The 71652-nt window shown below is 44.8% G+C and overlaps 4 protein-coding genes across 17 annotated transcripts in view; 1 reads left to right on the forward strand and 3 right to left on the reverse strand.

The window, feature by feature from the left end:
• Positions 1–20481: 20481 nt before the first annotated feature.
• Positions 20482–23696, forward strand: LOC101752691 (protein DETOXIFICATION 16). The gene is made up of 8 exons (XM_004983211.2): positions 20482–21011; positions 21119–21663; positions 21752–21838; positions 21962–22018; positions 22126–22364; positions 22468–22586; positions 22674–22760; positions 23236–23696. Exons 1-8 carry the CDS (start codon positions 20775–20777, stop codon positions 23284–23286), a joined length of 1422 nt encoding a protein of 473 aa, XP_004983268.1. The 5' UTR covers positions 20482–20774; the 3' UTR covers positions 23287–23696.
• Positions 23697–46030: 22334 nt separating this feature from the next.
• LOC101753102 lies at positions 46031–57779 on the reverse strand. Of its 14 annotated transcripts, none has more exons than XM_012842767.2 (14): positions 57107–57779; positions 54703–54750; positions 54556–54599; positions 52940–53040; positions 52416–52490; positions 52239–52343; positions 51923–52155; positions 51759–51851; positions 50921–51520; positions 50756–50818; positions 50556–50684; positions 50400–50468; positions 49351–50319; positions 46034–49252 (listed from the first exon to the last, which is right to left on the reverse strand). In XM_012842767.2, exons 9-13 carry the CDS (start codon positions 51255–51257, stop codon positions 49397–49399), a joined length of 1521 nt encoding a protein of 506 aa, XP_012698221.1. In that variant the 5' UTR covers positions 51258–51520; positions 51759–51851; positions 51923–52155; positions 52239–52343; positions 52416–52490; positions 52940–53040; positions 54556–54599; positions 54703–54750; positions 57107–57779; the 3' UTR covers positions 46034–49252; positions 49351–49396. The 14 variants fall into 14 exon arrangements, with proteins under 14 accessions (XP_022678779.1, XP_012698221.1, XP_022678769.1 ...); XM_022823034.1 differs by having other exon boundaries at positions 54686–54750; XM_022823032.1 differs by lacking the exon at positions 54703–54750.
• LOC101761494 (ATP-dependent DNA helicase PIF2) lies at positions 46652–47554 on the reverse strand. Its single transcript, XM_012849022.1, has one exon. It carries the CDS (start codon positions 47552–47554, stop codon positions 46652–46654), a length of 903 nt encoding a protein of 300 aa, XP_012704476.1.
• Positions 57780–70948: 13169 nt separating the features above from the next.
• The window catches only part of LOC101753500 (protein DETOXIFICATION 16), a 3607-nt gene continuing 2903 nt past the window's right edge, over positions 70949–71652 (reverse strand). Inside the window, exons 6-8 of the mRNA XM_004983213.3 lie at positions 71535–71652; positions 71329–71415; positions 70949–71235 (exon numbers count right to left, since the gene is read on the reverse strand). The exon at positions 71535–71652 is cut by the window's right edge and continues 1 nt beyond it. Coding sequence (XP_004983270.2) covers positions 71185–71235; positions 71329–71415; positions 71535–71652 — 256 coding nt within the window. The 3' untranslated portion in view covers positions 70949–71184. The remainder of the gene's footprint in view (positions 71236–71328; positions 71416–71534) is intronic.

Raw genomic sequence — 71652 nt, forward strand, 5'->3', positions numbered from 1 at the left:
GATATTTGTATCACATTTAGTCTCTACTTATGTGGGGATGCTTCAGGAATTCACTAACTTTTTGGTGTTAGTAGATATACATGACAGATTGGCTTACATTAATTATTGATTTTGGTAGAGGTAAAAGATAAAATTAGCAATGAATGAATAATTCAATTATATTTTGCGAGTTTATGAAGTGAAAGCAAAGTTGAAAAAGTAGTAGGGTTACCACATGTGAACTTAGTATATAAAGTTTAGTTATTTTTGATATATAGGAAATAATTAAATATATGTATACTTTCCATACAATATAACTGCAAATAATGGAAAAAATCACCATTGATAATTTTTTTTGAAAGATCATGGGACCCACTCAATAGAACTGTGGGTCCCACAAAACAATATGTGTGGGTCCCACCTGAATCGTACGTGGGTCCTATCTGAATGCGTGGGTCCCACCCGAATAGTGTGTGGATCCCACATGGATCTCACCTAAATAATACGTGGGCCCCACAAGGGTCCAACCTGAACAACACCTAGGTCCCGCATGGGGCTACGATTGGCCCTTTAGTATAGAATCGTGGGTCCCACCATTCAATATGTGCGGATCCCACCTGGATCTTGTGTGGGTCCCACGTGGGTTCCACCTAAATAGTGTGTGGATCCCGCTTAGGTCCCACATGAACCGTACGTGGATCCCACGTGGGGTCATGATTCACGAGGAGGCTCGGAAACTAGGCCCTCTAGTATATGTAAATAGATAAGGGCACATAGCTAACAATAGAAAATGTTACCTTGAGCGCTCTCTCTCTCATTCTTTAAATATTCTAACACAATACTTATATAGATATATACTTATTATCTTCATTCAATTATGATAGACTTTATTAAGTAATTACTCTGTAATATTATCCACATTTATAATTACTTTGCATCTCAGATATGAGCTTGAATTTATTTAATGGACCCTAAGTCTGAGCTATATTTGTCACATGAAAATCTATATTCTCATCACATCCTCTACATATTTATCAATGGTGACACACATCATGCATATATACCTTAATTATTATTTTCTATGCCAATAGTGTATAAACATAGAAAATTTAGAATCATATATTGGTGTATATTGAGGTATATTTTTAATAGAGGTGATTTGGATTCAAATTTAGTGTTACCTCATGTTATTTTTAACAATGGCATATGTGGGTAATACAAATGTAAATTTAAGGGGTTACTTTACGTTATTTTTTAAGTATTAGTGATGGGCAATCTAGTTACAAATTTAGAGGGCTATTTTGAAATTACTTTAATAATGGCATAAGTGGGTAATTTAGATAAAGATTAAGGTGTTACTTTAGTTTATTTTACATAGTGAAGATGCGGGTAATTTAGATAAAGATTTAGGGGGTTATTTTAGACTATTTTCATAATGGCATAGGTGGGTAATTTTTTTAAAAAAATAATAGATCTAATGGCTATGAAGATTTGAGTCTACTGAGTGATGGTCAGATGTTGCTTTTTTTGTGAGAATTTTAGTATTCCTCTCTTTTTCTAGAGTGTACACCTAGTATCCTAGGTGGCTTCACCTGGAGGCTTCAAAAGGAGCCTCGAATTAGTAACGGTAAGATTGGTTTTCTCGTGATCTTGCCCCTACTTTGAAGTGCAATTGTGATTTTGCTCTTGGTTTTTTAACTTTATGATTTTGCCCTTCATTATTCACAAATCAACACGATTTTGACATTGGTTTTTGCGTATTTGCACCTGTTTTAACCATTCACTCGTGAATAGTAAAGAGTAAATCACAAAACACTTCAAAGTAGGGGAAATAACACAAATGTCCCATAAATTTGATCCTCTGTTGTGGTTTTATGAGGTCTTCTCCTACTGATCTAGGGACCACTGTGATGAGGACATCAACACCAACGATACATCCACGCCGAGATGAGTACCAGTTTCTACGCCGACACAAGTACCGGTTTCTGGTCCTATTACGCGCGTCCATGCTCGTCAACTTAATCATCAAGTAAGTTCACTCTTGAGTTCTTGTCCATCATATTTAGACCATGGAGACGTGTGCACTCTTGTTTTGGTTAGGAACCAGGGAGAAGACCGAAAGGGAAAAGGACTCGCGCAGGCTGGATTCAGACTCCAGGATAACACCAACTCCAGGATATTTAGACCATGGAGATGTGTGCACTCTTGTTTTGGTTAGGAACCAGGGAGAAGACCGAAAGGGAAAAGGACTCGCGCAGGCTGGATTCGGACTCCAGGATAACACCAACTTGTGATGGTCACCACGATCGCATACGGACTTGGATTGGGGCGTTCAAGTACTTCATGGATTCGTTACGAAGTCTATATTCATATGGATCCAGAATCAAGTCCATATCTGGTCTGAGGCGGACGCAATGACTGAATTACTACCAAGAGATTTTCTATCCAAAGACGGTGCGTCACTTTAATTTGGCCCAGTGGGCCGTGTATCAAGTCGGGTCCATTAGCGATGCGTCCTAGGGTTGGACTATGACCCCAACACCCTGGTGGTCATCCTCTCACCTTCATATACCCGTTAGCCATCACCAAGAATAGTTGGGTTTTGTTTAGATCAAGTTTAGCTCTCGCTACTTACTTGTAAGCGTGCGTGCTGGATCAGTCGCCCGTCTTCTTGTCTTCGGAACCCCACCTTATTGAGATTGAGATTGAGATTGAGATTGAAACCTTCATCTTCATCTAGTAAATTCAGTACTTGTTATACTTGTTCTTGCTAGTTCTTCGATTGCTTGCAGGACGAGTGCCCTAGTGGCCGGGTGACGCGCTCCACAAGATCGCGACAGCCATTGGAGGTGGTGTATCAGTTGCTAAGGTGCATCTTGGAAGTCTGTACTCGGGCCGTGAACGTTGTCTCCATCGACCAATCAAGTTATCCCATGCCTCTCATCGAAAGATCGGGAATCAACCCTAGCGGGTTCCTATCAGTTGGTAATCAGAGCAAGGTTTATCGGTGAGACTTTCAATACTTCACTGTTTTAATGTTCCTACAGTCCAAAAAAGCCTAAAAAATAGTAAATTAGTTTACCTTCAATCCAATAAACCCTTGTGAGCATTTGCTAGCATTGCTTAGTTAGGGCTTGTTGAGTTTTTGGTTGCATCGGTTGTGTCGAGTTGCTGGTCTTAGTTTTAGTAATTTAGAGTTTCGAGTTCTTGTCATATTCTAGTCGCAACCATGTGCTACCATATTAACCTTCTGGTTGCTAAATCTGAATACATCTTTGTGTTCAAGTCTTAGTAGGAATCTGAGTTTGTTTGAGACCGAATCCCACGTGGTGTTGAAATTCGAGTTGGAATCAGTTTTGAGTCCGAATTAGTTGCTGCGTGGTGTTGCCAAATATTGTTGTTGTTTGCTCTTGTGCTACATATATTGAAGTGTTCTAGAAAGGAAGCAACAGTCCATACCTATACTCGACTCCTCCACATTGTGCATACACATTTTCTTTTTTTTACCGGAATACCCCTATCTTTTTGGAAAAAGTTTGCGTGGTGTGTGACTCTTGTGAAGTCTTTTTGTTTATATAATTAGCTTTGAGGATCCCTGAAAAAAAGAAAAAAATAGAAAAAAATAGAAAAAGAAAAGGAAAGAAAGAAACAAAAAAAAGGAAGAAAAGGGGCTAATCGTTTTACTTCTCCATTGTTTTTGTTGGTATGTTGTGACTTCCTTTGTGTCCAGGCTTGCGCCTCTAGCACGGTCTAGCCTAGGACCAGCACAGTACCACCGTTGAATGATTATTCAGCTTGCTTTTGTAACTAACGTGGTGCTAGTACTTCCTTGCTTCAGCCCACTTATAGCTCCACATATTTCAACTACAGCTTGACAAGTCTTGTTGTTGAGGCACCAATACACTTCATTCCACGGTTGCAGACTTGTTGGTTGTCGTCCCCTCCTGTTGAGCAAGGTAAGAATTGGTAAGAGCTTGTGTAATGAGTTGAGAGTGAGCGCCTTGCAGTAGCTACATCCTAATAGTTGTAGGGTTTTTTATTTCTTCACCTGTTTTCTTGTTGCCTTTGTTTCTCTAACCATGACAGGATCAGAGGATAGTCAGCATATGTTGCGTTCTCCCCGCACCAAGGCATCATACAACATTTTGAAAATCTAATGAAGGGGCACGTGGAAGGGCTTGATAATGATTTGCAGGTGACGAATGAGAAGATTGGGCAGTTGGAGGCCACGCAACTTGCCACCAACACCAAGCTTATAGGGTTGGAGATGTCAGTTACTCGTATTGTTAAAAGCCTTGCTGCTATTTTGAGGCACTTTGATGAGATGCTTGCCAAAACCACAAATGGGTGTGATGGAGAAAATAAGAAGGATGAGCGTGTCGAGGACAATTGGGATGATTATGTTGCTGATACTGAACAAGATGACCAAGATGCTCATGATCGCCGACGGCTACGCACTAATCGTAGAGGTATGGGTGGTTACCGATGACGTGAGCTACATAATAATGATGATGCTTTCAGTAAGATAAAATTTAAGATACCTCCTTTTGATGGAAAATATGATCCTGATGCATACATTACTTGGGAAATTGCTGTTGATCAGAACTTTGCATGTCATGAATTCCTTGAAAATACATGTGTTAGGGCTGCTACTAGTGAGTTTACTGATTTTGCTTCTGTTTGGTGGATAGAACATGGCAAGAAAAATCCTAATAACATGCCACAAACTTGGGATGCTTTGAAACATGTCATGCGAGCTAGATTTGTTCCTTCTTACTATACACATGATCTGTTAAATAGGTTGCAACAATTAAGACAAGGTACTAAAAGTGTAGAAGAATATTATCACGAATTACAATTGGGTATATTGTGATGTAACTTAGAGGAGCATGAGGAACCTGCTATGGCTAGATCTTTGGGTGGTTTAAATTGTGAAATTCAGGACATCCTTGCTTATAAAGATTATACTAACGTAACCCATTTGTTTTATCTTGCTTGTAAACCTGAAAGCGAAGTGTAGAGAAGACGTGCTAGTACCAAGACTAAAATTTCTGTAGGAAAATCTATATCATGGCAGCCGCACACGACTACCTCTTTGATCGGACATGCACCTCCACCCTCTCCTTCCCCGAGTCGGCCGGCACACCCCCTCCCTCCAGCGACAAGCAACATGCAACTCCCACCAATTCAGCAACCAAGATTGCCCAGAAACCAGACACTAGTACCTCTTCGGTTGCATCCATGGGTAGAACAAGAGATGTTCAGTCCCATCTATGCAAAGGCTTTGGACACGTGTAGCGTGACTGTCCTAGCAAGCGTGTTTTGGTGGTCAAAGAAAATGGTAGGTATTCCTCTGCTAGTGATTTTGATGAAGATACACTTTCTTTGCTTGCTGCCGACCATACAGGTAGTGAGGAACAACCAGAAGAGCAGATTGGTGCAAAGGATGTAGATCATTATGAGAGCCTCATTATGCAGCGTGTCCTTAGCGCACAAATGGAGAAGGCGGAGCAAAATCATTGGCATACACTGTTCCAAACAAAGTGTGTCATTAAAGAGCGTTCGTGCCATTTGATAATTGATGGAGGTAGCTGCAACAACTTGGCTAGCAGCGATATGGTGGAAAAGCTTGCACTTACAACCAAACTGCACCCTCATCCATGTCACATTCGATGGCTCAACAATAGTGGTAAGGTTAAGGTAACGAGACTAGTGCAAATTAATTTTGCTATTGGATCATAACATGACATTATTGAATGTCATGTTGTTCCTATGGAAGCTTGTCATATTCTGCTAGGTAGACCATGGCAATTTGATACAGATTGTGTGCATCATGGTAGATCAAATCAGTATTCTCTCATACACCATGATAAGAAAATTGTTTTCCTTCCTATGTCTCCTGAAGCTATTGTGTGTGATGATGTTGCTAAAGCTAAGAAAACTAAAACTGAGAGCGATAAAAATACCAAATCTGTTAGTAGTAAGAAAGATAAGATAAGATTGAAAGGACATTGCTTGCTTGCTATTAAATTTTATATTAATGAATTGGTTGCTTCCACTTCTGTTGACTATACTTTGGTATGCAAGGATGCTTTGATTTCAGTTCACGACATGCAGCATTCTTTGCCACCTGTTGTTGCTAACATTTTGCAGGAGTATTCTGATGTGGATTGAGCACCAAATTGATCTTATCTGGTGTATCTTTGCCAAACCGTGTGCCATAGAGGACAAATCCGGAAGAAACGAAAGAAATTCAATGACAAGTGCAAGAACTACTCGACAAAGGTTATGTGCGTGAGTCTCTTAGTCCTTGTGATGTTCCGGTTATTTTAGTGCCTAAGAAAGTTGTAACATGGCGTATGTGTGTTGATTGTAGAGCTATCAATAATATCACCATTTGATATCGACACCCTATTCCACGTTTGGATGATATGCTTGATGAACTTAGTGGTGCTGTTGTGTTTTCCAAAGTTGATTTGCGTAGTGGGTACCACCAGATTCGTATGAAATTAGGAGATGAATGGAAAATTGCTTTTAAAACTAAATTTGGTTTATATGAGTGGTTAGTCATGCCTTTTAGGTTAACTAATGCACCTAGTACTTTCATGAGATTAATGAACAAGGTTCTGCATGCTTTCATTGGAAAATTTATTGTGGTCTATTTTGATGATATATTGATTTATAGCTAATCTATGGATGAACATCTTGATCACTTACATGCTATTTTTAATGCTTTACGAGATGCACGTTTATTTGGTAATCTTGAGAAGTGCACCTTTTGCACCGATCAAGTATCTTTTCTTGGCTATGTTGTGACTCCACAAGAAATTGAGGTTGATCAAGAGAAGGTAGAAGCTATACAGGGATGGCCTATACCAAAGACTATCACACAAGTGCGGAGTTTCCTAGTACTTGCTGGTTTCTATCGTCGTTTTGTGAAGGACTTCAACACCATTGCTGCACCTTTGAATGAGCTTACGAAGAAGGGCATGCCTTTTAGTTGGGGCAAAGTACAAGAGAACTCCTTCAACATGCTGAAAGATAAGTTGACATATGCACCTCTCCTCCAACTTCCTGATTTTAATAAGACTTTTGAGCTTGAATGTGATGCTAGTGGAATTGGATTGGGTGGTGTTTTGTTACAAGAAGGCAAACCTGTTGCGTATTTTAGTGAAAAATTGAGTGGGCTTGTTTTGAATTATTCTACTCATGATAAGGAATTGTATGCTCTTGTTCGCACATTAGAAACATAGCAGCATTACTTGTGGTCCAAATAGTTTGTTATTCATTCTGATCATGAATCTTTGAAGCATATTCATAGTCAAGGGAAATTGAACCGTAGACATGCTAAGTGGGTTGAATTTATTGAATCTTTTCCTTATGTTATTAAGCATAAGAAAGGGAAAGAGAATATTATTGCTGATGCTTTGTCTAAGAGATACACCTTGCGGAATCAACTTGATTACAAAATATTTTGATTAGAAACAATTAAAGACCAATATGTTAATGATGCTAATTTTAAAGATATGTTGTTGCATTGTAAAGAAGGGAAAGGATGGAACAAATTCATCGTTAGTGATGGGTTTGTATTTAGAGCTAACAAGTTATGCACTCCAGCTAGCTCCGTTCGTTTGTTGTTGCTGCAGGAAGTGCATGGAGCTGGCTTGATAGGGCATTTTGGAGTCAAGAAAACGGAGGACATACTTGCTGGTCATTTCTTTTGGCCAAAGATGAGAAGAGATGTGGAGAGATTTGTTGCTCGTTGCACGATATGTCAAAAGGCTAAGTCACGGTTAAAGCCACACGGTTTGTATTTGTCTCTACTTGTTCCTAGAGCTCCTTGGGAAGATATTTCTATGGATTTTGTGTTGGGTTTGCCAAGGACTACGAAGGGATGTGATATTGTGTTTGTGGTTGTTGATGGATTTTCTAAGATGGCACATTTCATACCCTATCATAAAACTTATGATGTTACTCATATTGCTGATTTGTTCTTTCAAGAAATTGTTTGTTTGCATGGTGTGCCTAACACAATTGTTTCTGATCGTGATGCTAAATTTCTTAGTCATTTTTGGAAGACTTTATGGGGAAAACTGGGAACTAAGCTTTTATCTTCTACTACATGTCATCCCCAAACTAATGGTCAAACTGAAGTTGTCAATAGAACTTTATCTACTATGTTAAGGGCTATAACTTCAATAGAACTTTGTCTACTATGTTAAGGGCTATTTTAAAAATAACATTAAGATGTTGGAAGATTGTTTGCCTCATATTGAATTTTCTTATAATCGTTCGTTGCATTCTACTACAAAGATGTGCCTATTTCATATTGTATATGGTTTCTTGGCTCGTGCTCCTATTGATTTGATGCCTTTGCCATCTTCTGAAAAACTAAATTTTGATGCTATTAAGCATGCTGAATTGATGTTAAAATTGCATGAAACAACTAAAGAAAACATAGAGCGTATAAATGCTAAATATAAGTTTGCTGGTGATAAAGGTAGAAAGGAACTAATATTTGAACCTGGCGATTTAGTTTGGTTGCACTTGAGAATGGATAAGTTTTCTGAATTGAGAAAGTCTAAATTGATGCCTAGGGCTGATGGACCATTTAAAGTGTAAGAGAAAATTAATGATAATGCATATAAGCTCGATCTGCCTGCAGATTTTGGGGTTAGTCCCATATTTAATATTGCAGATTTAAAGCCATATTTGGGGGAAGAAGAGCTTGAGTTGAGGACGACTCAAATGCAACAATGGGAGGATGATGAGGACATCAACACCAACGATACATCCACGCTGAGATGAATACTAGTTTCTACACCGGCACAAGTACCAGTTTCTGGTTCTATTACTCGCGTATGTGTTCGTCAACTTAATCATCAAGTAAGTTCACTCTTGAGTTCCTGTCGATCATATTTAGACCATGGAGACCCATGCACTCTTGTTTTGGTTAGGAACCAGGGAGAAGATTGAAAGAGAAAAGGACTCCCGCAGACTGGATTCGGACTCCAGGACAATACCAACTTGTGATGGTCACCACGATCGCATACGCACTTGGATTGGGGTGTTCAAGTACTTCATGGATTCGTTACGAAGTCTATTTTCATATCGATCTAGAATCAAGTCCATATATGGTCTGAGGCGGACACAATTACTGAATTACTACCAAGAGGTTTTCTATCCAAAGGTGCTGCATCACTTTAATTTGACCCAGTGGGCCGTATATCAAGTCGGGTCTATTAGGGACACATCCTAGGGTTGGAGCACGACCCCAACACCCTGGTGGTCATCCTTCCACTTTCATATACCCCTTAGCCATCACCAAGAATAGTTGGATTTTGTTTAGATCAAGTTTAGCTCTCGCTACTTACTTGTAAGCGCGCGTGCTGGATCAGTCGCCCGTCTTCTTGTCTTCGGAACCCCACCTTTTTGAGATTGAGATTAAAACCTTCATCTTCATCTAGTAAATTCAGTACTTGTTATGCTTGTTCTTGCTAGTTCTTCGATTGCTTGCAGGACGAGTGCCCTAGTGGTCGGGTGACGCGCTCCACAACATCGCGGCAGCCATTGGAGTTGGTCTATCGGTTGCTAAGGCGCAGCTTGGAAGGCTGTAGCCAGACCATGAACGTCGTCTCCATCGACCAATCAAGTTATCCCACGCCTCTCATCAAAAGATTGGGAATCAACCTTAGCGGTTTCCTATCACCCTGCCCTCCTTTATATAATCCGAGGACGAGATTACTAGTCGGTTACAAGGAGGAGGCGTAGTACGATTACAGAGAAATCCTAGTAGGATTCTGTCTTCTTCCTTCCTTGCGGGTACTATGGATCTATCCCAACAATGAATGCAACACATGTAAAACAACCTTAAGTCATATTCATTTAATTTAAAAACATACAATTATTTCTCTATACTAATTTTCCTTGTCAAGTGAATAAAAGTTGAGAAATTTTAGAATTAAGGGAAATCATTGTATTAGTTTCTGCATCCTACTCACATCACAAAATTGAATATTTTAGGGTGTGAAATTTACTTAACAATTCAAATATTGCATCCCTGTTATTCGAGAACCCATAATTTGTTGTTGGCTCGGATAACTAACATTTAATATATGTTATGCCAAAAGGGTTTGTGGGGCTCCTCCCTATCATATTTTACTTTGGACACAAGAATCTCAACATGGAAAACATGAAAACCGAAAGAGAATGTAATGTAATGGGATATATGTAGCTAGGTGCAACCACATTACACTTACATAGCAGCACGTACTACTGACTCGCCTACTACTAATTGGGGTATAAGTATATTACCTGTATAGCTATTAGCTACGCATACGCTAATGGAATCCACTTGGTACGTGTAAGGTGTTGGCATCAGTTTCAGTTTCCTACAATTCATGCATACGAGCAATGCCGGAGGGGGGATGTAGGGGCCAAGCCCCCTCCCCCTTAAGCTATGCAAATTTCTACATACTAAAAGTTCAAAATTTGAAAATGTTAGCACTATTGGTTCTTCTTAACAAGGTAATTTTTGAGTTTGTGTTTCTGCCATTGCATGTGGAGATATAAGCATATCATTCTCTTCATTTCTCCAATCGCCTTGGCAAGTGGGTCTTCATCTAGCTCATACGATCCTGAGGCCTCATTATATCTCCTATTTCCACATCCTTGCTCTCCTTTCATGGTTAACTATACATCTGACCGGCAGGGGTGGATCTAGCGGCGGGGAGGGGGGGGGTCAAAACCCCCCCCCCCCCCCCCCCACACACACACACCTCTCGGACAGTGGAGCCCTCTTTAGCCATTCCATGATTTTTGACAAGGAAGAAGAGAAGGGAAGGAAGAAAGAGCATGAAGAAGGAGCTCGTCCTAGGTTTATTGGCTGCATCCACCACTACTGATCGGGTTTAGTGATTAGTGCAACTCACTGCATGTGCCTAATCAAAGACGTTGCCTCCGCCTGACCTCATATGTTTTCCTCTACCTTAAAGATTTGTCTGTACATATGTCCTCTGCACCTTTCTATCTCCCCTCGTCTGCATGTGTTTGTCAAGCTCACTATTTATAACTTATATATTTGACTTGTTCCTGGATGTGGGCGGACAGCAAGGCATTTTCTTCCTTTCTCTCTTTGTAGCCGCACCCTAAACTGATAACAATCACCCTCTCTTTCACTCAAGTGCATCCATGGCTAAAATTTCAAGGGGAATGCTAGAGGCCTCCATGCTTCTAGCACCGACAGGGCGGCTTGAGCCCTCCCCCTCCCACGCTAGATTCGCACCTGACCTTCAGTAAGTTTGGTTCTTGTAGCGGCAGAGGGTGAATGACAGTCCATGCATGGGGTCCTGAACCTTTTCAGGTTATTTGTTGTCTTCTTCACGCTACCACAACAAACAAGTGAACATTATAAAATCAGCCTATGCAAGGTTACACATTAGAATATCTTGAATTTAAAGCAGTAGTTCATATTGATACGTTCTCAGGGAGCACGAAGTACCTGTGTCTTGTGTTTTTCCCTTGCAAGCAGGACATGAGTATGGTATGCTTCCTGTGGTGGAACTTGAGTTCTCTGATGGTGCCTAGGTCGGTTCAATCCGTCTTCAGAGTCGCATCAGGGATTTACGCACTGAATTACAACCTCAAAAGCAGTTGGTGACACAAATTTATATCAATGTGCAATCTTTATTCACAATTACACTACAAAAAATCTTGTAATTCAAATTTCATCACAAATCACTGAAAAACCATCATAAACAAGTCCACATAGGTTGCAATATAGTATTTGCACAATTTCACTTAAACTAACAATTGCACAATTAACAACAAATCCATCACAATTAGCATACCAATGATTACACATTAGCACCCATATCAGCCATTGCTAGTTTACAAACAACTAAATCTAGCTAAAATACAACATCATCACATCAAACAATACCTAGACATAGACAACCTTGACCACAATCTAGATATACAAACTTGGAGAAGTTGAGGAAGTATACCTTCGATGCGTAGGAGATCCCATGGGAAGGGTCACCACAGGAGGTGTCGGAGTCGCTTCCACTCTGCTGGGCGTTGGAGCTCGACACGCGGTTGGGGAAGGTATGTGATGCTTGCTCATACTTTGTGTCTTGAAGACGGGGCTTGAACCACAGTTCACCAACTGTTGCCGCACTGTAGTCAAACCTGCCTTAGGATGTACATCTCATCAATGGGGAATTCGGGCATCATCCTACGAGAACAACAGAAGCATTATGGTGCGGAGAAGAAGTACCAGATCCAAGAATATAGGGCTTGAATCGGTCATGGATTTGAGTGCATTCTATCATTGCATTGGTAAAAGTCGAATCCACCAAACTGAGGTTGAATGGAATGAATTAGGAGCAGGGTGCGTGGGGTCAAGTAAATTCGGAGAGGTAATTATTTTCCTTAAATCAAGGGTCCCTAATTTAGTAGATTATGTTCATGCTGATGCTGTTGTGTAATCCTTATCACCCGGATTTAGTCAAGTTGCAAACTTGAAGTTGCTTGCTAGAATGAGCTGGTGTGCAAAAGGCCCAAGTGCATCATATCCAGTAACACCAGCAGAATTCATCATTGAGACTTTGAGACAAAGATGACCAATTCAATAATTACTACTCTCTTTGAGAGCCAATTATACATGGTGTGCAAGTTGCAGGATGGAATGCAATTTTTGCATCGATTACCTGCAAATATGACGTCCCTGTATACGTATGCACGATCTATAATGTGAAGCATCCCCACACAAGTAGAGACTAAATGTGATCCAATTATCAGTCCCAGGAGGCTGATAACACATTTATTCAACAGATAGTTCAGAAACTGTACAGCTCCTGAAGGAGCGGGCGGGCAAGCCACACCCAAAGTAAAACTAAAGCGATAACAATACAAATCCAAGTTGCAGTCCAGTCGGACTCCGGGTTGCAATCAGAACTATTCGTCAGCGGAAGCATCCTGCAAAAGGGCCAACACCGCAGGCAGCGTTGGGTGCAGACGCAACCTCCTACTCGAGATCCTCGGCAACGTAGTCCGGATCCTCCTCTGAAGCAACAAAACAGGGGTGAGTACAAAAGTACTCAACAAGTCCAACCCCATCTACAGAGGGGGATATAGCAAGAAAATGCACAGGATATGACAAGGATAAGGTTAAGGTTCATTTGCAATAAAGCTAGATTTTTAACACATGCAAGGGTTCATTTTCAAAAGAGTTTTCGCAAGGTATTTTCTTTAGTAACCGAAACATTAAGTGAGGTTGATCCTACACAAAGGATCCAAGTTTTATCGCTATCGGACTCCCCGTCCGCCGTAGCGCACGGCACAGCTGCCGGACACTTCGAAAATCCAACACACACCATAAAAACCAACCATCTCCAAATGCTAGTTATGTGACCAAGCCGTAACTCGTCCAATGTCATGGACACAGCTACCCGGATTGGTTTTAACTCTGCAGAGGTTGTACACTTTTCCCACAAGTAGGGTACCGCAGCACGATCACCTTAGTGCCAGTGCGGATCCTAACAAAGCCATTACCCACCTCAGCCAAAACTGACTAGTCAACACAGAAGCACCCAAGGGGTTAACGACCCATTCACGAGGCCAGAACCGGGACCTAAGTCACCAAGAGCTTACTCCTTTTCCATGGGCCCCCATTGCTCACCAGCACACCTGAAGCCTAGCAGTTTAGCTAGTGGGGTTCATGCTAAGCTGTTGCCCATACAATGGTCGAGTGGTTGCACGATGGTTGAATTAGGCAAGATGACACATCAACTCGGTCCTTAACCATGACAAGATGGATACTCCCAACCTTGCTCAACCACTAAGGTACGAGCCCACATTCTGGCATTTCACACAAGAAACACCCATCCATCTCATCTATGCATCACCTCTCTTTACACCCGAAAACCCATTTTCTCATTTGAAAACACGCACACATTTATTCTCTAAATAAACCATTGTAATCATGATTGAAGTTGAGTAACGAGTTCCTAAGCATTCTAGCAGTATTTATCATCTGAGCAGAGCAACTCATATTTAGAGATAAATATAGGACAACAAGGAATAATCATAACAATCAAGGGGTGGCTATCCAACCATGTCTTGCAATAAAACAATATGCACTTTATAAAACAGGCCAATAGGTTGTGTTTGGAAAACTAGGTATTAAATATGCATCAAAGGGTGAGATTGGACTTGCCGTTCTCAAAGCCCTCCGGGAGCTTCTACTCGCAGTACTGGTCCTCGGGCTCAGGCTCGTGGTCGAACTCCTCCTCGGGTACTCCGCGATCTACGGCACACACAAACAAGCACACAATAAATAAAAGGAAATAAGATTTTACCTGTTGAGCTCCGAACAGAGAATGTAAACGGAAAATAGGTAGGAGGTGTATTTTCATGAAATTTGGATATGCCTCGGCGGAAATATATGGGAGGAGGCCGTGGTCGAATTTGGGATCAATTGGAGGAAGTTTGGCACATGAAATGACGTGTTAAAGGAGTGTTAGGGGCTTAAACAAGGTTTTAGGACTAAAGCGCGAGAAACTAGGGACTTATTTGTAAATATTTCTAAAAGGTGGAAGGGCTTATTTGTGAATATAGGAAACTAGAGGGTTCGATCGAAAGGGGGGGATTTATCCTTTCTTCTTTCTTTTGGCTCGGTATAGAGGTGGAGGGAGGGTACGGCCGGCGGCAGGCTGGCTGGCTTGGGTTGCCGGCGGCGAGGCTGAGCGGCGGGGGAGGGGGAGGAGAGTGTGGGGGATCCTTTTGAGGGGTCACCTCGGGCAATTGGTGGCTGGAGCTAGGGGGCCGGCGGCGGGCAAGGAGGCGGCGGCGGAGCTTCAGGCAGCGGCGGCGGTTGGCATAGGGAGGTGGGAAGAGGAGGGTTGGGCGAGCTCGGAGGGTGGTGCCGGTGGTGTGGGGAGGCGGTAGGGGCTCGCCCCCCTTTTATAGGCGGCGGGAAGGGCGACGGCGCACGAGGCGGCGGGGCCGGCAACTTGATGGCAGCCGAACTTTTCCGGCCGGTGGCGTGCCAGAGTGGATGTGCGCGTGGATGGCGTGGTGGCTCGGTCATCGAGGGGGCACAGGGGCGGCGACCACGTGGGAAGGCACGCCAGGAGGGGCGGCGTGCGGTGGGTGGCGGGCGGCGCGGCGCACAGGGCTGCGACGGGTCTGGCGGGCTGGCGCGGGACGAGCGGCACGGCGCGGGTGCGAGCGGGGCCGGGTGCGGCGCGGCCAGGCGTGCGGCCCGGCGCGGCACACGGGCCAACGCGCGTGGGCCCGGCGCGCGTGCGCGGCGCCCCGGCAGCAGGCGGCCAGGAGCAGAGGAGGCGCAGGCGGATGGCGCCAGGCAGGTGGTGCCGGGCGCCTGGCGCCAGGAGGAAAAGGAGATGCGGGGGAAAACAAAGGAGAGAGAGGAAGGAGGAAGAAGGAAGGAGGAAGAAAGAGAAGGAAGAAGGAGAAAGGAAAAGAAGAAAAGAAAAAGGGGGAAAAGGAGGGGAAAAAGAAGAAGGGAAAAAGAGAAGGAAGGAAGACGGCGGAAATTACGGGATTTGACCGGCACGCATGATGGATTTGACGGGCACGCGGTGAAAATTACAGGGAGCGGAAAAAGAGGGTTGACGACGCCGGAGGTCGAGACGGCGGGTCCGACGGGAAGGAAAAGATTTCTCGGAAGCTCGACGGTCGGGAAAAAATTTTAAATGAGTTTTTAGCGAGTAATTTGAGTTGATAAATTTTATGGGCGTTACATAATGCCTATATAGTTTCGTCAAAAATCAAATCTCGTTTGCATTTGCGCCATCATCAGAACTCCTGGTCTTGGGGTCCTGCACCAGGACAGTCCGTCGGGTTCACACGTCATGGCCTGTTCGCTTCTGATTTTTGGGCGGCTGCAGCTGTGGCTGTACAGCCCATCCGTTCGGCTGTGGCCCAAACAACAACAGCCAGCACGCCAGCCGAACAGCTGCAGGCCTAGGCTGTTCTGATAAGCCCTCTATCTCTCCGTTATCCATCATCCCGTTCCCATCTTATCTTCTTCCCATCACGAGCCTCGCCCCGTGAAGGTCGCTGGTGGGAGTCGAAGGTAGGGTTTCCAGGCTGGCTGCCGCCCGATGCCTCCACCCCTTGTGAAGGTCACCGGTGCTAGGAGTCGAAGGTAGGGTTTCTCGGCGCCTCCTCAAGCCGTTCCCTGCTGGTGACGGGATCTCGGCGTCGACCTTGGACAGCCGCAACTCCACCCACTACTCATTCCGTGCAGATCGAGCTGGCCCGCCAATGTAAGTATCCCTCCAATCTCGAAACCTCTCTGTTCCCAATTTGCATTGCTTATGCTATTGATTTCGTGCGTCTGACCCATAAGCTGGGGTAAGATCTTGTGTCCCTTTGATTGCCTAAAGAATTGGCATGGATGCTCTGTCGAATGTCCAAAATCCTGGAGTTTGTAGGCAGGCCGGAGAATCGTCGTGGGCTCGTGGCTTTCCCTTCCTATTATTGGCCTGAGTGTCCGCATTCAGCGAGGTATCAGCTAGTGTGTCTGATGTATTCCCCATGCAGACCAAGGAAATTTCAGTGTGTGCCGTAGCATATGTATCAATTTCATTGGTGTTTCTCGGGGTTATCAATCTGCTATATCGTATTTATCTCTTGTTTTGTTTCGGTATGTTGTCCAGAGTTCTACAACTCGAGATGTTAAACAAACAAGAAGATTGTGTTAGATGGCGGTGACTTGGTGAGAAACTACTGAGAATATGCTAATACATGACTTTGAGATTAAGAAAAAACTATCAAGGGTTAATTAACAAAACTTAACATGATGCCCTAGCATGGTTTTATGTGGATTAAAACAAGTCTAATCACGTTTACCAAGAAAAGTAATCTAAAACAAAAATAGTAAGAAAACATGCCTGCAAAAGGTAATACGGAGAGATGGAATGGGATTATCAATGCATACTTGCAAAACCTTTATCTTTATTTTATATAAATACTTGCAAAAGAATCGGCATGGATGCTCTGTCGAATGTCCAAAATCCTGTGCTTCTGGTTACTAATATCATGTTCATTCTTATAACTGTCATATATGATGCATCGTGCAGCCTCATCTGAACTGCATATATTAGTATTCAAAGTGAAGTACATTACTCTATAATATGAATGCAATTTTTCAGTAACTCAAGAGAAGCTTAATATATTAGTTAACTTCTACACTTCATTGGTCTTGCTTATTGATATTTTTAATGTTCCATGTACCAGTGATATTTTTAATTTTCCATGTATCAGTGGCACAGTAGAGTTATCTAGACACACGGGTACCTAACAAAGGCGGTAGCACTGGCACACTCCTCTACATCATCATGGTCTCCACCTGAAGCCTGTCACTACAACTTGCGTACAACTCCTGCAAGACGCATGCACAACAAGGCAAGCATCAGTTCCATCTCATTTGTGCGCATTTGATAAATGTTGCTTCTTATCTTGCATGTTGCCATTGCTACTGCGTGTGTGGCATATAAACCTTGTATTTAGGAAGGCATATAATTCAAACTTGCACACAGATGGATGCAGGCTGTGCCAACTGGGATGATAACACTACAAAAAATATTCTTGGACCTCTACATTGATGAGAAGAATAAGCTCGACTACAACAAAAAGGGCCTAACCAAGCTAGGTTGGCACAACCTCAACAGACGGGCAGAAAATATTCAGAACAAATTTAATGCCTTTAAGAGGTAGTACAAGGATTGGAGAAAATTGAAGGACAAGAGTGGTACCGGGTGGAACAATAGTACCCACACCATCGATTGCGATGATGAATGGTGGGCAGTCCGAATTGAGGTAACTACTTTTTTCTCATAATTACTGCTTCCTATCATTTACCTACTGCTTTGAATGAGGTGACCTCGGATTGCCCTGATGCTTACATATTTCCTATTTCTGACTTATAGGAGAATGAGGCAAACAAACATTTCTGTTATAGTTCTGTAATACTGACTAAATGGACTCTATTCAGCTATGGTGAAAGAAGCTGGGACCATTGAGGAACTATTTAAGGTTCTAAACCTGACCCATCATTTGTGTCTTCTAATTGCTTCTGTTATGGTTTGAACATGGTTGATCTATGTTCTTCATTTTGCAGAATGTCAAGCTCTGAAAAATTTGAGCAACACCAGCACCTCACCAGCAAGGTTGAGCGATGAGTGGTCTACCTGGTGGGATAGGGGTGCAACCATTGGTGTGTTAGCTGCGTATGCATGGTCTACCTCAAGTGAATGTGGAGTGCAAGATGGTCCCTTGCACTTGCAGGAGTTGACTGGCCGTCAATGGGTTGCTATTAACCTTGCTCATAGTAAGAAGTGCTACAAAAATTTCCATCTGCATTCCAGTTGTTGCATTCAATCTTAGTGTCCAACCATGGGATAAAATCCACATGATAATGTGATTTAGTTGACGCCTTATGGATATTCCTATGGGCATGTGGCACAAGACAATGCCAGAGACAGATGCTAGATAGATTCCATAGGTCACTAGACACCGTGAGTCGGAAGTTCGGTGAAGTGTTAGATGTCGTAATCTCTTTTTCATGTACTATTATTAGGCAAACGAATCCATTGTTCAGATGTGTGCATCCTAAGCTGCATCAATTCTCACCATATTTTGATGGTGTATAGGAGCTATAGATGGAACCCACCTTCTGGTGTCAGTCCCTGAGCATGCACATAATGATTTTATCAATAGAAAGGGGTTCACCAGCCAGAATGTCTTGACCGTTTGTGACATGAGCATGAGATTCACATTTGTCACTACGGGTAAGAAGGGTGTTGTCCATGACATTGCTGTTTTGAGCGTGGTTTTAAACCAGGCTGAGCATTTCCCTCATCCACCCCAAGGTGAGCTTATTCTGTCTGTAAGGTTTATAGTAACTAACATATGGGGCTGCCATTCTAAATTGCTCTATCTATACCAATGTTGATCTGTAGGAAAGTACTATTTGGTGGATTCTGGTTACCCACTGTGTGAGGGTTACATGGCGCCATATCACAAGGGCAGGTACCATTTATTGGAGTTTAATGCCAAAGGTCCTAAGAATTTGAATGAAATTTTTAACTACCATCATTCGTGCCTTCGGAATATTGTGGAATGGTCTTTTGGAGTGCTAAAGAATAAGTGGCAGATTCTAAGAGGGATACCGTTATATACTATGGAGAAGCAATCAAAGATTATTGTTGCATGCTTTTCGCTACACAATTTTGCATTGGACAACAATGAACCTGGAATGGTTGCTACCAACATATTTGGTCATGGCACCTACCTTATTAGGACTGGTGATGAAAATGACCCTGCATCAGATTGGTTAACCGCAACTGCCAACGACGATATTAGTAAAGTCCGTGAATTAGATTGTGGCTAGACTATATGGTTTGCATTGATTAGATTACATTCTTAACTGTATGCCATATAGTAACCAGGTCAGCATATTTTGATTGTATGCCATATAGTAACTAACATATGGGCTTGCCATATCTAAATTATTGTACCTGAATGTTGACCTGTAGGTAAGTACTACTTGTTGGATTGTGGTTACCCAATACGTGAGGGTTATATGGCACCATATCGCAATAGCAGGTATCATTTGAAGGAGTTTGATGTCAAAGGTCCTGAAAGTTTAAATGAAGTTTTTCTTGTCTTCGAAATGTTGTGGAATGCTCTTTTGGGGTGTTGAAGAATAAATGGCAAATTCTATGAGGGATACCGTTGTATACTATGGAGAAGAAATCAAAGATTATCGTGGCATGGTTTGCACTACATAATTTTACTTTGGACAACAATGAACCCAGTATGTACGTGGCGGACATGTTTGGTTCCGACACGTACCTTAATAGGACGGGTGAACAAAATGAACTAGCATCACATTGGTTTAAGGCTACATCTGGTGATAATATTTCCACAGTACATGATTGGATTGCAGCTGGACTTTATGGGTTGACATAATGGAGACATTCTCTCAATATGGCTACTTTGTTGTTACGAATGTAACCTATCAATTTCTATTTATTGTGACTTGAGAAAGCACTGATCTTCTTGCTATGAACTGAGGTAGCATTGACTGAACTTTGTTGTGACCTGAGGCTCCACCTAAATTTGCTATTGTTGTCAACTATTGTAGCACCGAAATATTCTAACTATGTGTGAGTGCAACTTGCATGTCATTTATTTTGTGCATTATGCAAATTGTACATGCTTACAATTTAATTTCAGTTTTTGATTCCCACCATTTTTTAAATGATTGAATGTGAATAAGTCTAGCTTCTCTTACTGCAGCCGCTGCTGCCTGGCTGCAGCCTGCTGGCAGGCTGCTACAGCTGCAGCTGCCGAACAGCCACATCAATCATCAATCTGTACCGAACACTCTCAGGCGTGCCGGGCAGAGCGAGCGGAGGAATATATGCATACCTATTCCTCCTATGACAATCGGACGGCAACGGGGACCAATTAGCGTTCCTGATGAATTATCATTACCTTAACCCTAGCCGCCTTCCCATCCCCAATCCAGGACATCGGTCAAACCTTCAATCATCTTCGTCTCGCGCGCCGAAATCCAACCGAGGAGGCCAAGACAAAAGAAAAATCTGCCGCGCCGCCGCATCTCCAATCACCCGAGTCACAATCCCACTCCGTCCTCCCCATTAAAAACGCTCCTTTTATCGGGCGAGGAAGGAGGAACCCTCGATCGATACGCGAGCGCGGCGCCGGCGCAGATCGGGGATCAGGTCGTCGGACTGATGGACAACAAGCTGGGCGCGGCCGTCTACGAGCCGCTTCTCTCGCCGCGGCCGCAGGGCACAGCGGAGGAGGCCAAGCGGCTGCTCCGGCTGGCCGGGCCGATCGTCGCCAGCTGCGTGCTGCAGAACGTCGTCAACATGGCCTCCGTCATGTTCGTCGGCCACCTCGGCGAGCTCCCCCTCGCCGGCGCCTCCCTCGCCACATCGCTCGCCAATGTCACGGGCTACAGCCTCCTCGTACGCCCCCCGATCGACATCTCTTAACTTCCTCCTCCCCTGCCCCCGCGTGGTTCTGATTTTTGCCATCTCTTTTTCTTATTACTTCTTTTTTTTTTTTGCCGCAGACCGGGATGGCCACCGCGCTGGACACGCTCTGCGGGCAGGCGTTCGGCGCGCGGCAGCACCACCTGCTCGGCGTCTACAAGCAGCGCGCGATGGTGGTGCTGGGCCTCGCCTGCGTCCCCATCGCGCTCGTCTGGGCGTACGCTGGCCGCATCCTGCTCTTCCTTCGCCAGGACCCGGAGATCGCCGCGGAGGCCGGCGCGTACGCACGCTGGCTCATCCCGTCCCTCGCCGCCTACGTCCCGCTGCAGTGCCACGTCCGCTTCCTGCAGACGCAGAGCGTCGTCCTGCCCGTCACGGCGAGCTCCGGCGCCACCGCGCTCTGCCACTTGCTCGTGTGCTGGGCGCTCGTGTACAAGGCCGGCATGGGCAGCAAGGGCGCCGCGCTCAGCAACGCCATCTCCTACGCCATCAACCTGGTGATACTGGCGCTGTACGTGAGGCTGTCCAGCGCGTGCAAGGAAACATGGAATGGCTTCTCCAGGGAGGCATTTAAGGACTTGTGCCGGTTCACTGAGCTTGCCTTGCCATCTGCGATGATGATCTGGTCTGGAAACCTTTTGTTCAACAACGTTATTCAATTCTTTACATATTCTAATAATAACGTTTGACATAAATTTTCTATCTTGCTACAGCTTGGAGTGGTGGTCGTTTGAAGTCCTTGTGCTGCTGTCTGGACTTCTGCCAAATCCTCAGCTTGAAACTTCAGTGCTGTCAATTTGGTATGCATTGTGCTCTAGTGATGTGCGTGGCTTTACAAAGAACAAGCTTTTGCACTTCATATATGTTTTTTTCTACTTTAGTTTACTGTCGCTAATTAATTTTTTAATCAACCTATTTTACAGCCTAAATACTGGTGCTCTGCTCTACATGATACCATTGGGGCTCACTTATTCCATAAGGTAACCTCCTCAGATACCACTTCACGATCTGTTTTTTTTTCTTTCTTTTGTCTATGCACAATTTCTTGTCGACATAGTTGACAGATTATAATGTTCCTTCTCCACAGCACACGTGTTTCCAATGAGCTTGGTGCTGGGCAGCATCAGGCTGCAAAGACGGCAACAAAGGTCGTCATGTACATGGCATTATCAGAAGGATTGGTTATATCCTTGACCATGACCCTGCTACGGAATGTTTGGGGATATATGTACAGCAATGAGAATGAAATTGTGACTTACATTGCAAAAATGTTGCCAATTCTCGGGATATCTTTCTTCATAGATGGGCTTCATAGCTCTCTTTCAGGTGGATTTCACTGAACAACTCATATATGAATCTAAATGCTGCAGAATGTTAACTCTGAGCTTGTACTTGGTGCTAATTTGTATGATTGCCATATACTTGCCAGGGGTCCTCACAGGCTGTGGAAAGCAAAAGGTTGGGGCAGCTGTAAATCTCGGCGCATTCTACTTGTTAGGCATCCCAATGGCTGTGCTACTTGCGTTTATCTTCCATCTGAATGGAATGGTACCATAATATCCACATCTGCTCAATATTTTCTCCACAACCACAACCTTGCACCTCTGAACTCTGAAACTGCTTTTCCCTCGATAGGGCCTTTGGCTCGGCATTGTCAGCGGAAGCGTTACCAAGCTACTTTTTCTTGTGTTTATCTCGTGGTCCATACAGTGGGACAAGGAGGTAAGTAGAGCAAATCTGCCAAACACTACATAAGGTCCTATTTGGATCCCTTTCATTTCGAAGGAATTGGAATCTACCCGATGGAGTAGGCTATTTGTTTCGGAATGTGGCATTCCACAACTTTCCAAAGTTTAGATATAAGCCTATCTTAAATTCATAGGGGTAGGAGATGGAAATTGATTCTATGGATCCTCATGTTATGTTTGTAATCTGCAACTTATAGCACGCTCTTCGACTCACTTTTCTATAGCAGAAGTGCAGCACAAAAGTATCTCTCCCACATGGCTAACAATAATATACAATTATATTCCACATACAACTATATTAGATTAATTAATTTGTGTCTAAATTATGATTATTAGAATGGAATTCAATTACAAGGATCCAAACATCCAAACGGGGCCTAAGTCAATTTTGTGGTTTATTCCAGAGTCTGGGTCAGTCAATGATTCTTCTTTTTCCTTTTATATCTCAGGCAGTCAAGGCAAAGGACCGAGTGTTCAGCTCATCTCTCCCATTAGCATGAAAGATGTGAAAGTTGCACAAATTGGTAGCATTCCCGATTGTTGCATAGCATCAGTGTTGAGTAGACTTAACCAAGGAATAATGATCAGGTCAATCAAAAGAAAATTTTCATTAGGGGAAATATGTCTGGCATTTCAATTCAAGTCATAGGGACTATGGAGGAGAGCAAAGTAATGTACACATGATAAGCCTATCAGAACCAGATCCAGAAATTCTGGGTTTTTGGTTGGTTTTTGCAGGCAACAAGTTAGCATATATACAGTTTATAGGTGCAAATAATATCTGTATTGCACCTGGGAGTGTCAAGTTTTGTAACACTATTGATTGAATGAAGTGACAACGATGGATGATAGCTGTTCACGTTCGACGAGATATGGCATAGCTAATGAAGGTCCAATTGGAATTTTGAAACATCAATGGCATGTGGAGTGTACATCACCGATCATGTTTTGCCATGTATGACGTGGAGTGTACATCATTGATCATGTGTTGCCATGTTGACGTCATGGATAAAGATGTTTATCTACAATAGAAATATTTTGGTAAGTTATTCCCGTTCAAAAGCTTAGTTTAATAATTCAAGATATGTTAAAATGATATGAATTTGGGTTTAGATGATAAACTTTGCTAGAGGAAGAAGGGAACTCAGGTCTGGGAGGCTAGGCTGATGGAACACGAGCTGGATTATTACTGGGAACTTTACTTTGACTAGTGTAAGACATGTGTAACGCTACAACAGTATTTGGTAATGCAAACTAAATAACCAAAAGATGATAATTATTAAGTAGACTTATGGCATCGCTAAATCAGAAGCATATTTGTGGCGTAATCAATACTGTTACTTAAGTAGCAGAAATCATCATGGCCATATTACAGGAACTGTTTACCTGAAGCAACACAAAAAATCAGCAACATCTATTCAAGAGAAACAACAAACGACTACTGCAAAGCTACTATAGCAAATCCAACAGCTTGGCAACAATACATCGACGGTGGTCCACCTCTTTCTGTCAGTAAATATTGGATCAAGCAGCAACAATATGCAGAGACGACTAACTGAATAATTTCAGTTACTTTCAGCAGAATAATTAAATGAAAGGTTTCTGAATCCTGACAAAAGCAACAGCATGACTCGACTTGATTGATCACAAAGAAGCATCAGCAATACGTGGAGATATCCTGCTGAAACAGCCTGCATTCAGAAACAAAAACAAATGGTGACACGGAGCTAAATAACGAACATGTCCAGTATAAATCAATACAATGGCAAATTGCCCAAACATTCTGGCCAAATGTAATATAGGAAGCAATCTACGTGGCATACTCATGTGTATGAAAATAGTAATTGTCTTAAGGAAACTAACATTGTAGAGCCTAATAATAACTCCTTGTAGTCTTGTACACATTTTTATGCCGGAAAATAGGCCTTTGAATCTTTTTCACGGAAAATTTTCAACATGGCATAAATATATGCAGGCATCATGGTGAAGCATCAGTGAGGATTTTAACTCTGCCAGGACTGAACATAACATGCATACAGAATGCATAAAACATGACCAGAGAAAATAGGATATTAAATTAGGACTTTGAAGAGCTACTGAGCAGTGTTCGATAAAAAAGAGCTACTGAGCAATAAGGACCAAAGGATAAAGGTTTAGTTTGGTACATTACTTTGAAGTTTTCACTTTTGACCCTGTCAAACCTAGATCTATGAAATAGTATTCCCAAGGTAGCTCATCAAGAGTTCAAGACTAAAGTGCCTAGTCCGAAAAACAGCATAGTTTTCAGTAAGCACATAATTAAGTCATGAACTTGTAATGCCATGCAGACTTCATTAATTATGCTTATGTAGATAAAATTCTCAGCTCCTAATTTCTTCTACATAAGGTCCTAGACCGAAAGAGTTCTCACATTAGATATGTTCCCTTTCATGCCCATATAAATTATGTGTCATATGAAATTCAGCAATTGCATACTCACATAACTCAACCAAGATCAGTAGACAAATGCATCACCTTAGGGACTGTTTGGCACAGCAGTTTTTAGGCTGAATCTAGGAGCTCCGCCAAATAATTTTTTAGAGAGAAGTGATTTTATGTTGGTTCTGTGAAATCATTCTCTGGAATGAACTAAAGTGCTGGGAGCTGAAAAAACTAAGCATGTGTTTGGTTTTGGGACTAAGTAGAATGGGTTGGCTCTGTTCCACCTTTGTGGGTTGGGTCCAACCCATCTTGTGTTTGGTTGAAAGGGTTGAGATGGGTCGATTGGATGTCATTTTAACACCATTTGTAACTGTTGTACGTGGGTTCCACATGTCATCCACTATAATTTTTTTTATCCAACCTTCTTCTCCACTTCAACCCGGGCTCCCGGGCTCGCCCCGCCACCGCCGCCGCCTCCCGGGCTCGCCCAGCTGCGCTCTCTTCTAGGAGCCCCAGGCTCATGCGCGGGCGCGACGGAGACGGGCCACACCACGATGTCGTCGTCCTAGAAGCTAGGGCCGTCGCCGCCATGACCAGAGGAGAAGGAGGCGTCGGCCGAGGCGGACGTGAGGGTGGGGAGGTGGGGCGCGCACGAACGGAGAGGACGGCGTCCATGTGGGTCAAGTGCGTCCGCTCGTTTTGGGCGGATGTATTCGACCCGCATCTAGGAGGAATATTCCCTCCTGGATCCGACCCAACCCAAATGCATTTCCAAACAAACGGGGGTCGATGGGGGTCGAACCCAGTTCGACCACCAAACCAAACACACCCTAACTTCTCTTGATTCACTTCTCAAACTGAATCTTTTCATAAAGTTTGTCTCAGAGAATTACTTTCAGCCATAGAATTACTTCTCTCAAAGAATCAGCTACCATAGAGAATCAGAAATAGGTGGAAATCCACCAATTAATGTTTGTAAGAGGACCTCCAAAGTAGTTTAAAATATGGAAACTAAATGGGCGCTTGGCCATGACCCCTTGACTGCCGGTGCAAAATGATTCCCGAAATGTATCTACTCAAATAGGCCTCAAGGATACCTCTCCATTCTCTCTAATGTGTGTGTTTTAAAAGAAGTGCCCCCATTAGGCAAGAATGTATAATAAAAGTTAAATTGATTATGTCTAGAAAATCAAATGAAGGACTTATATCACTACAAACAAGCTACAAAAAGAGGAAAGATTTTAGAGAGCATATCAAGCGCCTGGGATGGGATATATTCCATCTTGGAAATAAAGGGTTGTGAAGAACTCATGGACAAGAAAATTAGCTGCTGTGTTTGAGAACAGTGCTTGATTTCATATATTGCATTGTTGGTTCAAAAATACCAACACGCATGGTTCCAAATGAAACAAAAATATTAGCATCAAGATACACTTCTTCCACAAGAACAGTTTCATATCAGCATAGAGTTTTGCAAAAAGATGTAAGAATTGCCTATTGGGCACTCAATTCAGCTAAAAAACTCAAATGGAAATATAACTGACCAAGGTTAACATATTACACAGCTACGAGGTTTTTCACAGGACAGTGAGGAAGGATTAAATAATCAATAAAGAATAAGTGACATTTCTCCCTGGACCTATACAAGTAATGGGAAGACAATGCAACCAATCTGTAAAGGGAATATCACCTTGTAGTCATGACGTATGTTTCTGTACCAATTTTCATTTCAGTTCATTCTTTGGTTCTAGACTAGTAAGCACTACAAAACGTACCCACCGAAGACAGGACACAGGAGCAAGTAATGCATATTGCATCCTACAAGAAAGATCAGCTATGTACAACTGAATTCAGCTTGATTAAAGTTCATTGCCCATTGGTGGTGTTCCACCCAAAACAGGGATGTGTGGCGTTGGCTTTGGCTATTTTGCAAAAAAAACCCTCCGCTGTTCTAAGATTCGCAACTTAGACCAGCTCGCTCAACCTGCACAGTAACCGCATGCATATATTTTTCAAATTAACCCTCGTACTAAAATTATTTGGATGCCAAGCTGTCATTTTTACAAAAAAACCCCGCAAGGCAATTTTCAAAAACTTCCTGCTGTAGCTGAAACCTAACTGCTTCTCTCCTCCCTGCCGCCGCTCTCTCTCTCTCTCTTTCCCTGCTCTCAGCCGCCACCTACCCTCCCCTTCTCCCTCTTTGCCTACCTCTCCGCCGCTCCTCCCCGCCGTGGCCCCTTCCTATTCTCCACCATTGCCGCCCTGCCCGCTGCTCCACCACCGCCGTCACCTCGACCGCTCCCGCGGGATCACTACAAGAAATCTTCTAACTAGTGACGAACCAAAAAGTGTCATAAATCCGTTTTTTGCGTCATAAATTGTGATTTATGACACGAGAGTGATGAAAACCCTTCGTCATTAGTCGAGCATCATAAATCGTGACCAGTGATGTTCCTTATTTCAGTGCGTTAGTAAGACAATGATGAATGAAAATTCATCCCACATGTCGTCATAAACTGGCTCCTATATAGCATGCCACGTCGGACCACAGTTTGATGTGGCATGACGGTTGTGACGAACTGTTTCGTCATAGATTGAATTAGGCCCCATTCTTGTTGGACCATCATCATAGATTGATTTAGGCCCAACTTGTTGTGCCGAGTCCAATAATTGTTGCTGTCATAGATTTATTTAGGCTCAATTCTTCTTGGACCGAGCCTAATAATTGTTGACGTCATAACTTGATTTAGGTCCAATTCTTGTTGGATCAAACGCAACATATGCTAACATCATAACTTTGTTTAGGCCAATTTCTTAATGGATTTAGCTGAACAATTGCTGACGTCATAACTTTTCTTATGCACCATAAAATAATAGGCCGATAGGGGTGAGCCTATGAAATTTTGGGTCCAGTTATTTTCGGTTGTAGCCTAGGTAGCGCTTAATTGAAATATAATCTAATTTAATATTACATACAATTCACTTCGATAATTGGCATCACAAATAATCTTTCCATACCACGCATACAAATAAATGTTTCTCATCACACTTCACACATTATTACTCATGACCAAAGAACAAGCACAAGCATATTGTCCCTATGAGATCACAAAAACCACTACACATGATATCTCTCTGACCAAGAACAAAGCTAGCCTAGAAACACATTAAACAAAAACCACAATACTCACAAACCAGCACAAGCAGCTGGGAGGATATGAGCAGATGTCTAAGAAACACATTGACCTTACCCTCTGAAGTTTAGCAGTTGACGAAGGAGGTACTCAGTTTCTCTTACTGCTTTCTTCAAACTCTCAATCTCCTTAGACTGCATTTTCATTGCTGCATCTGAAGCTTGTGCCTTCATCTTCAAGTCGCTCAACATTTCCTCATGTAAAACAACTTGTTGTCTTAGTTCTGCATACTGCATTCTTCAAATTCTCAATCTCCTTAGACTACATTTTCATTGCTACATCTGAAGCTTGCGCCTTCATCTTCAAGTCACTCAACATTTGCTCATATTCAACTACTTGTTGTCTTAGTTCTGCAGCTTCTTGTAGCCCTCCCAAAGAAACTTCAGATCTTGAGCTTGTAGCTGAGGTTGGCTGCACAGTCACATAATCAAGGAAGGTACTTGACTGCAGATCATCAGGACTAGAATTTGGTACTACAACCCCAAGGATTATTTTCAATATTTCAGCCTACAAGTGAAAGGAGCAGAAGTCAAACTTCAATCTTAAACAAAGCAACTGAATAAAGTAAAGAATATAGGAGCATGATAATCACTTGTTTAGTTATATACCATGACATATGATTGAATTTCAGCAATGCAGGAATGTGATACTAGGCCCTGCATAATAAGTATTTGGTCTGTTGTCTTAGATATAAGGAACATAATATACCATGACCATAGAAATGTAGATGCCAGCCTTGCAGATAGATCTAGAGTGGCCAAGGTAAGAGAAGGATCTCAAATCTAAGACAACACACCAAGATATTTACTTTTCTCTAAAGAAATACTCCAGCAGCATAGGACCGTGACCACATCTAGTCATCACTAGACTCCGCTCCATACATAAATAAAGTTGAGCTGAGTGCTCTCCGGTGAAGCAGATGTAGATCTAGCAAATTGGAGGGGACTATAGAGAAAATAAATGAGATTCTCACTCTTGGAGCTCGAAGTTGCATTGGCGCATGGTTCGTTGGGGCAGCCGGTGCTTGCGTGACATCCTCACTCAATTGCTCAATTGCACAAGCAAGGGTGCATCCGTTGCAAGGACACTGAGATGTTCCTCCAAGAGTGCCGCCGACCGTGCCGCACCTTGATGCCTGCCACCCATGGAGCTTGCTGCCACCGCTGAGGTACCTTGCGGCCGCCGAGGTCAGTCGCCATCGCAGATCTAGTTGGACTTTAGAGCCAGCAGAGAGGAGAGTGCTAATTTTGGAAATACAAGGCGGGAGTTTGGAGGGGCACTATGGTAGCCATGTTTTTATTATTTGGGGGGAGGCAACGGTATACAGAATTTGAAGATCCCGCTTTCAAGTTCCTGGGTGCGAAATGAAAATTTAGTAAGCTGCACTTGCTGCGGGGTAACTGACAAGATTGTGCACTCTTATCGGACCCATTTGTTAGCGAAGCTAGGTGCGTTTCATCTTGCATACAACCTAGGTGGGAGATGAATATCTGGAAGAGGCCCACGCTTCAGTGAACCTGGGTGCATTTCTAGTCGCTGACCACAAAGGGGAACAACTACTTTCTCCAACTATAATGCCTACGCATCTGTTTTTTTAACTCATGTGGATGTTAGGATTTTCCTTTTTTTATCCGGACCAAAGAGCACTCATGTACTGACCGAATATTTCGCATGCCTACCCGTGAAGGAAATCCTGCATATTCCACCCTATACTTGTGGCAGGATTCCTGATCAGTGTAGGTTTGCGTATTCTGAGCATCCCACGTATTTTCATGGCTACTGTACTCTCGTGAGGCGTGAGCTAGGAGAAGGTGCACTACGTTGTTGATCGGTCATGGTGCTTCAATAAATAGGCATGCCCCCAAGGTCTTTGCTCATCAGCTCTTCATCTTACACGCATTGTTTAGTGGTTGTGCTAGGCAACCTACTTGGTTCTGCGCCCTATGAGAGGTGAGCTCATAGCTTTCGCATCTTATTTATAGGTTACCATCATTTCTTGTGGTCATTGCCTATTATTTTTAGTTCTGTTGGTAAGTCTCTGTTGGAGGATGACTGGTCAAGCGAATGGAGCAGGCAACTTTGATGTTGTGCCACCTCCGCAGCAGCCAAGCTTCGTTGATCCATATGATTTGTACGACATGGAAGAAGCGGATGAGGATGAAACAGAGGAGTTGAAGAAATTTGAGTTCGCTTGGCTGCCAAACCACAGTTACACTCATATGCTTCACAATGGTCGCTTTGTGTGCCCTTACTACTTTCTTGCCCACTGGACGTGACGTATTCATGACATCGTGCAGCATGCTTCTAGCATTGGTCGCTCGGGTCATGTTACCTTGGACTCGAGGGCTAGGCATCGTGCATTGGAGGACTATCTTCGGAGCGAACCTCGTTTTGTTGCTATCCCTGGTATGCTAGAATAATCTTATGTCATATCCATCTCCATGACCGTGTCCATTGCTCCTCGTTGCCATGTCCGTGTCTGATGCATTGCATCTACATGTTGTGACACTTTCGTGTAACAGAGATGACTTTATTTGTATCATCTGGATCAGTGTTTTTAGCCTGTCAGTGCCTAGTGACAATGCACCAGTTTAGTATTTAAAATTGTATGGTTCCGTTGTTGTGTGTGTGCGCGCCTATGCCACTGTATGAGTGTGGATCTGTGGGGATGTATCATGTATGTATACTTAAGAATGCGATCTAATAAGAACGGTCATGGTTTGTTGATTACTATTTCAGAATAGAGGAACTTACGTTGTGTATCTTCTTATATAAGCTGATAGTCCTCTATACTCTGCTCCCTATTTAAGGCACAAAAGAAATCCCCTGTTGTTTGCTGCCTCTGATCTCTTCCCCGCATCTTTCCAATCTCCACCACCGCCCGACGAGCTGCTTGTCCTCATGACCAAATCCACCAGCATGGCTCAAAGCCAGACAAGCTTCTCAGAGCGCCCCAACACACTCTTCACTATGGGAAAAGATCTCTTCCAGGAGTTCGGCACCCACGTCACCATCGTCACATTCTCTCCCCCACCGGTGAGCCCAAATCCTACAGAGCACCCAACGCCGACTCCGTCCTCTGCACCTACCTTCCCGAGATCCATAGCTTGCCGTCTCCAGCTTGTTCTGAAATGACAGGGAAGGCCACGGCCAGGGTTGATGGAATGAAGTGGGAGGCGGAGGAGACCACTTTCTTAGCTGAGGCGGAAAGGGCGTATCAAGCTGCCGCATGGTCGAAGATCTTAGCGGCTCAGACGAGCGCCGGGAAACAGAACAAGTGAGAGGTAGATGTGGAAGCTCTCGGGATGGACGAGCTGCCGGTGTTCGTCAGGGCATTGGAGGTTCTAACGACCGACGTCCAATGCCAACTCAACACAATGGAATCATCACAGAAGGAGAAGATGCAACCTTAATCATTTTCTATTAGTGCTCTCACTACAAGATAAATCATGAAGATGTTATGTGAACTTTTATGATACCTTAATCCTTTTGTAATCCATGCAAGAAATATTTGTATGTTCTTCTTATGCATTATATAAGCATCAATCAGACATATGATCCGTTCTCGGAAAATTGAATAGGACGTACTAACATTTGCAATCCTTTATTGGGAAAAAAGATTCTTGATCTAAATTTTGGTAAGCTGAGCAAGGATTTCCTTGCTTTTGAGAGATAGCCAAATAGGATCACATTTTTTATTAATAATCATCCCATATTGATTTTCAATCTTTAAAAAAATGGATGCACCATTCCAACTCCATTCTCATTAAATGAAACATAAAATTCGATCCATCTTGGTTTCTAAAGGCCTATGAGTAGGAGAACGACCCATTGGGAATTAAATGAGGGAATAGCATAAATTGGTTTTAAGTAACCATACCTACACGAGAACAAAGGAAGATCAGCTGCATGGATGTGGAGGATGTGACATTACACGGCACTGGAACGTGGACGGTTGCCACATTAATCGTCAGGTACAAATTAGAATTTGTTACAATTTTTGGGAAAAATATGTATAGACATATGATCTGTTAGAGGAAAAGTGAATAATACGGACCAAAATGTTTGATGCTTTGTTGGAAAAATGGTTTGAATTTTGGCAAGGTGAGCAAGAATTTCCTTGGTTTTGAGAGAGAGCCAAATATGATTACATTATTTGTTAATGTTTGTCTCATATTGATTTTCAACCTTAAAAAATCAATGCAATATTCCAACTACAATCACATTAATGAAACATAAAATTCAATCCATCTTGACCTCTCAAGCTATGTGAGTAGGAGAACAACATAGCAAACATAAACAATCTAATTAATCTCCCTAGGAAAAGCTTGGAACTCTTGGAAACAGCAAAATGAAATCATGCAATTTGATTGGCAAAGTGACAATACATCATCAACACAATGATCAGAAATAGCGATTCTACGTGAGGTACATATGTATGATTCATTATCGGAAAACTAAATAGGATGGACTAAACTTTTTATCACATATTGGTTTTCAACCACTCAAAAAATCGATGAGGGAAGATAGTCATTAGTTTCTAAATACACAAGACAAGATAGCCGTTGTTGCTAGTGCACAGTACAAGAGAGTCCGTTCATGAACATTCAATGGAAAACATTGACTTTTTTGCCGCAATGCGGTGTGGTGGTATAAGAATAAAAAAATCACATGATAAGACATGGCATGGCAGGCTATGACACAACATCATGACCAGAGAAAACCAAAGCACCAAGAAAGATGAACAGATTCTTGCCGATGTCCCATCATAGAGCAAACATAGCAGGAAAATAGGGGATCGATCCTCGGACTAGAAAACAGGGAATTTCCCTACTAGATTCATAGAGCAAGAAATCATGGGCGACGCCGGCCCGTAGAGCAGGAATGGGTCCAGCAGGACCCCCTCGCTCACTGGGACAGTCAATGCGGTGGACATACTTAACATTAGTGGCCGAGCGGCTAGCCACGGGACCCACACGTGTTCATCCTGGCCTCTAGGGCACTCCACCCACTACACACCAGCTTCAGGTGGTGACGGCGTCTCGTGGGAGACGGGGGTCGCGGTATTCTAGCAGCGGCATCGGGGCTTCCCCCACCGCTCTCTGGCTAACCAGTGACAACCCCCGCAGGTGCTGTAGAGCGTGCGGGGCCCCATCGGGCCAATCCTCCACTGCGACACCTTCATCGTGCCGCAGTCGCCACATCTCCCCACCATCATGGTGGCCAGCAGGGACGGTGGGAGGGAGAGCGTCAAGGATGACCATTGTGTCGCTTCGGCTCAGACGCGAGGGACGCAAGGAACGGTGCCATCCATTGGGGGAGATGTTGGCAGAGGCAATGAACAGGCACCGGGAGGCGCGTGACAGCAAAGAAGGAATAGTGAGGTTCAGAAGGTGATTAAATAAGGAGTTCCTCACCTTTCCTGGGAAGCTGCACCGGCTTCCCTGGGAAGCTAGGCAACCGGCGCCTCTCGATCTGAATGCAACTGGTTATGATTCTTGGCAAAGCTAGACATAAATTCTGTTGTTAGAAAAGTGAATAGACCAGACTAAAATGTTATGAGTGTGGAGTTAGTTGAAAACATTTGAGTAGTGTAGTGGTGGATAGCAACTGCCACATAGCAAGGATTGCCTTGCCAAGTCTTGGCAAGCAAGGCTAGTAGGCAAACTTGGGCAAGACAACCAAGCAGACCTAGAGTTTCATCCATGGTTTCATTTTTATTTGTTGATGTCGCACTCTTGGAACAACAAAATGAAATCATGCAATGAGATTGGCAAAAGTGACAGTACATCATTGGCACAATTTTCAGAAACATAAGGCAACATAACCAAAGTGACACTTGCAGAATGCATCATGAGGAAAATGTTCAGAAACATAAGGCAATCCTATGGTACTTTCACTCTAAGTACCATTAGCTACCAAATATAAGAGCACCATCCCACCTCTGAACCATCTACTTAATTAGCCTTGCCACCAAGCATCAATCCCGCAACAAACAACAAATAAAGCAAGCAGCATGCGCGCGAGTTTGACATTGTGCCTATAATTCCCAATTGATTTAAGCTTGGTAGTAGCCTTCTAAAGTTGTTGCCGCACCGTCTTGAGCTCATTCCTAATCTCTCTAAGCTCACAGTTAGCTTTTCTTAATTCTTCCTCCCACTTCTTTGCATCCTCTTCAACTTGCACCTTCTTCTTTATAAGCTTCATCAGAACACAAAAGGCCCTATCATCCCATTCTAGATCAACCCAGATCATGTAACCACATTGCTTTTTTTCTTCCTACAAATTAAATGGCTCTTTATAAATCGCCGTTGACAACAGTAACATGAAACCACAGAAACAAAATCTCTATGAAGTAGGTAGCCATTTCCTTTGGGCAGCAAGCAAACAGGCGGCCAGGGTTAGAAAGGTTCAAGAATACTTCACCACAGCTCTCAACCCATGATCGCACTTGTTTTCAGGATGCCAATGGGTAGTGTTGCAGGAAGATGTCTCCAAGCAGTAGCTACCAACGGAAGAAGATGATGGAATACTCGGATGCTTCATAAATGTCATTATAACTTGAAATCAATGTTTAGTTTTGCACTTCATAAACTATAGCCTATCAACTTCTAAAACCAATCGGAATGCAAACATAAGGGTAGGATGAAATTGGAATCTACTGCCTTCAACCGAAATCCCCAATTCCAGAAATCCCCTTCCCTTTGACGAAAGGGGAAGTAGCGGCACAAAACAGGGGACTGACCTGATTGTATCTCCTACTACTCCCTTCACTACTACAATGTGCCATTCTCGCCGCCCATTGCAGATCTGTGTGTCGAGGATAGATCCCCAGTACCCGCAAGGAAGGAAGAAGACGGACTCCTACTAGGATTCCTCTATAATCCTACTAGGACTCATATCATGTCATCATACTATGACTCCTACCTTGTAACCGACTAGTAATCCCGCCCCCCAAGTATTTTTAGGAGGGCAGGGTGTGGCGGATCCACTTCAGATTTGCTTGGTTAAACATGATTTAGCCGCATGACACTCGACGCTCATGCCTAAACCGAGTGAACACGAAGTGCCATCGGATTTCATCCGATTTAACCACTTGAACAGTACCGAATAGCAAACCCACACGAAGGTGAGCGGTTCCAGAGAATACAACAAGTCCACTGAGTTAACAAATTAACCATTTAGTTTGGCCGTAAAAACAACATCAGAGTTTTACAAGGTTCAGTAGAAAAACAACAACAAAAGGTAAAGCAACTAGCGGAAGCGAACTCGTCGGGGTCGGACATCCCTGGTGAGGCCAACCGGGACGTCAATGATCCCTCTCCTCACCGTCCGAGGAGGGATCCCACTTAATCGTCCAACCCGGAGGGAGTTGGGGCGGCCAAGTGCCAGCAAAAGGAGGCTCAGGGGCAGCAACTTCACCTGAAAAAGAAGAGCCACAGCGAGGCTGAGCTACTAAGCTCAACAAGACTTAACCGACAGGGAGCGCGCTAAACTACCTCTTCTAGACATGCAAGGCTTTTTGGCTGAGGGGTTTGTTTGCCAAAAGCGCTAAGTGTATCCCTACTTTCAAGTTTTAGCTCCGGTTCTAAGTTCATTATCCGATCCAAGTTTGCAACCTATTCTAAGCAAGCATAGAACCAACCAAAGGTATATACACAATCAACACGACCATGTCATCATCAGATTCCTTATTTACTCAGGGTGACATAGCGATCAAGTAGTCTCAAACTGTGAGAGGCAGACGAATCGATTCGAGTTTCTTAACCATGCATAGCAAACCTAATCTCACGACATCTACGCACCACAAGGGCCGCTTCCTGTGTCGGCCGTCCCCATCGATTCCCAGGCGCGTGTCAGGTCCAAACTTCCCTTGGCATGCAATGCTCCACAGTCCCGGCCTCTGCCGTACTGTGACCGCACTTGTACCCACATGATGCACCATGGGAACCTCGTTCCAGGGACAACAGGGGTATAAGCCACGCCCTAGTTCAATAAGGTACTAGGCTTCCCCATCCCATACTAGGTATGAGATTAGTACTTTCAAACACTTGATCACGAACACCACCACTGTCGGGCCTTAGCAAGTTTCATAGACAGACGGGGCGATCAACCGACCACAAAAGAGTTACCCCAAAACCCTACCCCATCCATCGTCCTTATAGTTGTAACAGAAGGGTAGACATCCAACTCCTACAACTCGCGAGTGATAGGGAATCACTCGGCTTTTACCGTTTCCTATTTAAGCAAGGCATCTACTCGGTCCAACAGCTAGTGTTCAGATCAAGAGAGCTAAGTTATGCATCTATGGTTCCAAACAACTCCTATACATAAATGCACAAGCATGTTAAGAAGGCATGCGCAAGTCTGGTAAAACGTAGGGGAATCATGCATCCGGGGCTAGCCTTCGAGCAAGGAGGAAGGGAACTGCTCGTCTTCTTGGGCAGCTTCGGCTTCTGGAAGCAGGAGCTCAGCTACACCGTCGTCTTCTGGCGCCGGATGCAGCTCGTAGTAGCCGTCGGCGAGATGCAGCTCTACACGAATGCAATGTATTGGTTAGCATAGACGGTTATTTCAACAGCAACACTTGCAAGTTTAAGCCCAGAAACTTGCGGCAAGTTACACGAGGGTGGGGAGGTTCGATGGAGTTGATGGAGATCAAGATGTAAGGGTCGGAGGGGGGAGGAACTTATGATTTGGCCCTTAATGTAGAGGAATAGATGTGCTAGGGGTCCTCAGACTTAACGCTGAAAAGTCCCCAAGTTTTACACATACACCCTCGGTTCAAAGAAAAAGGTACAGCCGAGCCCTCGGGCGAGGCGGAGAAGGGTCGGCGGAACAAACAGGGTCGGGCGAGACGGAACCGGGGTCGGGCGGATAGGAGGGGTCGGACGAGGCGAACAAGGGTTGGCAGCCTACCTTCGTCTTTCAAAGAAGGCTTGGGCGGAAGGACTAAGGGGCTTGGGACAGTGGCGAGGATGTCCGGCAGTGTTCCGGCGGCAGCGGTGCTTCTTGTGGATCACAAGCAAGCTCTTGGGTAGCACTGAAAACAGTGGCTGGCGGATTTGGAAAAAAGGTGGTGTTTGAGCAGAGAGGAGAGTTCCTCAGACTTAGGTGGTGGTGCTGTGAGCTCGAACAGGGAGCAGGAGAGATGGCAGCGAAGGCAAAGGGGAACTCCGGCGGGACTCCGGCATCCCATTTTATAGCTGCGCGGAAGAGGAAAGGGGGAGCGGCGCGAAGGCCGGGGAAGAAGCGATGGAGTGCTCTGCCCGGGCGGCGATTGAGCGACGAGGGCGGTGGAGCAGGACTTCGGGGATGACACCGGCGGTCATTGGGCACCGACGTCAGGGCGGCGCAGGCGCAGGTTTGCCGGTGGTTGAGATTTGGCGGAGGTGGGCGTCGTCGTGCGGTGGATCTGATGGAAGTGACCGAGAAAATGGTGCTAGAAACGAGGGCGCACAGGTGAGAAGACAGGCGGTTGTGGTCGCGCGGGCGAGCGCGGAGCAACAGATTGTCAGGGTGGCTTCTGACAGGGCGGGGAAAGGAGCTGTCGCTGCCGCGGTCTGGGTTGGCGGAGGAGGAATCGTTGCGTAGCGAGGACCGGGGTGGCGTGACTGTGGTGAGGTGACGGAAAAGACGGGCGGCATCGGGCTCTGCGGTCAGGATCTGGCGATGTGATGATGGGCGCGGGCGGCGAGGTGCTGCAGAAAGGGTAGCAGAGGAGCTTCCGCCGCAATTGGGGAAGGGGGCGCGAGAATCCATCCGGTCGTGGGCCGGCGACGAGGCGGAGTAGCGGGCGTCGGAGGAGTTGAGCCACGCGGCTGGGGAACTATGAAGCGGGCATGCAACTCGAGTGCGCCTGTCGCGGGAGATCTGGGGGAAAAGATCTCGTGGGCCCACCGGTCAGTCTTGGTGGTCCACGGCTCGAACTGAAGGGTGATGCTGTGGGATGGCTTAGAAAGATCCGACGGTGGGTTAGGGGTCGGCGGGGTCGGAACTGGGGAGACCACGGCGAGCGATCGGATCGAAGGGGTCGGGAGCTCTGGAGGTGGAACACTTAGGCTTGGAAATTGAGACAGGGGATCAGGGACTCGGATTAAGATTAACGCGAAGGATTTTTTTATCTGAGGCCGTTACAGCCTACCCCCCTTAAGAAGAATCTCGTCCCGAGATTTGGATGTAGAAGTAACCGGTGGGGGTGTGTAGCCTTTACCTCCTTGGCTGGGAAGAAAATCGGGGAAGTGCTTGTTCAAGTACTCTTTTGTTTCCCACGTTGCTTCATCCTCCGTGTGGTTCCTCCAGAGAATCTTGTACATTTTGACCATTTGGCACCGGGTATGCCTTTCTTTCTGGTCAAGGACCTTGGCCGGATACTCTGCATAGGTTAGGTCAGGCTCGATTTGAAGCTGCTCTGGTTCTAAGATCTCGGTTGGGACTTGGACACATTTCTTCAGTTGAGACACATGGAAAACGTCGTGTATGGTTGATAGCTGTTCTGGGAGTTGGATCCGATAGGCCACGGGTCCACAAATTTCCACAACTTCATATGGGCCAATGTAACGGGGAGCCAATTTCCCTTTCACTCCAAACCGTTGTATTCCTTTGGTTGGGGAAACTCGAAGATACACATGATCACCAATGTCAAACTGTAGGGGCCTTCTTCTCCTGTCAGAGTAACTCTTCTGTCGAGATTGGGCAGCCTTGAGATTTGCTTGGATTACCTTCACTTGTTCTTCGGCCTTTACCACTAAGTCAGGGCCATAAACTTGTCTCTCTCCCACTTGGGACCAGTTCAATGGTGTCCGGCATCTCCGTCCGTACAATGCTTCAAATGGTGCCATCTTGAAACTGGCTTGGTAGCTATTGTTGTAGGAGAACTCTGCCAATGGCAGGCACTAGTCCCAGTTTCTATCATAGTGGATGACACAAGCTCTTAACATGTCTTCCAGGATCTGATTGACTCTTTCGGTTTGACCGTCAATTTGAGGGTGATAGGTTGAGCTACGGATGGGTTTGGTGCCCATGGATGCTTGTAGCTGTTCCCAAAAGCGTGCTACGAACTGAATTCCTCGATCAGAGATGATGGTCTTAGGCACACCGTGTAGGGAAACTATGCGGTCAAGGTACAACTCTGCATACTGCTTGACTGTGTGGGTGGTGTGGACAGGAAGGAAGTGGGCGGTCTTGGTCAGACGGTCCACTATAACCCAAATGGAATCATGTCGCTGCGATGAAAGAGGCAGTCCGACAATGAAATCCATGCTGACATCCTCCCATTTCCAAGAGGGAATAGGTAGGGGCTGTAAAGTACCTGCTACCTTTAGATGACTAGCATTGACACGTTGGCAAGTGTCGCACTCTGAAACGTACCGGGCAATTTCCTGTTTCATTCCGCTCCACCAGAAAGTTTGGCATAGATCATGGTACATCTTATTGCTGCCTGGGTGGATTGAGAATTTGGAGAGGTGAGCTTCATCTAGGATCTACTTCCTCAAGTTGGGGTCGGCCGGTACAACCAGTCGGTCTCCATAATATACGCTTCCAATTTCCTCCTGTCGGAACTGCTTATACCCTTCATCTTTCAAGGAGATCTTCCTAGTGATCCGCTTTACTTCCTCACCCTCCACTTGTGCTGACCTTATTTGGTCTTCTAAAATAGAGTCAAGGGCGATGTGGCCAAGGGTTCCATGGGAAACAATTTCCAAACTGAGTTTTCCCATCTCATGACACAAGGTTTCGGTGAAGGTCGTTGCCAACAAGCAGTGGCAACAGGGCTTGCGGCTAAGAGCGTCGGCCATCACATTGGCCTTGCCGGGGTGATAGTGTACTTCTAAATCATAATCCTTTATCAACTCCCGCCATCTTCTTTGGCGCATGTTGAGGTCGGCTTGGGTGAAGATATACTTGAGGCTCTTGTGGTCGGTGTAGATGTTGCAGCGGGTGCCCATCAGATAATGTCGCTATATCTTTAAGGCATGGAATACTGCGGCCAACTCAAGATCATGGGTCGGGTAGTTTAGCTCATGAGGTCGTAGCGCCCGTGAGGCACAGGCAATGACTCGGTTGTCTTGCATAAGAACACACCCAAGTCCAGTGCCAGAGGCGTCACAGTACACATCAAACGACCTAGAGGGGTCGGGTTGGGCCAAAACTGGGGCTGTGGTCAGCAAGCGCTTTAAGGTTTTGAAAGCTTCCTCACATTTGTTGTTCCACACAAATCTGACCTCTTTCTTCAACAACTCTGTCATCGGCTTAGCTATCTTGGAGAAATCCGGTATGAAACGCTGATAGTAGCTTGCCAGTCCAAGAAAACTTCGGATCTGGTGCACTGAGGCAGGAGGCTTCCAGTCCATGACTTCCTGTACCTTGCTGGGGTCGATGGCTATGCCATTCTTAGAGATAGTGTGTCCCAAGAACTTGACACTATCTAACCAGAATTCACACTTGGAGAATTTGGCATAGAGCCGATGGTCTCTCAGCCGTTGGAGAACTTTGCGAAGATGCTTAACATGTTCTTCTTCGCTCTTCGAGTACACCAAGATATCATCAATGAACACCACTACAAACTTGTCCAACTCGGGCATGAATACCGAGTTCATGAGGTACATGAAGTATACGGGTGCATTGGTGAGTCCAAAAGACATGACCAGGTACTCGTAGAGTCCATATCTTGTGGAGAAGGCAGTCTTAGGGATGTCACATGGTCGGATCTTGATTTGGTGATAACCCGAACGAAGATCGATCTTGGAGAACACTCTAGCTCCAGCTAACTGATCAAACAAGACATCAAGGCGGGGGAGTGGGTACTTGTTCTTGATAGTCACCGCATTGAGAGGTCGGTAGTCTACACACATGCGTACACTGCCATCCTTCTTCCTCACAAATAGGGCCGGGCAACCCCAGGGTGATGCACTAGGTCGGATGAAACCTTTTTCCAACAGATCATGCAATTGGGTCTTCAACTCGGCCAGCTCAGCTGGTGGCATCCGATAGGGTCTTTTGGAGATGGGGGCGGTGCCGGGGATCAACTCTATGGCAAACTCCACGTCTCTATCAGGTGGCATGCCGGGCAAGTCCTCTGGGAACACATCAGGGTACTCAGAGACAACTGGGAGGCTCTCTAGTCGGGCTTGCGATAGAGGGTACGCACAGGGAGGTGCGGACTTAGGAGGGTTCAAGAACAGGGTGGAACTGCCATAAAGGGGTGAGTTGATGTGGAGGGTTCGGGCGGCTGAGTCTAGAACCACTTGGTGTCGGGTCATCCAATCCATTCCAAGAATGATATCTATTCCTTCCAGGTCAAGGATGATCAGATTTTCCTTAAAAAGGTTTTGGTCTAGCTGAATAGGCATGGTGACACTCATCCTATCAGATGTGATCATTCCACCCGGGGTGGATATTCTAAAAGACCCTCTGGTTTGGCAGTCTTGTAACCCACACTTGTCACGGGTCTTTCTCCCGATAAAACTATGTGAAGCTCCCGAGTCAAACAAAACCAAAGCTGAAAAACTGTGAATCAGAAAGGTACCCGTCATTATCGGCGCACCTTCAGGAAGCTCTGCTGCGTGGGTGAAGTTCAGTCAACCTTGGCGAACTTGCACCTTGGGCCTCTTTCCTTTGTTGGGCGTTGCATTGCTCTGCCCTGGGCGCGGGCTCTGATTTCTGGGGCAGTCCTTGGCGAAATGCCCCACATTGCCGCAGGCAAAGCAGCGGTTACCCGTTGCAGGACGTGGGGGTGGCGGCAGGGTTGGCCGGGGCGCCTGTGGTTGGAAACCAGGAAAACGGGGTGCTGCTGCTGGTGGGGGTCGGGCAATCCACCTTCCCGACTGCTGGGGTCGGCTGGGCGCCTGGGGTGGAACCATTCTAAAACGCTGCGCAGGTGGGCTGGGCGTTGGCAGTAGGGCTTTCCTCTTCCTCTCGGCTGCTAGAGCCTTCATGCAGTCCTCTTGGGAGATGGCCAGGTTGACCAACTCATTGTACATATCCACCCTTATCGGGTTTAACCTTTCTCTGAGCTCCAAGCTCAACCCTCTGCGGAATCGGTCCCGCTTCTTCTCGTCGGTGTCCGCGTGATATCCAGCATAACAACACAGATCGTTGAAGGCTTGAGCGTAGTGTAACACATCTTGGTTTCCTTGGTGAAGAGCCAGGAATTCATTGAGCTTGCGCTCCAGGAGACCCTCCGGAATGTGGTGCGCTTTGAACGCAGTCTTGAACTCGTTCCAGCTGATGACATGGTCTGCTGGCAACATGGCGTGGTAGTGATCCCACCATAGTCGGGCGGAACCACGTAACTGCTGGGCTGCAAACCGGGCCTTGTTGTGATCGGGGCACTGGGCGGTGAGAAGTTCGAACTGGGATTCGATGGTGCGAACCCAGGCGTCTGCATCAAGCACTGCATCAAGCAGGTCTTGGGTCTTCTGGAACAATGGGGGCTGCGTCCCCAAAAAGTCTTCATACCGAGCAACATGAGGTTGCTACTGAGCCCTTCCACCATGGGGCTGTTGTTGTTGTTGTTGTCCTTGTACCAGATGTCTCAGCAGCTCGGTCTGAGCCGCTAAGATTGCCTCCAGTGGAGACGGGGGTGGAGGTGGGGGAAGATCTTGTCTTTGCTCGCTGCTGCTGGGCACGAGCCAGATCTGGTGCGATGCGCCATCTACAAGAGTTAACGTTCCATTAAATTCATAACCTTAGAAATACTCCAACAGATGGGAACGCACAAGTTAAATTCTCCAATGCAACTCTTGCTGATAACGCAACACACGTCCTCATAAGGGAGATACACTCTTCCCATTGTCATCTTAGTTAGCATCTAGCTTAGCCTTATACTCGACTTCAGGCGAACCATACCCAGACTCATGGAACTCTCTTATTTCTGAACTTAAGCCAAGGGGTCGGGCTAGGCGAGCATCCCGAGAAAAGGGGTCGGCAAAACGATCCACACAAAAAGGGGTCGAGCGAGGTGGAGAACTGCCTCGAAGGGTCGGGCGCATCCGATCCCGCGAACCGGGGTCGGCCAACTTGAACAGACCCACAGAAAATAGCGTGTGTGGTCACAGCACAAACTCACATAGTCTAACATTCCAACATTTTGTAAAGAGTCAAAGGTTAGACTCAGGATTTAATTTCATTGGGATCTTTTTACAGAGGTGTTCTAAAACACAAGGCTAACCTATTATAGGACTTTCCAAAAGTTAGGCTGCCGAGGAGTACAACAAAAGAATGGGTTCCCTGCAACTCTCCATCTACAAGGGAACACTATGAGTGGGAGAAGGGGCGTCGTCCTCTTCAATGTCCATACTGGACGCTTCCTCGACCTTCTAAAGATCTTCTTGAGCTTCCAGTTGCATTTGGAGGGCATGCATGTCATCGAGCTCGGCGTGATGCTCGTCCAGATGAGCATTGGCAACCGCCAGCTCCATTTCCACTTCCATCTTTTCCTCTGATAGCTCGATCATGCCGTCCACCAAGTCGGCTACTTCTCCCTCGAGCTCAGAGATTCGGTCCTGCATATCATGGACCTGAATGCCTCGTTGGATGAGCTGATATGTTTGGCCCACCATGTCTCTTCTGGTGGCCTGGAGGTGTCCTTGGGTATCCACGGCGATCCGAGCAAGGATAGTCATGGCTCGTCCTTGGAGCTCAATTAGCCGATATAGGGCTGACATGCACGATATTGGTGGAGATGGTGACCATTGAGTAGGAGGTGGCCAACACCTCGATATTGCTGACGCGGTCGAGCCACGCCGGGTCCAACCAGTTCCTGGCAGGGAACAGGCCGATGGGGTCTAGGGTGACCTCCAGTGGGTGCAGCTGACAGAATTGAGTAAGGAGCTGAAGAGTAGCTGACTCCCAGGTGTCTTCCGGGGCAAGACCGTATGCTGAGATCCCAAACGAGGGCCAGTCGAGCCGCATAGGAGGGGGAGGTACTACTGCCTGTACGTTGCATGTTTGGACGTCTCGCTCCAGGTACAACCGTCCCGCATACAACGGTGGAGACTGGTACCTGAACCACTTCAAGATGTCCCACAAGATCGCGGGAAAGCCCTCGAAGTGTAGACACGTCGAATGGAAGGTGCCATCCGCGCCATACAGGACATGTCCGGGGGCGGCCATCTGGAACCAAGAACCAAAACCATGTGAGATGAACTCTAAAGGTCAGGGGTCGGATAGAAAAAGCATCCGGGATTTAACCGAAAACAAGCTGGAAGAACTAGAAATCCTTAGAACCGAAGAAGAGCTTTTCCGAGCAAGGTTGCTTTTGAGGAGGGTGACCTTACAGATTCTTAGCTTATGTCGCATGCACGGCCTACCTCGTTCTCAACCAAAACAACTGCCAAAACTTGGTCTTACGCAGTTAGTGCCAGTGGCAAGGCAACCAGTACGTCTCTCCCTATAATAACTAGTCGGTTCCAGCAACGTTTCCTAAACGATCGCGGTTAGTGTACCTGCTGAAAAACACAACCATACAAACCTTTCGTGCCCGCACCCACGAAAGCGTTCCCAAATATTACCGCTCACTATAGGAACGGCATCCATGCGTTCAAGGCTGCATGGACAGCACTCAACCGTGGAAATAGGTCCCCTTTGAATGGAACCGTATAACCCTTCGCATACTCGTGATGCGGAATCAGCGCATGTATAATAGACATGGCGAACAACCGTGATGATAGGCTTGTTGGAATCGAACCATACCAACCTTCGTATGGATTACATACGGAACCTGCGCACGTATGATAAACGTGGGCGAAACAACCGCGATGACAGGGTCCTTTGAATAGAACTCCCTATCAACCCTCGCATACTCGTGATGCGGAACTCGGCACACGTATGATAAACGTGGCGAAGTGCTGGAAGGGTTAGCAAGATAACCAAATAAATATTAGCCACCTAAAAACAACCCCAAAATCCCCTAGGGCCTCTCGCACTAAAGTCATCCTTAACGATCGTACGAGATACTTTTCAAAGAGTTTCTTGCAACTTTTATCTTTTTAAAGAAGTGTGCTAGGGCTTGTTGTGTTCTCTGTCTTGCTAAACCGGCTCTAGTACCAGCTGTGGCGGATCCACTTCGGATTTGCTTGGTTAAACATGATTTAGCCGCATGACACGCGATGCTCATGCCTAAACCGAGTGAACACGAAGTGCCGTCGGATTTCATCCGATTTAACCACTTGAACAGGACCGAATAGCAAACCCACACAAAGGTGAGCGATTCCAGAGAATACAACAAGTCCACTGAGTTAACAAATTAACCATTTAGTTTGTCCGTAAAAACAACATCAGAGTTTTACAAGGTTCAGCAGAAAAACAACAACAAAAGGTAAAGCAACTAGCGGAAGCGAACTCGTCGGGGTCGGACATCCCTGGTGAGGCCAACCGGGACGTCAATGATCCCTCTCCTCGCCGTTCGAGGAGGGATCCCACTCAACCGTCCAACCCAGAGGGAGTTGGGGCGGCCAAGTGCCAGCAAAAGGAGGCTCAGGGGCAGCAACTTCACCTCAAAAAGAAGAGCCACAACGAGGCTGAGCTACTAAGCTCAACAAGACTTAACCGATAGGGAGCGCGCTAAACTACCTCTTCTAGACATGCAAGGCTTTTTGGCTGAGGGGTTTGTTTGCCAAAAGCGCTAAGTGTATCCCTTCTTTCAAGTTTTAGCTCCGGTTCTAAGTTCATGAGAGAACACAGGGGCGGGCAGGTACACACCCACATTTGGTATAGTTTGTCCCTGTGACTTGTTGACCGTCATGGCGAAGCTGAGCCTAATAGGGAACTGCTTCCTCTTAAATTGGAATGGGGACATCTCATCGTCAGAGGGGCACAACAGTATTCGAGGAAGGAAAACCCTCTTTCCGGCATGTTGTCCCAGCACAATTTCAGCATCGATTGAATTTTTTTGGAAGCCTCGAACCACCAACCTTGTACCATTGCACAGCCCATTCGCAGGGTCGATATTCTTGAGCAATATGATCGGGCATCCGATCTTGAGCTTTAGCAAATGTGGAGGAAGCCCGTTGGGAGTCAATGTGTTAAGGAACTCCGACGGATAGTAGTTATGCGGATCATCAATCGCGGAGTCAAAACTATGGTACACCATCTCCTCACCCTGGAACATGCCGATCATCTTGATATTAATATTGTCCACCCAATCATTACATGTACATAGAATCGCTCTGGAGGTGATGTAGTCCTTGTTTGTCATGTTTGCATTGAGGTTTGGAAAGATGCATTCAATCAACCTGTCAAGATCTTTCTAAGAATCCCCAGAGTACGGGACACATATATCGTCAGGAAGACATACATCACCATCTCCGTTAACCTCCTCCGTGCCACCACCAATGCGCAGTAGATATTCCGCAAACCACGGGTCACTCTGCGCCCTCATGTTGCGCACGAGCTTAAGGTGGTGCATGGATTCCCAAAGATACGACCTCCGTAGAGTAGCATCGACTATCTGAGCCCTGGATCCTTTCCGTACAATAGGGAGAACCTGTCTAAAATCCCCTCCAAAGACAACAGTCTTCCCACCGAACGACAGATCCTGCCGGCCCATTATATCACGTAGGCTATTGTCTAGGGCTTCCATAGCTTGCCTCTTTGCCATAGATGCCTTGTCCCAAATGATGAGAGATGCTTGCTGCAATAGCTTTGCAGTACCACTCTCTTTGGTAAAACTAAAACAACCATCCTCAAATGTAAGGGGTATCTTGAAACGTGAGTGGGCCGTCCTCCCACCAGGCATTATAGATGCTGCGACACCAAATGTAGTTGTAGCAATGGCAAGCTTGTTCTGATTGCGAAGGGTTCCGAGAAGTGCCCTGTACAAAAATGTCTTTCCTGTGCCGCCAGGTCCATCTACAAAGAACAAATCGCCTTGTTCGGTGTCCACTTTGGACATTATCTCTTCGTAGGCAGCCCTCTGCTCCTCGTTTAGGGAATCAGATAGTCCCACATCTTCCGGATCCTGATCAATGCTTGCCTCCTCAAATATCTCACGAGGGATACCGCTAGCATCGTCATATGCGTCATCAATTCTTGGGAGAGGGAACGACCTTATGTCCTTCCCCATAGATTGCAACATATTCCTAATGTCAATCAAAACCACCTGTTCCACCAAACTCGGGTTTGGATTGTTGCGCCTGTAGTCTTCTGACATTGCGTCAAGGTGTTTTGTCCACAACCCAAACACATCATTTGGCTCGCAGAATACCAATATTGTCGCGAATAACCTACGCAATGAGGATGGCATATGGAACAAACTGTTTTCAGTAAGACACTCATCAAGTGTATTATCTTCTTCGATTAGGCCTCGCCTCTCCGCAGCTTCACGGAACGAGGGCAGGAGCACACCGTCAACGGTCCTTAGGTCCCTGTATGAAGTAGCCCCAGCAACATGGTTCAGAAGAACCCAAAGAAAGTAGCATTCCCCCTCAGCCGGATGAGCTGATACGAGTCTCCCGACTTGGTATACGGCGTTTTTCCTTGGTTTCCAAAATTTACCATTAGACTCCTAAGTATAATGCTCCGGAAAGTCACAGTACAAGATTCCTCGAGCTTCCTCATGAAGCCTGTTGTAGTCAAAGTACACTGTCAGCATTGACTCATCAGCACCTGGACGCTTGACAACCCGTTCGATCTTGTCCTGTTTATGATATGTAACCATATGCATGTCGGGAAGATGAAGCTGCAACTGCTGCACTTGTGGATGGTTCTTGCTCAAGTCAAAGCTATATATCCTCCACATCGCTTCTGGAGGTGTCACCCACCGGGCCTCTTTGTACTGTGTGATCTCATCAATGTTCCCCTTGTCATCTTTTTTTCCAGCCTCCCTAACAGCCACAGACGCTCTGTCGTGGCCCTTGTATATGTATTTGAATAGGTATTTCACAGATTTAATGCTACTACATGCCTCAACATTGATGTGGCAATTGAAAGTACGCAGCAGACATGGGTTGTATGGGACGACCCACTGATTGTCCAGGATGTGACCTCTAATTATTTCCTTACGACCATCATCGCGTCGTCGATAGATTGGGGTACGAATCCTTACCTTGCGACGTTGAATCATAGAATGGCCGCGGGTAACGGTTTTTGCATGAAGTACGTCCCCTTGTGCATGGACATAATGGATTTAGCATCCCGCATGGACCATGCATCATATGCTTCGTCACCATCCTGTAGAGGTCAGGGTACTTCTTCTTGTTTGGTAGCTCAGCAGAGATAAGGAGGTCATACTGTTCTGGACACGTGATCTTGTACTTCCTCTGCATTATTAGCAAAAAGTGTGCATGCGGCAAGCCCCTCTTCTAGAACTCCACGACATATACGAATGCACGGACCTTTCCAAGTATGTCTTTTTCCATCAACATCTTCTTAAGCTCCTCCAACTTCGCCCTGAACACTCGAGATACAAGATCTGGACGGTCCTGTGGACTCTGACCAGGATAAAGCTCATTCTTGATCTCATCCCAATTAGGATTGCACGTCATTGTGAGGAAGATATCCGGTTTACCAAACTTTCGCACCAGAGCCATCACATCCATGTACCGACGCCTCATATTACGGGGCCCTCCGATGAAAGTCGGCGATAGCACAGTACGCTTACCAACCTCATTAGCGTCTTCCACCCCTGTACGCCAGCTGTCAACCAAACCTTGGTACTGGTTAGCCCTAAGAATGTCCTGATTGTTGCGGATGTAGTCTAGACGTGAGCTTTCAATCTTAATGTAGGTGTCGACGGCAAATTGCTGGAATAGACGCTTGCCGTATAGTATAGGATTAAAAATCCCAGGCCGCATCTGGAATTTGTAGCAATAGTAATCACGCACGGAGACACATTTATTTCCAGCAGACCCTGCACACATAAACATTGTTCATGTTAGTACCATGATTGACGACATGCGGAACATTTGTCTAATGTTTGTAAGACACTATAAAGACATCTGAATTTACCAGCATCATCGTCACCACCACCATCAGCACGCGCCTTGCGAATCGCTCAAGCTTTATTGACTTCAGCCATAGTCACACCAACTTTTGGAATGCAGTTGTGCCACCCAAGCTCACCTCTCGAAAAGAATAGTGGGTATGAGAGAGCGTCGTAGCACCCATGATAGGACCGGATGCCATGGATCGACCTATCCTTCCCTTGGAGGACAACACTATCATCGAACTGGCCCCAACACTCGCTCCCCTCAATCCAAACGGTAGCAACCTCTGACGTTAATGGCACGTTATATGTTCTCTGGTCTAGCCATTGGTCAAGGTTCAACTCAACATGGTAATCCTCAAGGTTGTCAACCTGACCCATACTCCTAAGATTCTCTGAGTAGGGATTAATGCCATGTAAGATGTCCTTTAGCCTCTGGATGACTTCCCTGTCTTCTTGGGCAGACTTCTCACAGCACTTGCGGAGCCTATGCTCAAGAGACGGATCGTTGTTGTAAAAATAAAGCTCGAGGTGACCAGGTTCGTGACCATCCTCTTTACCAAATGATCTTATGTTATGGTAGATTTGACCATGGGCACGGAATGTGTAAATTCCACAGTTTCTGATGTCGGTGGTCACACGATCAAGCTTACAGTACATAGAAGTGAAAGAGAAGTGGCCATTGAAATATCTGATGTTTGCACGGAAATGCCTAGCATCAGCGTCCGAGCTCGACCACAATCTCATGAGTCCTGGTGGTGTCTCATGGGTGGAAAGATGAATCTTTCCACTGTGACAACAGAATCCAGGTGGCTCGGACTCAAACTTTTCTGCATTGCAGTGCTCGCAGTTATCCTCTGGCTTGAGCATGTGCGTCACGTTAGGGACATTGGCATAAACCGCATCATATGGATCTGGTACATCGGGTTCATTGGGATCTTCATTAGCCGTCTCGAGATCGACATCCTCATTAGCTTCCCAATCATCAGGTTCTAATAATTAGCACGAGTATGAAGTGTTAGATTTTGGAAATAAGATAACTCAAAGGTCACATAGATGCGCCGGGGTGTACCTTGGCCTCCAAAAAGGTACCCCTCATCCTCTTCCTCATCGTCCTCAAATATGATGTTCTCATCACAATCTGATGCAACATTGGCACATGAGTAATGAGACAAACGTATTTACATAGGTAGAATAATAGCATGCAAGAAGCACGTGCAACATTTACCATCCTCTTCCATGGAGGCATGTGTCTCTGCCTGCCCACCATGTGGAGGCACTGAATACGGCTCATCAACAACAGATGGTTGTGTCTGAATACCTGTAGTAGAGTCATTAGGTGCAGGCCTAGTATTTTCTGCGAAAGATTAATTGCGGGTGAGACATAGAAGAGGTATTGACAAATAAGAAAAGTGAATTTCTTTTTACCCGCTGCAAATACATTAGATGCAGTGAAGGGATGGGAGTCACGAGCGTTCGTTTGGGTGCCACCTTTAGTAGTAAAATAACAGTAGGATAAATGTAGGTTACTTTAAATATCATAATAATATAATATATGAATACTAAGGTGGGCAAAGGATGTGAGCTAATTACCATTGTCCATGACACAAGACGTTTGAGTCGGCTGGCTCGTATAATTGAATTTTTCACAAGCAGGCCGTTTGGTATTTCTGCCAATGGTTGCTTCAAACATTTGATTACGCCGGTTTAGGCGTGAATTCCTAATTCCAGGAGTCACAAGCTTGCTATGGATGGTGTGGTTTGCAGGGACCAGCTGAGGAGTAATGACTCCAGGGGATTGCTCCATAGCTGACTGGATGTAAACAGGCCTGCCGTTTACAAGGGGGATTTCCAACTCGTCCGATATTCTTGACGGCGATTTATCAGGAAGAGGGAATACCAACTCTGGGGTAAAGTGAGGACTTGGCATAGCGATAGAGTCAGGATGCAAATTGCTTGCCTGTTGTTCTTTGGCCCTCTTTCTATAGTCTCTCTTGGACTATCTTGTTTTCTCTTTCTTCTCTTCTGGCGTCATAAATAATCTCTTTCTAGCATATGAATCACGCCGCCTCTTATTTATTGCAGCCCTCTGCCTAGGAGACATTGCCGCCCTCCGTGCCCTATCCCTTCTACGCCTACGCTCCTTAGGTGAGAGGTCATGATCATCAATAGAACATGGATCTAATCCATCACCTAAATAACGAGTTGCATTGATGTTTGGTTAATGTGTTTGGTGCATTAAGATGGCAACAATTAAGAATAACAAGATCTCTATTTGATTTGGCATATGTATCACGCCGCCTCTTATTTATTAATGCGATGTTTTCATAAAAAACCTATTAAAGGAAGCAGTTATAATTAAAGAAGCACTAAATAATTAGCCACCAGTCATAATTAAGAAGCACTAAATAATTAGCCACCATGGGATTACCTGCTCCACCCACAGTACTGCTATAACTTTCAACGCAAACGTCCCCCGTGTCACCAAGAGTAGCATCATCAATGCGTAATGCAGCGTTTATATCTAAAAAAGTTTTAGAGCTTTAAATTCCTGAAATCAGAGTCAGATCATATGATTATTCATCGCACGGTTACCTCCTTCACATATAGGGCTGATACAACTCTGATCGCATCAATCTTCCATCTCACCAAAAGTAGCCTTCTGAAATAAAGCACCTTCTGAAATAATGATGTTTTTCCAAAACAACAAAAGTGTGTAGGCGCACCTGATTCACCTGTCCCCACATGAAGTATGTCTTTATTTTCTCCCAAATCTCCTCTATGGAGCCACCTATCGTTTTCATCTGCCTCCATGTGTACACTGTTGTCTACATAAACTCTTTAGTCTCACTATTTTGTTATGAAAAAATAACGATGCAGAAGTGGAGTTAAACAAAGAACACAATAGTACCTTGGTGATTGTTTGGAATGTGCTGAATGGCACCTTGTTCCGTTTTTCTCCTCTTACCCTCTCTATCACGTTCATTAGGATCTACATGATCCAGGGTTTGCGTACCTTCATCATATTGAAATGACATAATGAGTGACCATAGTACATCACGACCCAAATGTCCAACTGTATCCTCACCTAGAATTGTTATATTTGTGAGTTCTTTAAAAGGTTTCCTAGACCGCCTTGACCCTTCCATCAACGCGATAGTACCTGCACAAGCCAAATGAAAGGCAAAATCGGATTTCAAAAAATTGATTGTATAATTTGATTATGCATCTCATTTAGTTTTTGCTAACTTCCAGGGAAGACCTATATGGGTATAGGCCTGGTAAATTATACGTGGAACTATTCCTACTCTAGCTTGGCAGGTCTTACATTACTGATAGGATTTCTTAATTTAAAATTTGATTGGATCAAGTTAACCACCATATAGCATATACTTGTTAGTGTACAGGTTATATCAATAGGTTTATTTTCTTGCCTGAGGAATGCATTCATATATTAATATGTAAGGCAGTCCACAACCAATAATCGATAACATTCGGGTATGCGGTTCAGAAACAGAACATTCATAATTTCACTATGTACTTGCCAACTACGCACTACCTCTATTGCAGCATTTTGGAACAAAGGCAAAACATTGGTAAATCAGCACTGACCTGTAACTTAAATCTGCCAATGTTTCGTAGATAACAATCTGCTACTGAAGAAACATTCAAGGCACTCAACTGCGGAAATCAGGAGGCTCTTAGGCTGCAACCTGAATCAGAACAATTGTCTCAAAATTAGAGCAATTCAGATAGATGATGCAGTTAGTATATATTGCAGTACACATTGGATTAAACAAGACAGGACATGTGCATTCAACTTAACTTGTATGTGATCAAATGAGAATATTAATAGGAGAGAAAAACTGATTCACGGCCCTCTTTTACAATCTAGCAATATTATAGGCAATATTATAGGATAGTTGTCCTGGATAAAGCAGAATTAACACAGCTGAAGCACTTCAATGTCCTATGGGCAAAATTTTTTTTGATACCGCCCTATGGGCAAAATTATTTAATAGTTTGACCTTAAAATATGAATTGACAAGAGGTACCATAGTATTTTGGAGGCATATAAGAATATGAGGCCCCCACTGCAAACACCAGAAGAGGCAAACTTGTTAAAGAACTTGATTTACATTTTACAGATGGTCCCTTTGTGTCCCAGAACGCTGATAAAATGGCTTGAGAAGATTGACCCTAGAAAGATGGAACACAGTTTTCATTTGCATACTCTAGTTTTTCTGGAGTGACATTTCTTATCACTACCAAAACACATAGATACATTTCTTAATATTTTGTGCTTCCTTAAGCCGTTCACATGATACTTCAGCTCCTCCTGCATTTTACTATTTAGCCACAAAACATAATGCTAGCACCGAATCTGGTTCCACTAAACTCCATTGAAGATTTGTGCTACTATGCTTGCTGAAAAAATGAATTGCAGAAACCAAGCAATATTGTAGCAGTGGAGTAGTGTGTGTGAGATACAACAGGCTCTCGACGTGTGGTGGATACAACTTTGACTCAAGTCTATGTGTACAGCAAACAAAGAGGTAATTATGCAATATAGATGCAATCTCGATGATTTCTCTAAAGCATTCAGATTCTGAAATTGAATTGAAGCATTTATTGTTAATGCTGCATTCAGCAGTGTCTATCCAATTTCCCTGAAATCATCAGTTCCTCTCTTCACAAACATTGCATAAAACTGACCATATCTGAACAGGATTTTTTCTTTTACACTTTTAACTATGACGGGAATGAAACCCTCAACACGTATTTGTCATTTGCATGGATGAAGTCAATTTTATTAGCTGATTTAACCATTGCCCGTATAACACATGGGATAGAGCTATCAAGGAGGGAATTCAGACATACTCCATAAAACCACTGAATGAAATTCCATCTTCACGTCTCAGTGCTATCAAGTGAAGACTTTATTTCAGAAACATTAATGGAAACTGAAAATCAAATGGTCCAGGATCTCTAAAAATAAAATGGTCCAAAACTGCAGCTGAATATGCTAACTTTGGTGCAAGGGAATTGCAAAGTATAAAAAAAATCAGTAGCATAGATAGATTTAATTTTCAAAACCAGGTGCAAGAAAATGGCTGGTTAGCAATTCATAAATAGTGCAAGTAAAAGCTGGCCAATAGTCATCAAACGAATTGCATATCGCAGGATGGTATGGGCACATTGAAGTTAGAAAATCAGTGTCAACTCACCTCTTTCTTCTTGTCACGCTTGCTCTTTACCTCTTGAAAAATATCTGAAAAAAAAATATGTAGTGGTAAATTATCAATGTCCATAGATGAGCTCGACCCATTGACAAATTGGATTGGTTAAATGATATACTTATTTCAAAAACTAACATTCCATTGAAATACCCTTTACAGGCTGCCACTGCAACACTTTAACAGCTGCAATTAACCAGATGCAATGAAGAAAGAATCAGCTCATTTAAAAGACTGCATTTGATGATGAACATTTTCAATCAGATTTCAGGTTACCACATAATCATATATAAACTAATTTTTAGGACCGCCAGATTGGAGCTATCAGTTTTTAGTTCAATTCGCGATTAACTGAGCTTCATGCTCAATGCTCCCAGCTATTAGAATAAAATAAGGTGGATGTGTACATCTACAATTGGAATGCCCATGATGACATGTCCAGAAAAAAATCGAAGCCATAGGAAAGACCATGTTGTCTTTGTAGATGATGTCATAGACCAAAACTGTGAAAGAATAGCCAAAAAACCAAACAACACATAACTTTTCTAGATTAAAATTACAACATCAAACACATGAGCTTTGAATCCAGAGATGCAAATCACAGGTCAAAAAGAGAAGGATAAAATAGCAACAAGCTACAGTAAAAACTACAAAACAAATAATCTACTCCAAAGCTGCAACCCTGAATCTTCTCCAGTGTTTCCTGCAATGTATGCAGTTTAATACCTGTGAAATGTACAGTAAAAACCACTCTGTTTTCTTCAACCATGCTATTTAGTACCCTTTTATTACATAAAAGGTTTGCTCATCCTCCATAGAGAATTAAGCTAAGTGACTTTCTCTACTAATCATCATTTTGCACATTACAGATCAAAAGGGAGAAGATCATCTAAATATAAGAGTTGTATGTCTGAAACACATGGCACAAGAACATTAATAAGATATGAAACAAACCAAATCACATGACAGGAAGGAACAAGGCAGAGGATCTACCAAAGCGGTCATAGGGATCCATCACTATTCCTTTTATTGTACTTGCAGACTGTACATGATGCATTCTTAAGACTGTCTTTTGAACATAATTCCAAGCTATGCATGACACATACACACTCTCCTATTGAACTGAAATCTTGGAGCTAACAGAGGCAATTCCATCGAATGGACCAAACCTTTGTCACAGGCAGAATGAAAGGTAAAAGCTTAAACTCAGAGTCAAGTAAAAGCATGAAAACAAAATGAATAAACTTTGTTGAGACAAATGTAAATGCATGCAGGCCTTGAAGTTCACATACTTGTGAGAAGAAAAAAAAGAAAGCAAATAGAATTACATTTACTATCCTCCATCTTCACTCCTGCTGCTACAAGATGCATCACCAGAGTACATTTCAATGATTGAATGATGTTAATCATTAAAGGATTTGTTCAGGCAACACACTATAAATGACTAAAACAAATATATTTTAGCAAGTCTGTACAAAAGAATTTAATATGATTCAGGAAAGGATGGGTGATGTTATAAATTAAATCATTTTGCTTTGAACAGCAATGTAAGATACTCCAACCAGTAAAGGAGGAAATATCTTTTCCGGTCTTGTGCTAGTAGAGAGCTTGTTTTGCCAAAGAGCACAGTAAAATTATGATCAGCAGCTCTTGTTAACATGTAAGACAGTCTACAACCAATTTTTCAATGGAAATGTCTATAGTAAAGAATATGCTCTTAACAGAAGAACAATGTGAAATTATAAATTTATTTGGTCTTCTTATAAGTTATAACTTCAGAATGATACCTGTACTACCAAAATGTCAAGGAAACCAGCCCTGAGTTCAAATTGGAACATATCCAGAATTTTCTAGGTACTCCAGATGGGCAAACTTGCTTTCAAACACCCACTGTGATCTGAGTAATATATCTTTTACTATTTTACCAAAAGAGCAAAACAAGAAAGTTTCTTCATCTGAATGTTGCAAGCTTCAACTAAAACAGACCAAGTAAACATACACAAGGTTTCACCAATGTAACTGCAGATACCCTGATGTGCTTTATATAGTCCAGATAAGCATAATGGTAACGTTGGCACCTGCAGCCTTTTGTACAACAGTTCCAGGCATCATCATGCAAAGAAGTATCTTTAATTGTCACCTTTTGGCACCTAAAGCCTTTCTTTAATTGTCGGATTGGTTCAGGAGAGCACCATTGATCATATTCAGGTATCATTGGATCACCATTGAGCAGGCAATTCTTTTTCATGGTAAGCTAGAACTAACTGAATGAATAGGGAAAGAACTGAAGATGGTAAACTAAACATTGATTCATTACTTGATCTAAAAAGAAGCTAGACAAAAGATAAAGATCCTGGCCAATTAAAAATCACGCACCTTAACTATACATGAAGATTATTCATGACCACAGTCACAAATGAACTAATCTAAAGAAAGAGATCAAGCATGAAGCAGACCTCACAACTGATTTTTTTTCTATTGTGCAATTGCGCATCAGGAAAACAATTAATGGCACAAGCAGGTGTGCTAAGTGCCTAAGTACCTTGACTGGTTCAGGCGATCTGCCGGGGTCACACGAGCGAGAGCGTTGCTGCAGCGACCACGTGCGGCCGTTTTCTCGCGCGGTGTTGAGCTTGCAGCAGGCCGATCAAAGGTCGCATCGAGGAGCTGCAGCACCACACCAGCACTGGGGAGCATGTTGGTGTTGATTTGGATCTTCCAGTACCGGGGGACGCCTGCTTGGGGCCGCCGACGTGGGACGAGGCCTAGCAGGGCGGTGTCGTCGGCTTGGACGAGCATGGAGCTGGATCCGGCCGCCGAGATGACGGGGGGTGGCGGCGGCGCGATGGGGTTCCGCGGGAAAAAGAGGGGTGGAGGGGAATCGGACGGAAGGGAATGGACGCAAGGAGATGGATCGGTGGTAGATTTATCGGGCGGAAGACCTCGAGGAGTGGCGGTGGTGGCAGGGGCGGTGTCGGCGGCGGCGGCGCAGGGAGACCGCGCCGAGGAAAGAAGGATGGCGGGCGGCGGCGGCGATGCAGGGCGAGTGAGGAGGAGTAGGCGAGCGAGGGGAACATCGGATGGCCGAGCGTGAAGCGTGGGGATGGAGCAGGAGCAGCGGACAGCACGCGCGTTGGGCTTCGGAGGGCGTTCCATCGGAGGGCGGATCGGGTTGCATGGAGGACGCGGGAGCCAATGGACGGGTGAACGGAGCGGATGGCAGACCACGTATGACGTTTTTTCTCCTCTTTGGTTTTTTTATAGAGAAAAGCTATCGCTGCTGTTGGCTCGGACTGCTTGCGTTACTGACACATCGGGCCCAGCTAAGCAACTGTTGCTGCGCCAACCAAAATGCCAAGCCCGTTCGGCGCCACTAACTACTGGCAGCACAGCTGCTGCTGTTGCCACGCACCAGCATGCGCGAGCCTTCCCCAACAACCAACTGCATGTTGCTGAATGCAGGATTGCACGTTAGTGTGCTACTGCTACACCGTCGACACGTAGAATCAGCGTGCGGGGCCCGGTTGACACAAAAAAGGGAGCAGATGCCGTTGTGCACCCGGTTTTATTCCGAGAGAGCCAGTTTACCGGGGACTTATTATTATTGCACTTGCACAAAATTTTATTTATGCAATACATAAAAAGGTTATTATTGCATTTTAAGTACGAGAAAAATTATAAAATACTTAAACTGAGCTGCCACGGAGAGTCGCAAATCTGCACCCGGTGCACCGTCGTTACTGCCGTCTCTATTGTTTTTCCTTTGGCCGGAAAAGTGTGGCGAGTAAACAGATTTTTTGCTGTGAGCGCCAACTACCAAAGAGATACTCCAGTAGCTCACTTCATACTTACATGTGGGATCTTAGTCGATTTATGACGTTTTCACGTGCTTTATTTTATCACAAAGCCACCATATAATAGCGAGTGACATTTTCTATGTTACCTCGGAGGCAACATTTATAACGTTCCGTAACTTTATCATTAAATTTGTTCGGATGTAAAATTTTATGATGTTTTCAGCCAGAAATGTCATAGATCTATGATGAGAACAAATGTTTCTTAAATTTTTCATCATATAGATTGGCACATTTCTTGTAGTGAAAATTCCCAAAAATATTTTAGGGCCATCCAAGCCTATTTCCATGCCCAACAAAGTAATCTTATCCAGGCTCTACCCTAGAGGCCAAAGTGCGTCTATTGAGAAAGCTCTGACCTCCATCTGCCTGATCTTGTACTGGCCCCATCTGTCACCATGTGTGCTATCTCCTAGCACTGAGACAAATCAAAGTGGTGTCCGTCATACGAGCTCTCTGGTTTCTATTTCACTTGATCTTGTCCGACTGCGTCTGTAGCCATGTGTACTATCCCCTAGTACCAAGATAGACCAACTGTCGCACAAGCTCTCAAGTTCCACCCCTACTCTAGATAAGAAACTTGCCAAACTCCACCCACCGAAGGGCCGAGCCGCGAGACAAAGCTGAGCTCATCGTGCAAGTTTCCTAAACCCTGAAATCCACATCACCCAGCACCCACGTCATACCTAGAGTCTACTCCAAAACCCATCGGTGCTGCCCAATTCAAACCACATACATCGACCCAATTTAGCCAATATACTGCACAATTGAAATCCTAGATATCAAGAAACCTAGTCGTTATGCCACCTGTCAAGAACTCTAGAATATCCATTAGTAATTTTCTAGGAATTCTTTTAGATTCCAACCATTCAATCAATTAATTATTTAGAATTTAATTTCTAAATAATTAATGTATTATTTCTCTTTATCTAGGGATTATTCATTAGATGTCGGATAATTCCCAAGGCCTCTATCATCCATCCATTCTTCTTCATTTTCTTAAGTATTATATTGATTGCTAGAATTGATTATATATTTGTATGCCTATTTGAACCGAGGACACGACCAAGTCTCGGCCGAAAACTAAGGATCCAAAAGGTATGAAGTCGAAGGCCCAGCCGTCTAGAAGATGAGTAGACACGTTAGCCTGACCAGGCTCCGACGAGAAGCCAAGGATCCTAAAGATGAGAAGTCAATACCCTGGTCAATCTAGGAGATGAATTAAGGATCATTAATGAAGGCAAGTCCTAGCATCCACCCCTTGATCATACTTTTGCCCCATTTTTCATAGATAATAAATTTACTAAGATAACAATTTGACTTGCATATTTCTATAAGACCGTAAGGGCAACCCACCTCTATTCCCTTTCCTGCCTTGACTTGAAGCCATTTCTAACAAAAAATCCCATAAATGACCCCGATCATGACTAGATCGATAATCGATCATCATTTTAATAGAAATTTCTTAGAGATATTCATTTACAATGTTGTTATGAGAAACCCCAAAGGGAGTGGGTATAATAAAATGAACCAACTAAACAGTTAGAAACCTCTAAGGACACAACAAGGAAGTAAGGAGGCAGCCTCACTAGAGAATCCTATCCCAAAGGCTTACTTCAGTCATATAAGGACCGGTTCATGGGAAAGTCTTTTTAGTGAAACGTGCAACCACACGTGCCAAAAAGGTATAGCCTTTGGGAGTACCTACTTATGTGAGGTCTTGATCAAAACCCCGCTAGCTCAACCTATTAGTCCATCCCAAGGGGGCCATGGTGGGCAACAGATATACTGGAGCAGGACCTTCGCATAGTCCCAGGGCTGGTCGGCACGAATTGACTGCGAGGGTTAGAGACCCTGAGGGCAGAATCCCTATTTATTCACTTTGTGCACACTTTCCTGGGCTGATATCCATGTAGAGTATGATAGTCGCCCTGTTTAGATCCCAATGTATCCATGAATGGACCTAGGGAATGCTGCAAGGGATATGGGTACCCCATGGGTCCCCACCGACAAGGATGCTGGCCGAACCTGAGAAGTGGGCCCGCCGGTCAAGGAAAAGGACATGAAATTACTTGGAGTACACGTTAAGATAACTAGTCAGTTCAAATCTACCTGGATATCGTGGGACGCATATTGTAATCCGACTTAGATTACCTTTCATGTGACTACCGAGTAGATTAAGATCAAACCGACTTGTAACTCTTGGTCGTCAGCCTATATAAGGTGGCCAAAGGCACCCTCTGAGGGTATCCAATCGAATCTCCAAAGGCCTGAACGTATCTAAAACCCTCGTGTCCCCTTTGTGTTCTCGCGATTACCATCGAGTTCTTGGTTTTGCAATCACCCTCAACTACAAATCAATCACTTGGGTAACCCCCCGGTGAACTACCGAGCTTATAAATATGACAGTTGGCGTGCCAGGTAGGAGTGGTTGCGAGATCCTTTTTGCGATCTTTATAGCATCTCGTCCCTCACCTACAAATCAACCACTTGGGTAACCCCCCGGTGGGCTGCCGGGCTTATAAATCCGACAGTTAGCACGCCAAGTAAGGGTGGTTGCGAGATCCTTTTTATGACCTTGATAGCATCCCATCCCGACGTTGTTTTCCCCAAGAGCATGAAGGACCTCCTTGCCAACCCGGTCCAGATTCAATTTGGAACCACGCCGGTGGATTCTGATCTGACCGCTTTTTCCGTCAACTCGGTGGCTCCCGCTGACTCGGCGACTCCAAGGAAAAGGCCGCAGGTGGATCGACCAAGGAATCCAAGAAAGGGAAAGAGCCACAGCTTCCTCAGCCCAAATGCGGGCCTACGGATCAGACCACCTTGCTGAATCAAGCGTGTGCTTCGAAGATGTCCACCATGAGGAAAGAGGCCATCCAAGAGTTGGTGGATGCAAAACTGTTGCAGGAGGAGGCAATCGTCAATTGGAGGTGAGCTTATGGAAATGCTTGGAACTTTGAGACACATCCAAAGAAGACGATTTGGGCTCATTTTGTGGAGAGAGGACTCGTTGTTCCTACATTAGAGTTCTCTAGAGGTATTCTGAACTTTTATGACCTTCAGCTTGTTCATCTAAACCCCAATGTGACATTGCATATCGTAATTTTTGTGCATCTCTATGAAGCATATTTGGGGATACAGCCCCATTTTCATTTGTTCCGCAAGCTTTTCCACTGCAAGCCCTAGCCTAGTCAAGATAATATGGTCGTACTCGGACGTGCTGGGTTTTAGCTGAGGGACTCCGATCTGTATCTAGAGTATGAGACTCCGGCATCCCACGACGTCTGGAAGGAATAGTGGTTTTATATTGAGAACCATGATCCTCAAATGCTAGTGATCACCGGGTACCGGCCGAAGTACTCGAGCAAGTGGCTTGAAGAGCTTGGCATTAAGGATAGTCATCAAGTGGCTGAATTGCTGCAGAGGATTGCTGATTTGAAGAAGGTCAGGCTGACTGGGGTTAACATGGCCGCCAGCTTTTTGAAAAGAAGAGTACAACCGTTGCAGCTGCGCCAAACCTGGGGCTATGAGTACTTAGGTTTTGATGATGCTTCATGGATGTCTGCTAATGATATATCTAATGAAGCAGTTGAAGAATTGTTGGGCAAATTTTTCAAGAATTTCTAAGGAGGGCCCGAGGTTGTTGATTCTGTTCAAGAGTTTGACAACTGGTATAAACCCAGACAGGTAACTTGCTTTCCTTTTGAGTACCCATAATTAGTAGTCATCATGTTTGCCAACCAGTAAGTTCTTATGTAGGAAGATGTTCTTTTATACTTTTCTCCTCCTCCTCCTCCAGATGCTGATGTTGCAAAAAACACGAGATCTGTGTACTATGTGCACTTTCATGATGATTCCTCGGAACAGGAGGAGGATGATGAGGACTTTGAGCTGCTTGGTGATTCAGACATAGCGTCATCTGACTCTGAGTTGTCTGATCATACTTTTGTCTAGTCTTGAGTTCCTAAAGGTTATCAAATTGGGGCCAATACTTCAAAGCGTCCAGCGGAAGATGCTGGTGGTGAAAAGGACCAAGCTCCAATGCCGAAAAAGAGACGGACTGTGGTGCATAAATGATCGGTCAGCAATTTGGAGAGGACAAGGAATTTGGAGACGTTCAAAGCTCCGCCATTGGTAGTTAGCTTTCTGGAGTATGAGTACTTTATATAACTTCCTTTAGTAATCTAATTGACTTGTTTGTGCTTGCAGGTTGTTGACGATGTGGATGAGGACATTGAAGAGGTTGCGGACGCGACGTACGAAGCTGCAGAGACTACCTCTGATGATGTAGTCAAGATAGCAAAAGACACGGCTGCCAGCGTGATTGCTCTGGAAACATCTGCTGAGGCTGTTGAACTTGAAGTTTCGAGTGCCGGGGCAGGCGATTCGTCAGAAGCTGCTATAAGTGGAACTGTGAAAATGCATGAGGCAGTTTCTGATGCCACCTTGCCCGAAGTCCTTGCTAGCGATGAGTACGCGAGTACTGGTAGTAATCACGCGTACATTGTCTCTTAGATGATTCTTTCAGTTCTTGGCAAAGACATTGAGGAGTTGCTGCCCGTACCGGCTAATGAGCCAGCTCCGAGTGTATAGCCAACCCCTGTGATGAAGAAACGTCGAGGAGTTCCTCCCCGATCCACCAAGTAAGTGTTCTATTGTAATGGCATGATTACCGACTTCAATTAGTAGTTGCTTTATTGATCTTCAATCGTGTTTGATGTCAGGACTTCCAAGGATATTGTTCTCGAAGAGACGAACTTGGAACAAGATGAAAGTCCATCGGGCATGGACTCTGTTGCGGTACCCATTGTTGATTTGATAATTGAAGAGCCGGCACAAACAGGTGCAGTAACTCTCACAGCCGCCATACTGCGGGATGTAATATGTTCGCTTGAGGATCCGGCGCTGCCAGCCCCCGTGAATGTTAATGACAAATCTTCTCCCGCAGCCGAGGTTGCAGCGACTACAACAGTGGTGAGTATCGAAGAGGGGGCTGTAGTAGTCTCATAGGGTGTCACGGCATCTGGGGAAGAAGTTGTGCCAGTTGCTGATCATGGATCGGATAAGGAAGTTTTAGAGGCTAGGGCTTCTTTTTCTCAGCAGCTGATCCTTACGCCGAATGTGAGGACTAGTGTGGCGACCGAGGCCCCGGGGCTACCACAGAAAGTTGAAATTTTTGAAAAGCCCCTAGAAGAGCTGCCACGGATATCAGACTTTGTGAACTTGCATCAACAGATGATGGCTTATACTCAGGTGAGTTCTTGGTATTTCATTTGAGTGCTTAATTACGTAGCCTAGCGCCAATTGCACTCGTGAAGAGTACTAATTGTATGATTGTGCAGTAGTCATTGCGGCGTGGTCGCTTGTACTCCATCGAAGCGCTGAGCTTTTTCTTCAGGACTGTGCCATCTCGGAGAGTGTAACGTGCGTCCTCGTGGAAGGGGCACGAAGCGCTGAGGGTTCCATCAAATTCTTCCCGGTTGAAAGTGGTCTGCCTGGCCAGCTCGCCTTCAGCAGCGTAGACCTCTGGGGCCCTTTATCAAAGTTTGGGCTCCGAGTGTGCTCGAGGTTCGTCGTGTATTGGCTAATCGTAGTCGTCGGCCGGGTGTTGTTTAATGTTCTGGAATTGAACTTTTGCTGCCTCTTCGATGTCCGCTTGTTTGTTTACAACTTCCATCATTTGCGTGACCGTCTTTGGGGCAGCCTCATACAACTTCTCGAATATGGGGCGGTTTGTCAAGCCGGAGGGAAAATACCAAATGATATCATGGTCTTCAATGCCAGCCAGTCTGTTGCGATTCTCGAAGAAGCAATTAGAGTATTCTCAAATAGTTTCGCCTATCCTTTGGCGGACTTGGCTGAGTTTTTCTCTGTTACCAGGACGACTGTAGGTGGCCTGGTAATTCTAGGTGAAAGCTCTAGTTAGCTGACCCCAACTGTCGATGCTGTTAGGAGGGAGATTTTCCAGCCACAGGAGTGGAGCGGGACCCATCACCACAGGGAAGTAGGTGGCCATCTAGTCGTAGGTGCCATTGGCTACTCTCACTACGGTACTGTATGTGTTGAGCCAGATGGTGGGGTCGGAGCGACCGTCACAATTTTCATTGATGCAGGCTTGAATGTGGCTAGCCAATCAACGGCCTGAGGCGTTGGGTGAAAGCAGCAAAGTAGTCGATCGCGTTGTGTCATCGTCATAATCATCGTCAAGGTAGTACTCGACAGGAGAAGCCCTGCCATGTCCACCGTAGTTGCGCCTGGACGGATAGTAGGCATCCTCGGAAGCGCCATACATGTAGTCATAGTCATGCCTGGGCGGGTTGTAGGCATCTTCTGCGGCACCATACATGCAGTTGTAATCGGCGTGGTGGCGCATCTCATCTTCTTGATGAAGGTGGTCCTCGCGCGCTGTGCCGCAGTTGGGCACCGGAGTGCCATAGTCGCGATCGTACTAGGCACGGTAGCGAAGCTCATTCTCGTTGCACTCATTGTGATGATAGTTGAGGTCAGCGTGTATGTCACGGTTCTGATAGAGGTCACATAGCTCATCACGAAGATCACGTTGTCGTTCTGGTCGGCCACGGTCATCAGCATAGCCTCTTCCGCCGCGATGGTGGTTATCATTGTTGTCACGATGTTGGTTGTTGTTGACGGGCGGGTTGGCGTTGTTGTTGACCGGTGGGTTGGCATTAATGTTGACAGGTGGGTTGGTGGGTTGGACAGTGTTTTGCTCCACTTCTTCTTCGTGGAATGGCTCTAGCTGACCACCTGCATGGTCGCCTCGGCGGTGGTCAGATCTTCTATGCATAGACCGGCTTCGAGAGTGCCTGGAAGATATGGACCGAGAATGTGCAAGTCAGTTGTTTATCTACTCCTCGATCTGGGCGTTAGTGACTTGGAGTCGTGCCTAAATCTGTCGCATTTGTTCTGAATCTAGAAAATTTTCCAGCTCAGCAAAGGCAGCCCCCAGGTTGGCCTGGGGTGTGACGAAGACATTGCGGTCGGCCTGCTCGAGGTCGGCTAGTCGATTGCGGACGCGTACAGGGCGCCTGCGTCTTTCCTGGGCACCGCCTTGGTTGGCGTTGTCACTATCATTGCGTGGCTGCTGGCGTTGGTCACCTGCTACATCTACGTTAGCAACAGGCGGCTGTTGGGTGTCAACTTGCTCCTATTGGCGCCGTGCTGCGCAATTTTGGTTCCTTGTATTACGGCCTTTTTCTTGAGATTCCGTTTCACCATCCCGAGGTGGCTCATCAGCGAAGACCATCAAAGCTTCACAATCTGGCATGGAGGAGTTGCTCTCATTGTCACTTCCATAAGGGTTTAGTGTTAGAATGATGCAAGGCACCTGGAAATCACCATAGTCTGGGAACTGGGCGGGTTCGGGCGGGCCTCTAGATTGGATCTGGAAAACCTAGTGGAGCATGGCGGAGTACTCGGTAGCCGAGTTTCGCAGGCCAAGGGAATGTGGGGCGGACCCTGCTGACCTAGTTTCACGCAACGCCTCGTTGAACAGCTCTATGCACTCAACAATAGTGCTACTGATGCGATCTAGCCCCGCGATCAGGTCGGAGGGCATGGGTGGGCGGGCACCAGCGAGTAGATCTGAAACCTTCTCGGAGAGAGAGAGAGAGAGAGAGAGAGAGAGAGAGAGAGAGTTCACCAACCTGCTAGGCAAGCAGCATGACAATCCTTGGGTGGAGAACTTGTCTTGCAGGAATAGATTCGACGGGAGCCGAGCTGGTGCTGGTTGCGGAGTTGATGGAAGCTGCTGAGTCGGCGGGAGACGCCGAGTCGGCGGGAGCTGCCGAGTTGACGGAAAAAGCGGTCGGATCAGAATCTACCAGCATGGTTCTGAATTGAATCCGGACCGGGTTTGCGAGGAGGTCCTTCATGCTCTCGGGGAAAATAATGCCAGGACGGGGTCATGCTCTCGGGAAAACAACGTCGGGATGGGATGCCATCAAGGTCGAAAAAGGATCTCGCAACCACCCCTACCTAGCGCCAACTTTTTGATTTATAAGCCTGGCAGTCCACCGGGGTTTTACACAAGTAGTTGATTTGTAGGTGAGGGGGATTGTGAAACCAAGAACTCAATGGTGATCGCAAGAACATAAAGGAGACACGAGGGTTTTAGACAAGTTTAGGCCTCCGGAGAGTAATATCCTATGTCTTGTATGCTGGATTGTATTGCTTGGTATGAGATTCAATTGGATACCCTTGGAGGGTGCCCTTAGCCGCCTTATATAGGCTAAGACCAAGAGTTACAAGTCGATTTGATCTTAATCTACTCGGTAGTTACATGGAAGATAATCTAAGTTGGATTACAATACGCGTCCCACGATATCCGAGTAGATTTGAATTGACTAGTTGTATTGACGTGTACTCCAAGTAACTTCATATCCTTGACCCGCACGTCCTGATTGGACGGATCCACTTATCAGGTCCGACCAGCATTCTGGTCAGTGGGGACCCATGGAATACCCATATCCCTCAGTATACGGTTCCGGTTCCATGCCTCTCTCTATGGTCATGTTATCTTCTAACTCGCTAGCCATGCAAATAATAGATTTGTTGACTATCGCGTTGTCTCGTTCCTTCAGCCTAATCAATCAAATCAATCATCGAGGACGGTATCCTTCGTCTCATCAAATGCATCTCTCTATTGTATGCTTAATTTAAAACCTATCCGGAATACCATCATAATTGACCGAAATCCCCATATGAGCTGCATAATTGTCGTGTTTGTTTCGTACTTGCTATAAAAAAGTACTGCATACTTTTTTAAAATATGTGTCAACCCGTATGACTCGGGCCCACATAGATTGGCAATGCTGATGTCCTAAAAAATGAATGGCAATGCTGATTATTCTCCTTTGCACCAATTAACGTAACAATTTTTAGACATGATGGAGGGTGAAGAGGATGACAATACTAACTTTCTTGTCGAAATTGTATGTATCCATTTAACATCGACTTTTTTATTTAGGTTTTTTTTTCAAAACCATGTGAAAATAAATTAATATTTTTTATTTTCTAATTCCTATTTGTATATTTACTCATTGTATTTTAACTTTTTTATATAGGTATCTTTTTTCATGATTCGTCTTAGCCTCATCGGCGAGCACAGATGAAGCCATGTGTTGTTCCATGGCAACTACATGGAAACAACAAAAAGTGCATCGCGATCTATTACTTTGGTAGTGGACGTGATGTAATAGAGTTTAAGTTGGCAGTCAACATGAAAGAAAAATACTAATTGTGCATGCTGCCTTGAGCTTTCCGTATGCTGTCGAGTCCATATTATACATGAGATTGATTGCATCTTTTGTGCATACATTTTGTAGTGCATGCACTCTCATGTATGGACAGGTGTTTGAACTTTCATACATGAACTCGTTGGTATAGTCTGTGCTGTTTTTCTCTTTTTTTATTAACATGGTAATTTCTAAGTGTTCTTCACGAACGTGGTGACTTGTTTTAGCATCACTTTCTTATTAACATAATAGACAAGCATAGCTTTGAGGAGTAAATCTGATAAGCATAACCATTAATCTGGTGCGAACTAAAACAAAAGGACCAGTTGGATAAAGGAGAGCCAGCAAGCCATTGCTAGTACGACCTGGCACAGACGCTCAGTACATCGCTTCATCGCTTGTGTAGCAGATGCTAGTTGCTGTCCAGAACCTTCGAGACGCTAAACAAAACCAACCTAGCACACAGGGAATCGGCACAGTATTTTGCTACCGTCCACGGTCCGTATGCACAGTAGCACCTAGCCTAGAATAGCGCAGAATATACAGGCACTTTATATGGTAGTTATCAGTAGCATACTGGATAATATGTATACAACCTGAATAATCTAAATAACATATGAAAATTCACTTCAAATGTGAATAAATGTGCTCAAATAAGCATGTGACAATTCAACTGATATCTGAACAAATTTGCAAGGCCATGAAGAAATATACCAATCAAGAATCGGGTAATCCAAAATTAAACAATAATAATCCTTTAAAATTATTAACAATCTATAATTGAATGAAAATTGATAACAAAGTGAAATACGCTGGCGGAGCTACGTGGGGATCAATGTGGGCCACGGCCCCCTTGCTTGTGCAAATTTTTCATGGGTAACGGGTTGCAACACAAGCAGGCAACACTAGTGATGAATTTTAGCACTAGCAAAAAGTAGCAGCATATCATTTTACTCAGATAAATGCTGATGATATTCCGTATAGTTGTACCCATTTTCTTCTTCCTCAACCTCAACCTCAAGCAAGAAAATAAAATAAGTATACGAGTGTTTGGCTTTATTTACCTGATGCTTCCACAGCCATTGAAACCACCGGTTGTGCAGTACTTTAAGCTCTCGCCTCACCTTCCTGCCGACCTGCCGCCCCTGCTGGGGTACACGCTTGCAACGTAGGGCGTGGCGTTTCCCGGCAGCCATCACCCACTGCTGGAATACTGATTTTGGATTCTTAGCAAAAATCTCGAAACGAATTGGATCTAGGACTAATGCTACATTAGTCCCGAGTGTAAATTATGTAACACCAAGCAGAACTAAAGGTGACCTTTTAGTCGCGGTTTGTAACTCAAACCCGGACTAAAGCTTACCAACTGGAAACTAAAGGGTTCCACAGGTGACTAAAAATGAAAGGATCCCCTACTCAACCACATGTGCTGTGTAGGTGAGATGGTAAGAAAGCTACACACAAGGCAAGAGGTCGCGGGTTCGAATCTCGTACTGCATGAATTCCTTTGCTGTTTTTCTTGGTTGTGAGCTTGCGATTCTGAAAACTAGGTACTTAGACATGGGTGTCAATTGGAGATGATCATCTACTACATGTGTTGCTACTGTAGAAAATTTGATTAAGCCGGTTTGTGCCTAGCTCCGCTCAATAAGAAGAGGTAGAATGAAATAAAATCGGGATCAAAACAACCACCGGTAGAGAACTCGGTATTAGTCCCAGTTGGTAGGGTGCAAATCTTTCGAAAATCCATCCGGGATAAACCAATCGATATAAAAGGCAGGGTCTTTTGTCCCGGCTCACTCAACCAGGACTAAAAGCGTCCCCATGCCAGGTGCTGCAAAAGAAATCCCGGGGATAGGCCCCCACACGCCACAAGTCACAAGTCACGCGATTTTTCACGCGAAATATGCGTGTGCGCGGTGTGTGGGATTCGAACCCATGACCTCCAGCCTCGCCCGTAGCTTCCTTGCCATCCCACCTACACAACACATCTGACTATATAGGGGATGCCATCCTTTTGTATTAACTCGTGGGGGATTACAAACCGGGATAAAAGGGTTCGAAGGATTTCAACCACCCCGTGGGGATCCTTTTATCCCGGTTTGAAATACCAACCGGGATAAAAGGTCCCTTATTCCGGTTGGTATTTCAAACTGGGATAAAAGTCCCTCGACCCTTTTATCCCGGTTGGTGTTACCAACCGGAATAAAAGGCCTCTCGTGACCTTTTTTTTCCACTAGCCTTTGCAACCGGGATAAAAGGTCCCGGTTGGTGAGCCCCCCGCTAGTGACCGAGCTTTAGTCCCGGTTGGTGAACCTTTTGTCCCGAACCAACTTTAAACTGGAATAAAAGGGGTGCATGAAAGGTGAGTTCTCTACTAGTGAACGGTGCTCACTAACTGGACGGGCGTCTCCAAAAGGAAGGCTGCAACTTTCATAGAGGCAGGGCCGCAGTCGCAGATGAGAAGGCGAGGTGCCAAGGTCGAAGGCCGGCTAGGGCTGTGAGGACGCGAGGGCGGGGGAGTAGGCAGCAGCACACCCAAACCGAGCGTTAGCTTTATGGCACTGCATAGCACTAGCAGGAATCAGCCTAAAACCGCCGGAACACTAGTTTGTCCCCGCCCAAGGGACCCCGTCAACGAGCTGCAGATCGCCAAGGGGATGACGTCCACCATGCATGCGTCCAGGAGGCATCATTGTTGCCGGCAGACTTGGTAGGCGCAGGCAATACCAGAAGCAATGGCATTGTCTCGGCAGGCCTATCTTAGGGGTGTTTGGATCTCCGAGCTAAACTTTAGTTCCTGTCACATCAAATATTTAGATACTAATTAGGAGTATTAAACACATTTACAAAACCCATTGTATAGATGGAGGCTAAACAGTGAGACGAATCCATTAAACCTAATTAGTCTGACAATGTGCTGCTACAGTAACCATTTGCTAATGATGGATTAATTAGACTTAATAGATTCGTTTCACCGTTTAGCCTCCATCTATGTAATTAGTTTTATAATTAACTCATATTTAGTCCTCCTAATTAGCCTCCGAATATTCAATGTGATATGGACTAAACTTTAGCTTCAGGATCCAAACACCCCCTAATTCATTTGTGGCGGCCACCAGCCAGCGCGGCATTCTACTTATCATCGACGAGGAAAAAAAAGGATTTGTCCAAGGGAAAATATACAATTATCTACATAATTTAATCGTACCTGACAAGTTTCGAAATAATTCAACTAAAAACTTAAATCTATGAGAAAAGATGGACAATTACTTCAACGTGAAACACTGGATATATTCAAATAAATAAAGATATTAAATTTTGCTTGTTTTGGAGAAGTTACAGCGAATCAAACCTCTCCGATAAATAGAGGCACTAACAAAAATATCCCGTTGGGGTATTGAATAATAACTTATGATTACTACTTGCTAACTTAGAGAAAATGTGTCCCCAATGTCTGTGCAATGACGCCATTATGGTTTTATCCGTCCTGTTTGCATATAACGCTGTCATGCTATGGGAAGAGAAGAACTGAACACCGTTTCTTTTGCCTTGATTGCCTGAAAATTGTTTATGCGCTATATTTAACTGTCTGGAAAAAACACGAAAGGTATATAGCAATTTATAGTTACAGTCTCGTAGTATTTTCTTACCTCACTGTCCCAGTTTATCCGCAGTGTGATCCACGTGAGCAACACAAGCTTGGTGAGGCTGCCACAGACAATGCCAAGCCAAAGACCCTACAAAAAGGAACAGCAGTTTTAGTTTTTGGGAGGTACTCCGTATTTACTCATGTGGTTTATTTACCTGCGATAATGTCAAAATTCACGGGAAAGTTTGAAGAACTTTGGTAACATACCATTCCGTTAAGATGGAGGACAAATGCAAGCAACACGGCCATGGGAATGCCGGCCAAGTAGAACGCACCGAGATTAACACGTGCGCCGATCTTCTGCTCACCACATCCAGTCAGTACT

This window comes from Setaria italica, chromosome IX (assembly GCF_000263155.2).
Source record: "Setaria italica strain Yugu1 chromosome IX, Setaria_italica_v2.0, whole genome shotgun sequence".
NCBI classification, from domain to species: Eukaryota; Viridiplantae; Streptophyta; class Magnoliopsida; order Poales; family Poaceae; genus Setaria; species Setaria italica.

Excerpts from the sequence above, each read along its gene's own strand:
- LOC101752691 (XM_004983211.2), top strand. The coding sequence starts at position 20,775 with ATGGACAACAAGCTGGGCGCGGCCGTCTACGAGCCGCTTCTCTCGCCG. Across the intron at positions 21,664-21,751 it reads CCATCTGCGATGATGATCTG|CTTGGAGTGGTGGTCGTTTG; the intron begins GTCTGGAAACCT and ends ATCTTGCTACAG. Across the intron at positions 21,839-21,961 it reads ACTTCAGTGCTGTCAATTTG|CCTAAATACTGGTGCTCTGC; the intron begins GTATGCATTGTG and ends CCTATTTTACAG.
- LOC101761494 (XM_012849022.1), bottom strand. The coding sequence starts at position 47,554 with ATGTCAGAAGACTACAGGCGCAACAATCCAAACCCGAGTTTGGTGGAA.
- LOC101753102 (XM_022823032.1), bottom strand. The coding sequence starts at position 51,257 with ATGCCAAGTCCTCACTTTACCCCAGAGTTGGTATTCCCTCTTCCTGAT. Across the intron at positions 50,819-50,920 it reads GTCTTGTGTCATGGACAATG|GTGGCACCCAAACGAACGCT; the intron begins GTAATTAGCTCA and ends TTACTACTAAAG. Across the intron at positions 50,469-50,555 it reads TGCCTCCATGGAAGAGGATG|ATTGTGATGAGAACATCATA; the intron begins GTAAATGTTGCA and ends ATGTTGCATCAG.